The sequence below is a fragment of the Thamnophis sirtalis genome, unplaced genomic scaffold (genome assembly GCF_051295495.1).
Source record: "Thamnophis sirtalis isolate CommonGarterSnake01/CBP01778 unplaced genomic scaffold, rThaSir2_p1.2 scaffold_11, whole genome shotgun sequence".
Classification (NCBI taxonomy): Eukaryota; Metazoa; Chordata; class Lepidosauria; order Squamata; family Natricidae; genus Thamnophis; species Thamnophis sirtalis.
In genome coordinates, this window is record NW_028261391.1 from 63,293,552 (window position 1) to 63,365,640 (window position 72,089).

The 72,089-nt window shown below is 39.0% G+C and overlaps 1 protein-coding gene and 1 pseudogene across 1 annotated transcript; both read left to right on the top strand.

Annotated features, from left to right (window-relative positions):
- Nucleotides 1-134, top strand: part of LOC148043678 (V-type proton ATPase subunit H pseudogene) — a 19,215-nt pseudogene extending 19,081 nt beyond the window's left edge.
- Nucleotides 135-19,423: 19,289 nt separating this feature from the next.
- Nucleotides 19,424-54,608, top strand: GPR26 (G protein-coupled receptor 26). The gene is made up of 3 exons (XM_087725941.1): nt 19,424-20,446; nt 40,444-40,557; nt 52,225-54,608. The coding sequence occupies exons 1-3, from the start codon at nt 19,728-19,730 to the stop codon at nt 52,454-52,456; spliced, it is 1,065 nt and encodes a 354-aa protein (XP_087582067.1). The 5' UTR covers nt 19,424-19,727; the 3' UTR covers nt 52,457-54,608.
- Nucleotides 54,609-72,089: the final 17,481 nt, after the last annotated feature.

The following is a 72,089-nucleotide window of genomic DNA, read 5'->3' on the forward strand; positions in this document are numbered from 1 at the left end:
GCTATGAACCTAGCCATTTACTAAGATCAAAAGAAGAGACCCAGTGCCAGGAACCCTTGTCTGCCAAAAGATGAAATGTGCCTATTATGTACTTGGTTTCTCTTCCCGTTTTAGGAAAACGGAAAGCTGTGTAGAGGATGTTTAGGATAAACAGGACAATAGCAATAGCAGTTAGACTTATATACCGCTTGATAGGGCTTTCAGCCCTCTCTAAGCGGTTTACAGAGTCAGCATATCACCCCCACAGTCTGGGTCCTCATTTCACCCACCTCGGAAGGATGGAAGGCTGAGTCAACCCTGAGCCGGTGAGATTTGAACCGCTGAACTGCTGCTAACAGTCAGCTGAAGTGGCTGCAGTACTGCACTACAATACAGGGGAAAATCTAATTTAATATAATTTAAGCACTTCTACACCAAGGAATGTGTTCTTAGGAGCCCTGGTGTCATGGTGTGGTATTGCAGACTAATTCTGCTGACTGCTAGCAGTTCGATCCTGACTGGCTCAAGGTTAACTCAGCCTTCCATTCTTCCAAGGTCATTAAAAGGAGGACCCAGATTTTGGGGAGCAATATGCAATTAATGCTGACTGCACCCAGAGTGCTGTAAAGCACAAGGGGACAGTATAGAATGCAGCCGCACGAGCGGCTATTGGGTGTACCAAGATACACCCATGTTACACCTATCCTCCGCGAACTGCACTGGCTTCCTATTGGTCTCCGAACGCGCTTCAAGGTGTGGTTATCACCTTTAAAGCCCTACATGGCCTAGGACCCGGATATCTGCGAGACCATCTTCTGCCACATACCTTCCAGCGGCCGATAAGATCACACAGGGTGGGCCTTCTCCAGGTGCCTTTGAACAGACAATGTCATCTGGCAGCTCCCCGGGGGAGGGCCTTCTCTGTAGCCGCTCCGACCCTATGGAACGATCTATCCCCAGAGATCCAGATCCTTCCCACTCTCACGACCTTCTGAAAGGCTACCAAAACCTGGCTATTCCGGCAGGCCTGGGGCTGTTGAACTCATGAATGAGGTCCACCCCCGCCCAGATTGAGTGCATGATGTGATCGTTTAATCTGTTTTTTTTCCCTATTTTTTAATTCTTTATTCTTTTTTAGAGAATAAAATTCTGTAAGCCACCCGGAGTCCTTCGGGATTGGGTGGCCTATAAATTTATTAAATACTTAATACCTGTATAAGTGTAAATGCTTTTGATACTGCTTTTTGGGGTAAGGGACTAGAAGGAAATACAATATCGTTTACAAATATCAGTGATAGAAATTGAGACTATATTTACTATATTAATATGCCCCATCTCTATCAAAGTTTGGCAAGGATATCTAATGCATGTGTAAGCACACGTAACATTTCATATTACTGTTCAATGTGTATGCTATGCTGTTTCAGGTATAAAAATAATCCTTGTTGTTTCATGGATGAATTTGTTCAAGTGTAGAGAGAGAATTAATTTCTCCTTATAGTCTTAGTTCCTATAAATGCAGAAGTAATTTAAGATGGTTGTCTAAGCCAAATTTTGTGTTGCTGAGCAACCAGGTAGAGCTAAGAAGGTTTTTTGAGATTCCTTTTGCTGTTCTCCTTTTGCTTCAGTGTTACCTTAACTGTTGAATTTTCAGAGGCAAGGTTTTTTTTTTAAAAAAAAATGTTTTTGTTGAGCCTGTTTTTGTTTTTTTTTCCTTCAAAAAAAGGGCGAGGGAACTTTTTCAAATGACTGAATGTGATTGAACTATATTTCTGATTATTTAAAAAAAAAAACTGCAAATGCAGATAGCTCAGAAAAAGAAAAAAATAACAGTTCAAAACAGGTTTTGCCACATTTTGAACCAGGAAGGATTCTTGTGCTAGACAACTGTTAAAACGATTGTACCAGGGCCGGATTTAGATGAAAAGAGGCCCAAGGCTATTCCACTTATGAGGCCCTTTCATCAACCATTTTTAAGTTTGTAAATTACATGAGAGACAATAAAATACATCATTACTGTGATATATATCAATATCTATCAATATATATAGCTGGCCTCCCGATGGAGGGCGGCTCTGCTCTGCGCCAAAGGCAGCGAGGCCAGCCGCCTCCCCTGCTGCGCTCAGCTGCCCGGCTCGGCCCCCTCGCCCTCACCTGCCTGGCCGCTGGTGGGCTCCGCGTCGATGGGGCGGCTACTGGGAGCGGCCGCACCTCTCGCCCGACCACTGGTGCCGGGAACGTGGGCGGACTCCCCAACTGCCGTGGCGCTGGAACGATCTTAACCCATACATTTTTATGTTTGTTTCTTAGTCATATGCGTAGAATTTCTCCTTATTTTCGGTTCAGTGTTTTAGTGTTCACTGTTTTTAGAATAGTGTAATTTTAATTTTGCTAACAATTTGAATGTAGGCCCCTCTTGATCTTCAGGCCCTAGGCCGAAGCCTAGTTAGCCTATAGGAAAATCCGGCACTGGATTGTACTATTGTAAGACTATTGGTACGGGTAGTAGCTTCAGAAAATATTAAGACTTAATGATAACCACTAACATGGTTGAGAAGGCATTCTTCTTTTCCGCAAAGCAGCCAATCAAAGGGCAGGGACTAGCCTAGAAAAAGAAAATAAACCAATGGAAGCAAAATTAGTAGCAGTGGTTAAATGCAGCACTGCAGGCTGACTGCTAGATCAGCAGTTCAGTGGTTCAAATCTCAGGGTTGACTCAGCCTTCCATCCTTCCGAGGTGGGTAAAATGAGGACCTGGATTGTTGTTGGGGGCAATATGCTGACTCTGTAAAACCTCTTAGAGAGGCCTGAAAGGCCTATGAAGCGGTATATAAGTCTACTGTTATTGCTATTGCTATTGTTATTAAGCGAGAAAAGCAGGAAAGCAGAATAGGAATGCCAACCTGGATGCCATTTTTTTCCTGGTACCCTACTAGCCATGGGGAAACCTGACAGAGGAGATAAGCCATAAGAAGGTAGCTAATACTGTCATACAGCTTACGATTTCCAATACTGGATCACATCTAAGTCTTTTGTATGCAAGGCATTCACTGAGCTATGATTTATTATTTTTTATTATTTTTTTCGGCCAGTTTTCGTTACCGCTAAGAAAGAACATTTATTTATTTTGGAGGAAGAACTTGGCATGAAAATCATCCTTTCCCAGGTTTTTGTCTGCAGAAATTACTAGGTCTCTAAAAGATGGAAGTATCTCGCCTTGACACGGTCCCTGAGGGCATGGAGGTAAATCACATGGATTTAATTCTCACTGAGAAACTTCACATTACTTTAAGTTCCTTATGACAATTTTACTATTTGAAAGAGACTGGGATCCACCTAAAGTATTTGGAAGGTTGACACTTTCTGATATTTCTTTCTCATCCTTGTTTGGATAGAGCCGAGGTGGTGCAGTGGTTAAATGCAGCACTGCAGGCTACTTCAGCTGACTGCAGTTCTGCAGTTCAGCTGTTCAAATCTCACTGGCTCAGGGTTGACTCAGCCTTCCATCCTTCCGAGGTGGGTAAAATGAGGCCCCGGATTGTTGTTGGGGGCAATATACTGACTCTGTAAACCGCTTAGAGAGGGCTGAAAGCCCTATGAAGCGGTATATAAGTCTAACTGCTACTGCTATTGTTATAACATAGTTAATGAAGGGAGCCTTGAAGGAGCTTAAGACTAAAACTAATCCCTTCTAGTTTGCTGCTGGTTATATTATGATGTTCATAGGGCCTACTGTTCCAACCCCACTCCAACCTAGTAAAGCTGTTGTGCAATTGATTTCCTTCCATAGGTCGACATGGAAGCCCTGTGGTTGGTTTGGCTCAAAGAAGCAACTCTGCATTCCAGAAAACATCTGATGCATCCCAAAATACAAACAGGAAATCAAGCTATGTAAAAGCCGGTTCATTTGGAAAATCTTGTAGAAATCATTTGCATCAGAGATGGGTTCCTACCAGTTCGCACCTATTCAGTAGAACCGGTTCGTCAAATCTACTGAACTGGTTAGAAGAGGTTCCACCAGTGGACCCGGAAAGCAGGCCACACCTACAGAAGTGGCTCCAAAATTTTTTGAAACCCACCACTGGTCATTGGATCTGATTATTCTACACTATCATGCTCCTATTTATAAAACTCAGTGCCTCTGTGAAAGGTAAGGATGACTACTGTGTTTGTGGTGCAATCAGAACATTGCGTGTGTTGAAGTTGTTTTAATGCAAACCAAAGATGCTTTTAAAAAACAAGTTTACATCATATTCTTATGCATGCCAGTGCTGTGTGTGAGGTAATTTAAGGTGGTTCTGACAAGTGTCGTCGGCATCTTCATATCCGGTCACATGGGCGGCAAGCCACTCCCATCCGGTCACATGGGTGGCAAGCCACTCCCACAAAGGAGGCCACACCCACAGAGTAGGTTCGAACAATTTTTGAAACCCACCACTGATTTGCATATATACCCTTCTCTTTCTCGCTCTTCTTTTAATAAACTGGCGTTAAATATAAGCTGCAAAGTTAGGGAAATTAATTTAGTACTGTTGGATTGTAATACATTTTGTGGAATAGTGTGTATTCTTTCATATCCTGTCTCTACAGGATTGTACACTATAATGTTATTTACTCTAAAGTCAAACTTCATTTCAACTTCTCTCCCGCAGCTCTCTGGTAGCCAGAAGAAAAATGATTTACTATTCATCAGACAGGACGAGCATCACTTTTAGAATGATATTTATCTAGTTTTAACAACATCGTTTTCCAGGCGTCGACATGATACACAGATTTTTCTCCCCCTGTGTGTATGAAACATTGTGCATTGTAAAATGTCACTCAAGTCAAAACACTGATTTAAGTTACTTCAAAACCCAGTGGAAAAATGTGAACCCAGCCAGAATTCTGAGTTTCTGAAAAATGTTTATCTTGGATCTCTTTACCGCTAATGGAAGAAAGCTATTTCTAGAATTACATTTTCTTTAAGGTTTTGCAGAATAATTTTAGTTAAATAGCCTAACTCCAGGATCACTAAATTGAAAGAATATCCTAAACTGTCCATCTTCTTTGATCATGGCTTCATGATCAGAAACATTTGTAGGAGGAAGTAAACAGATGTTTACCTTTTGCTAGACTTTGCTTCACTTCCCCATTTTTGTGGCTGAACCAGGAAGTTTCATTCCAAAAAGCAAAGTTGTATTGCTAAACTAAAAGCATCACACCACATACATATGGGTTTTTTGGTCTATAACCAATGACTATTAAATGTTCTTATTTTAAAATCATGTCAGCTTCAGTTCTCAAGATCTATGATACCATATCACATAAGTATGTAATAAAAGCTTGGAAATGACAGTAGATATAGAGTACAAAAGTTCCTTTCATTGTTCAGCAGGGACAAGTTTTTGTCAGAACATCAGCTCAACTGTCATCGATTGGCATTCAAAACTAGAGACACATGGCTGAGAATCCAGCAAGGATTAGGAATAGAATAGAATAACAGAGTTGGAATGGGTGTTGGAGGTCTTCTAGTCCAACCCCTAGTTCAGGCAGGCAATCCTGTACCATTTCAGACAAATGGTTGTCCAATCTCTTCTTAAATACTTCCAGTGTTGGAGAATTCACAACTTCTTGAAGCAAGTTGTTTCAATGGTTAATTGTTCTAACTGTTAGGTTCCAGGTAGCTTCTATCCTTGATTAGTTTCCACCCATTGCTTCTCGTCAGGCCCTCAGGTGCTTTGGAGAATAGCTTGACTCCCTCTTCTTTGGGGCAACCCTTGACATATTGGAACACTGTTACCCTTACTCCTTCTTTATACTAGACATACACAATTCCAGCAACCGTTCTTCATATTAGCCTCCAGTCCCCTAATCATCTTTGTTGCTCTTCCCTGCACTCTTTCTAAAGTCTCAACAACTTTTTTAGGTGACCAGAACTGGATACAGTATTCCAAATGTGGCCTTACCAAGGCATTATAAAGTGGTATTAACACTTCATGTGATTCTATTCCTCTGTTAATGCAGCCTAGAATTGCTGGCTCATATTTAAGTGATTGTCCACTAGTACTCCAAGATCTCTCTCACAGATACTACAGTGTTGCTTAAATGTAGAACCTTACTTTTTTCACCATTGAATTTCGTGTTGTTAGATAGCGCCCAATGTTCAAGTCTGTCAAGATCATCCAGCCTATGTCCTGGAGTGTTGGCTATTCCTGTGAGCGTGGTGTCTTCTGCAAATTTGATGAGCTCCCTTTCTATCCCTTGATACAAATCATTGATGAAGATGTTGATCAGGCCTTCCAAAAAGCCGTTAAAACCTGGCTGTGTCGGCAGGCCTGGGGTTGATGAGTTCCCTTCCCCTCTCGAATCGTGTTGCTGTTGGTTGTTTTTAAATGCCCTGTATTTCTGTAGTTTTTGTGTTTTTTGCTTCCCCTCCTTGGGTTTGTGCGCCGCCGTGAGTCCCGCAGGGAATAGGGCGGCATATAAATAAAATGAAACTCAAACTCAAACTTGAAGAGTACTGGGCCTAAAACAGAGCCTTGTGTTAGGAGTTAGGTTTAGGTTTCCATGAACTTGGACAGCAAAATGACATTTCCAATGGATTTGTCATGAGTTAGTAGAAGGGAGGGAGAGAGGGAGGAAGGTTAGGTTTATTGGACTTAGGAAGGAAGGAACACTTTCAAAAATGAATAAAAGAAATAAATAGGGAACTTTCATGCTGTCCACCTAGAAATATTAATTTAAATTATTTTTAAATGGAACTTCAACAAAACGCTAGTTGTCATCTGTAAGAGAAAGAGAGAACGAGACAGACAGACCATGGTTCTCCAATGAGTATACTCCTGAAAACAGGAGACAATTATGCAGACAGTTAAACATGTGTGCCATGGCAACACATTGCCAGCACGTGACATTTTGTGATGTTTTCCCCTTCTCAGAGCTGGGGTGGGCATGGCCTTCACGTGACTCATCCAGCCTTTTTGCTGCCAATTTGACACCCCTGATGTGTGCTAACTATTTACTTTGCCTTCTTAGAATGCTTAGAAACATTTTTGTTTATATTTTCAGAAGTTGTAGTAACTCAAGCAGTGAGTCCTGTCATTTGAATTGGTCAGCTGGAGAGAGAATTGAACAAGCCTGTGGGAAGGCTATTGGAAATAAAAACAATTGAAGGTAAACTGTGTGATTGGAAGGTATCTGGGAATAAAACATGGTTGCGATGGATGTTAACCTGTTTTACAAGAAGGTGATGACAGGTTACCTCATTTGGGTTTGCTTCTGGGCAATGGTTCGCAATTTGGGGGTCCTCCTGGATCCGCAGCTGACCTTGGAACAACATCTGTTGGCTGTGACCAGGGGGGCCTTTGCCCAGGTTCGCCTGGTGCACCAATTGCGGCCCTATTTGGACCGGGAGGCACTTCAGACAGTCGCTCATGCCCTCGTCACCTCAAGACTGGATTACTGTAATGCGCTCTACTTGGGGCTGCCCCTGAAAAGTGTTCGGAGACTGCAACTAGTCCAGAATGCAGCCGCGCGAGCGATACTGGGTGTGTCAAGGTACACCCACATCATACCTATCCTCCGCGAGCTGCACTGGCTGCCCATTGGTCTCCAAACACGATTCAAGGTGCTAGTTATCACTTTTAAAGCCCTACATGGCCTAGGACCTGGGTACCTACGAGACCGTCTTCTGCCACATACCTCCCTTAGACCAATAAGATCGCACAGGATGGGCCTTCTCCGGGTGCCTTCAGCAGGACAATGCCGGCTGGCGGCACCTAGGAGTAGGGCCTTCTCTGTTGCCGCTCCGGCCCTATGGAATGAGCTGCCCCCAGAGATCTGGACCCTCCCCACTCTCATGGCCTTTCGCAAAGCCATTAAAACCTGGCTTTTCCGGCAGGCCTTCTGATTGGGTGTTTGTTGCGTTCTTTTTTTAACTTTGTGTGTCCTATTGTTTTTAAGTTCTTGTAATTTCTTTTTTATTTCTGTAAGCCGCCCGGAGTTCTTCGGGATTGGGCGGCATAGAAATCTAATAAATTCAATTCAATTCAATTCAATGGGGATTTAATATTGAAATATAAGATTAAAAGACTTGTATAACTAACATCATATGCTAAAGTCCTTATACCGAAACATAATAGAAGAAATAGAAGATCTAATCTGTCAAATAAAAGGCAAAGGGACGCTATAATATATTTATGGGGAAAATATAACCTACCTTATTTTGAATTTGCAAAGAACAACTTTCCAGAGAGAGCCGAAGAACAAAAATGTCCCCACAACTTTGCATCCATCAGTTTCAGTTAATATAGGTGGTCCTTGACTTACCACCAGAACTGAACCCAGAATTTATGTTGCTAAGTGAAAAAATTTGAGTTTTGGCTCATTTTATGACTTTTCCTGCCACATTTGTTCAGTCAACCGCTGACATTGTTAAATTAGTAACATGGTTGTTAAATGAATCTGGCTTCCCCATTGACTTTGCCTGTCAGAAAGTTGCAAAATATGATCCCATGACCCTGGGGCACTGCCACTGTCATAAATATGAACCAGTTGCCAAGCATCCAAATGTAAATCACATCAACTTGGGGATGCTGCAATGGTCATAAGTGGGAAAAAAGTCCTGTCATTTTTTTGTAATGCCATTGTAATTTTAAATGGTCACTGATGTGGCCCGGCAGGTGCTGTTGGAGCTGCCGCCAGACTCCGACAATGAGGGGTCTTATGAGTCGTCCCTGGAGGAGGTGGAGGACCCTGGACAGGGTGCCGACTCCGAGCAGGGCGAGGAGAGACTGGTTGGCCACCAGGTGGTGCTGGAGCCTTGGATCAGAGGGCGGGATCAGGAAAACACTTGTGAGTTGTTTCGGGATGCACACCGTCGAAGGGCTACTCGGCGGCAGGAACAACTGCGAATTTATAGGAGATGATTACGCTCAGTTGGTGCTTATTAAGATCCTCTCCTGATTATAAAAGAGACTGCTTGTGCCACGCCCTTTTGCAGAAGTCAACGTTGACGATTAAGAGAAACAAACTTGGCAGGCTGGATTGCTGCCAGAGTTTGTTTGCATTGCTGCCAAGTTTTGTAGGACTTGCTGCCAGGGTGCTTATCTCTTTGTTTATGTGGCTTGCAGCCAACGAGAGTCTGGACTGATTAAAAGAAACCTTCTCCTTTATGTTAGTTTCGGCTTTGGTTCCTGGACGGAGGAGAAGGGTCAGAACAGGTCACTAAACAAACTGTCATAAGTCGGGGGCTACCTGTACTGTTTTAAAATGAATTGTTTAAAATGAATTAAAATGGACTCAATAAACATTTCATTTGAATGTGAAAAAGATGTGCCATTTATTTCTATGGCTGTATTTCTCCCCCCCACCCACCACTCATTTCATCTTTCTCTGTTCATCACAAAGGAAGTAACCATGTAATGCAAGGCATAAATATAGCAGCACGAAGAAAAAGAAAGAGCAAAAACAGAGATTAGTCATTTTCTCCCATTATGGCTATTTTAAGAAAGTCTGTTTGTTTAGGGAAAAAAATTAACTATAGTCCTTGCCACAGTTTTCATTGGGTCAGCCCAATTTACCAGGCTTTATTTTCATGTAAGTTTCTTGATATGTGTATTTATAGATATTTATAAATTGCTATTCAAGCTTTTAGAAAAAACAGCTTTCCCAAATGCCTTTTTTTGGGATATCAAAATTCCACATTTCTACTGTAATTGTAACTCTTTGAAGTGCTCTAAAGCTGAACTAGTCATCCAGCTGGCATTTATCCTTGGTCTTTCTTTATAATACTTTGAAGTAGAACGCACAGATTTTTTCTGTTTTTATTTGGTTTTGTTGATCGCTTGTTATATAAATTATCCCTTAATAAAAAAGGGACTTGGAACTAAAGTTACATTCCAAAAGTTGCAGGCATGATTGCATTTTTTATTATTACTTATTTGTTATTCTTCTCATTTATATTTATTTATGCTTGTTAAACTTACACCAATTAACCCATGCATAAAACCTTGGGCTGTAGAAAGCTTATGTGATAATTCCTATTCAGATATGTGAATCAGAAATAAGTGAAACTGCTTCACTCAGGTACTGTCTGCAGCTATATTTTCAACAACAAATAAAACACCTTTGCTTAAGTGTATGTCTGTGTATATGTGACTGTGTAAGGATAGGGCTTGTTCCCAATAAATACAGGATCAATGATCCAAATTTGAATAGTTTAGTTTAGTTTAGTTTATTAATTTTGTATGCCGCCCACTCCCGAAGGACTCTGGGCGGCTTACAATAAAAAGGGAAGGGGGATAAATAAGACAATACAACAATTTAAAATACAACAACATTCATAGTTGAAGTGGGGCTGGATACTTCAACAGCCCCAGGCCTGCCAGAACAGCCAGGACTTGGTAGCTTTTTGGAAGGCCTGGAGGGTAGTAAGGGTCCAGATCTCAACGGCGAGATCGTTCCAGAGGGCCGGAGCTGCAACAGAGAAGGCTCTCCCCCGAGGGGTCGCCAGCCGGCATTGGCTGGCAGATGGAATCCGGAGAAGGCCTAGTCTGTGCGATCGAATCGGTCTTTGGGAGGTAATTGGCAGGAGGTGGTCTCTCAGGTACCCAGGTCCGATGCCATGCAGGGCTATAAAAGTAACAACTAGCACCTTGAAACGTGTCCGGAGACCAATGGGCAGCCAGTGCAGCTCACGGAGGATAGGTATAACGTGGGTGTACCTAGGTGCACCCACGATCGCTCGCGCGGCTGCATTCTGGACTAATTGAAGTCTTCGAACACTCTTCAAGGGCAGCCCCATGTAGAGCGCATTACAGTAATCCAGTAATAATTGATGTTTGTGGTCATCTCCTAAATGAAAAACTACTTTCCAGCATATAGAAGAACTCATCTAATACATGATCTACAGTAGACCTCGCTTTATGATCACAACTGAACCAAAATTGCTCAGTTTTGGTTCCAAGCGACATATTTGTTAGGTGACACGTTTGTTAAGATTGTTAAGTGACATACTAAGTGACATGTTTGTGAATTTTGCCCCGTTTTATGACCTTTCTAGCCACAGTTGTTAAATGAATCACTGCAGTTGTTAAGAGGTAACACAATTGTTAAGTGAATCCAGCTTCCCCATTGGCTTGGCTATTAAAAGGTCACAAAAGGTGGTCATATGAGCCCGGGGCAGTGAAACTGTCATAAATATGAGTCAGTTACCAAGCATCTGAATTTTGATTATGTGACTGTAGGGAGACTGCAAGGGTCGTAAGTGTGAAAAACGGTCAGAAGCCACTTTTTCAGTGCCGTTGTAACTTCGGACACTAAATGAACTGTCATAGCAATAGCAATAGCAGTTAGACTTATATACCGCTTCATAGGGCTTTCAGCCCTCTCTAAGCGGTTTACAGAGTCAGCATGTCACCCCCACAGTCTGGGTCCTCATTTCACCCACCTCGGAAGGATGGAAGGCTGAGTCAACCTTGAGCCGGTGAGATTAGAACTGCTGAACTGCAGATAACAGTCAGCTGAAGTGGCCTGCAGTACTGCACCCTAACCACTGCGCCACCTCGGCTCTTAAGTCAAGGGCTACCTGAACAGTGTTATATTTTGGGTCATTTGCTTAGCTTCCCTTGGACCACTTGTTTTGGTGTTTGGGGATCAGAATGCACTGGCCAGAAGAAACTCACATAACAGTGTAAAGCACCAATGCTATGGCGAACCTTTTCGGTACTCAGTGCTGAAAAGGGAGTGTGTGTGCTCATCTGGGCCACAACCTGGAAGAGGAGCTGCCCAAGGAACATGCACATGCTGGAAAATGAACTTCTGGTTTCCGCCAGCTAGTCTTCCGGTTACTGGCGAGCATGAGCGCATGATGATCAGCTGGCCAGGGTACATGCTCACATTGGAAAACAGAAGACCAGCTCTTCCATTTTCCAGCACTGCCACATGCATAAATGCCAACTGATCATCACACATGCGTGCATGCCAGCAACCTGGAAGAGGAATGGGTGACACTTCCGTGTGCCACTTTGGACACATGTGCCATAGGTTCTCCATCATGTGTCTAGAAAGTACATTGGTTGTTGGTGGTCCTGCAGGCTTAATTCATGGTATGGATTTACTATAAAGTTCTTTGTATCTTACGATTTCTCTTCCTCCAGAATTATCTACTCCACTACTGAGATTTGAAAGTTGAAATCAGATGCCATGGATTTCTACCTCTGGAAAGTTATAGGATAGAGGCTTTCTAGAAGCCACCCTCACATTTTATAGCATTTCGCCCTCCGAAATCAGAATCTCACTTGTTTTCCAATTCACTTAAGTGAACACTCGGAAGGCATGTCTTCTGGTCACACCTTCTGCACTTTCCCCCAAGCAGGTGTCTTGTCCTTCCTCTCCAAATTACTCTGTTTCAGGATTTCCTTATCAGAGGGCTGCTGTTCATCTTTCTTTTGATCCTTCTCGCTGGACAACATGAATTTTGCCAAAGTCTATCCCAAACATTCATCAGGAATGTTTCTGGCTCAACAGGAAGTCTGGCTCAACAGGAAGTGGTCAGGGAAGGGAACGGGGAAAGTGGTTTCAGGAAGCAATAGGACACAAAACAAGGCCTCTACTCATATAGGAGAATTATAAAATGATCTACCACTTATTGACCATATTATGATACCTTGACAATCAAAGAACATGCAGCAGGTCTTCCTTTAATTGTCTTCTTTTTTTGATAGGCCTTTATTTGCAAAGATGATCCGTCAAGCATTTTGATGTCAAAACGAGCAAGGGATAGAATCAGAATCATTGTATCCTATTAATTCCTATTAATCCTATTAATGGAGTCGAGGTGGCGCAGTGGTTAAATGCAGCACTGCAGGCTACTTCAGCTGACTGCAGTTCTGCAGTTGGGCTGTTCAAATCTCACCGGCTCAAGGTTGACTCAGCCTTCCATCCTTCCGAGGTGGGTGAAATGAGGACCCGGATTGTTGTTGGGGGCAATATGCTGACTCTGTAAACTGCTTAGAGAGGGCTGAAAGCCCTATGAAGCGGTATATAAGTCTAAATGCTACTGCAATTGCTAATTCAACAACTGATTCTTTATAGTCCTTATTGGACACCACTTTCCTTCTTCTCCTGAACTAAAAGTTCCCTGCAGACATTCAAGGGCACCCTAGTGAGAAAGCTATGGATGACACAGTCAGGTTCAGCAATCTATTCAACTCCAACTGTCCCAGCAAGTCAGCGATGGAAATGCCCCTGCTCTAGGAAATGGCTGGGTATTGCTCATTCAGGCCTCTTTTGGCTTTGATTGCAAGAGACACTGAACACCTGGCGTTTTTCTTTCTATTTTGGAATACGGAACGGCCAGGAGTTTGACAGAGATATCAATCAAGGCATTCTGCTATTTGATGTTTGGGTGCAGGGTGTGAGCGTGTGTGTGTCCATGTGCACGCATATGTGAGCTGAGGAAATGAAATATGGAAAGCATCAAATACACCCAGATATGAAATATAGTGTGGCTGGAACAAAGGATTCAAGGGAGAAATCTGCTTTAAGAGGAAGAAACGACAAAAAGATTCAGAGGCGCGAAGCACTGAGAGCTTTGTGATTCAGGCCGTATTTCAAAGCAGCTCTTCAGATTATTCAGGCAGACGTGTGTGTGTGTGTGTGTGTGTGTGTGTGTGTGTGTGTAAAAGAGGAAGGTAGGGAGTTGCTTGACAGATGTTTGGCATGTCAACTCTCCCTAGAAAGCCTTACCAAGCAATTTTCTGAAGGCTGCCATCTACATTTCCATTTCCATTTATTGAATTTATAGGCCGCCCAATCCCAGAGGACTCTGGGCGGCTTACAGAAATAAGAAATATTAAAAAGGGTTTAAAACAGATAGGGCACAACAAGTTAAAAGAAACACAACATGCACCCAGTCTAAGCGGGGCTGGACCTCTCTCAAGAGGTCAAGAGCCCCAGGCCTGCCAGAAAAGCCAGGTTTTGATAGCTTTACGGAAGGCCGTGAAAGTGGGTAGGGTCCGGATCTCTGGGGGTAGCTCATTCCTTAGGGCTGGAGCGGCAACAGAGAAGGCCCTACTCCGAGGCGTCGCCAGCTGGCATTGTCCAGCTGATGGTACCTGGAGAAGGCCCATCCTGTGTGATCTTACCGGTCTTAGGGAGGTATGCGGCAGAAGACGGTCTCGTAGATTTCCGGGTCCTAGGCCAGATTGTTGCCGAGGTCCAGTACAAGTAGGCTATGGCCCAGCACAATTCACCTCCAACACCCTTCCTGATTGAAGTATGAGGGAAAGAACGTTATCATAGCCAAGAGGAAGAGGCCATAAAAGCACATACTTCACATCTTGTGAGTTTTCTTTCCTCCTATGAAGGGCACATTCACTGAGGCATCCAGAATCCCAGGTTTGTGGGTACTGAAAAGAAAAAGACAGACTTGGTTACCTTGCTTTTAGAAGGAAGCCCAAATTGTGTAAACTACTCCCACCCTTCTTTACACTTTTTCTATTGTATCAGAGGTGGGTTCCTACCGGTTCGCACCAGTTCGGTAGAACCGGTTCGTCAAATCTACCGAACCGGTTAGAAGAGGTTCCACCAGTGGACCCGGAAAGCAGGCCACACCTACTGTATTGTATGATCAAAAGGACTTCCCTGATAGTACTGAGAAAGAATCCTCTGTTTTCAAAGAGCCCAGCATTATTGTTGCTAAAACTAAATTTAAAAAACCCCTCTAAATTTAAAAATTAAATTAATTTTTAAATGAAAGAGAGCATTCAAGCCTCTTACCCAGCCTCTTGTAAGGGTGCATGGAATAAAATGTTTACTCAGTTCTCTAAAACTGTGCTCAAACCTCAAACAAATGGCAAGTATATACATCTGTCCACTAAACCCTCTTCTAACTTCTAAGAGCCAAGGTGGCGCAGTGGTTAAAAGCAGCACTGCAGGCTACTGCTAGATCAGCAGGTCAGCGGTTCAAATCTCACCGGCTCAGGGTTGACTCAGCCTTCCATCCTTCCGAGGTGGGTAAAATGAGGACCCAGATTGTTGGGGGAAATATGCTGACTCTCTGTAAACCGCTTAGAGAGGGCTGAAAGGCCTATGAAGCGGTATATAAGTCTACTGCTATTGCTGCTATTGCTATTCTGCCACCAATTGGACTGCCGATTTTGCCTTACCCAGAACCTCTCCTCTTCCAGATGGCATGTTGTCTTCTTATCATTTGGTCAGTCGAATATTTTTTTTTTTACCAAATCTTACAGCCTGACCCTTTTGTGTCCTAGATAATAGCTTTGCTCTATCCTTAAATCAGTAAGTGTGTGGAGGTAAATTAGCTCTGGCTTATCTTTACTGCATTTCAGCCAGTGATGGGTTTCAAAAATTGTTCGAACCTACTCTGTGGGTGTGGCCTCCTCTGTGGGAGCGGCTTGCTGCCCATGTGACTGGATGGGAGTGGCTTGCAGCCCATGTGACCGGATATGAAGATGCCGATGGCACTTGTCAGAACCACATTAAATTACCTCACACACAGCACTGGCATGCATAAGAATATGATGTAAACTTGTTTTTTAAAAGGCATCTTTGGTTTGCGTTAAAACAACTTCAACACACACAATGTTCTGGTTGCACCACAAACGCAGTAGTCATCCTTACCTTTCACAGAGGCACTGAGTTTCATAAATAGGAGCATGATAGTGTAGAATAATCATATCCAAGGACCAGTGGTGGGTTTCAAAAAATTTTGGAACCTCTTCTGTAGGTGTGGCCTGCTTTCCGGGTCCACTGGTGGAACCTCTTCTAACCGGTTCGGTAGATTTGACGAACTGTTTCTACCGAATAGGTGCGAACTGGTAGGAACCCACCTCTGATTTCAGCAATGATCTGTAGATGGCAGAAAGTTGCTTTTCTAAAGGCTTTTTAGTACAGTTTCTCTCCTCCTCCTCCTCCTCCTCCTCTTCCTCCTCCTCCTCCTCCTCCTCCTCCTCCTTAACAACAACAACAACAATAACAACATGAAATGGAACAACTGCTTTCAGAAAAAAAAAAGAAAATACTGTACCTCATGGGAAGTATCGTATTTCCTTTTGCAATAAAATGGTACATGTGAAGACCGTATTCACTATTTGACAGTGAAGGAGATAATTTCTTATTTAAATACAAGTCCCTTAAGAGAAAACCCAATACCTCTACCGTGTTGATAGAGCTAGGTTTTATGTCTATGTCTATTCAATGACTATATTTAGAAAGTCAATGCTCATAAATGGCACAACTGGAAATGAACACCTTTTAGTACCTCATTAATTATATGGAATAAAGCTCGAACAATGCTCAGAAACTGTCCACAGGAAACAGCTCTGCTTTCCACCCCCACAGATCCATCCACAGAACATTTCCTTGTCAAAGGTTTGTGTGGGCAGCTGCCGTTGTTGGATTAATTTGATTTTCAAGTCTTTCATAAAAGCCGTCAGTCAAGGACAAAAAAAACAAACAAACAAAGGGCAAAACAACTTCAGCCATTCCTTGCGTCAAAAAAAAAAAAGCTCCTCAAACCTAAATGATAAGCAGTGATTAGTAGGACAAAAGCCAAGGTGTAGAAAACGTACAGCACTGATTCGGTGCTCCGAAAACCTTAGAGCCCAGCAAACAGATCACTTTAATATTGAAGGCTCTTGGCTGAGGTGAGCCGTTATTGTTTCTGCTTTCGAGATAAGAACCAACGTTTCAAGGAAAGCATTACAATAATTACTACTGTTGTTGTTGTTGTGACTGGAGAAGACTCTGTAGCCTGCATTTTAACTAACAACTCTAAGATGGCTTGATCTCCAAATAAGCACATACTTCACATCTTGTGAGTTTTCTTTCCTCCTATGAAGGGCACATTCACTGAGGCATCCAGTATCCCAGGTTTGATCTCCAAATAATGTAGGTTGGGGAAAAAAATGTTGGAAGAAAGCAATTTTCATGACACGCAATGGAAACCCATAGGGCTCAAATTCATTTAGAGCCGAGGTGGCGCAGTGGTTAGGGCGCAGTACCGCAGGCCACTTCAGCTGACTGTTATCTGCAGTTCAGCGGTTCTAATCTCACCGGCTCAAGGTTGACTCAGCCTTCCATCCTTCCGAGGTGGGTGAAATGAGGACCCAGACTGTGGGGGAGCGATATGCTGACTTTGTAAACCGCTTAGATATACCACATGTAAACCATATACCACTATGAAGTGGTATATAAGTCTAACTGCTATTGCTATTTTCCTCATTAAAAAGCATTTGTAGGGTGCCTCATATCTTTTTGTCAGTGCTGCCTCAACTTGAACTTTTAAGCAAGAATGATCTTTGATTCCATTTGTTGACAAAGGTATAGTTTTCTAAAGGTCAAGTGGATTACAACAAAGCTAAGACAGAACTGAAGTTGGATGCCAAAATCCCTGGATCTAATTCCCTCTCCCCAAGGCACATCCCATTGCTGCCCCCCCCACCTGAGTGCAGGCTGTCTTGTGGTTACATTCTTCTCCCAGGAAAGTGACCTTGAGGCATTGTCCCTGAGAGTCACATTTATGTCTATAACTTTCACTTTTCCCCAAGCATTCCTTCTCCATTTTACCCTTCCCCCCAGGGTTCATGGCAAACTGGTGCTAAACAATAGGAGAGTTTCCTAACTCTCTTGTCAATCATAAGAAAGTTCTTTGCCTTCCACTCTCAGATCAGTCATTTCCCCTTTACCTGGTTTTTATGACCACAGCCTTATCTACTATTTGCTTGTGATCAGTTTCCTTCTCTCTCTCTCTCTCTCTCTCTCTCTCTCTCTCTCTCTCTCTCTCTCTCTCTCTCTCTCTCTCTCTCTCTGTCTCTGTCTCTGTCTCTCTCTCTCTCTCTCTGTCTCTCTCTCTCTGTTTCTCTCTCTGTCTCTCTCTCTGTCTCTCTCTCTCTCACACACACACACAGGGAAGGAGGGAGGGAGAGGGGTGAGAGGGAGGGAGAGAGAGAAGCTTGAGAAATATTTTTCCTATATTCCCCAATGTAAGATTTATTAACAGTCTTTCTTGTTATAACCATAGCAGTCCGCAAGCTCTCTTTTTTGGCAAATACGTCTATCACCTAGATCCAAGTCTAATTCATCCATATCAACATTTGCTATATTTCTGTCTCTTGCATAATCAGTTTTTGTTAAAAAAAAAATCTTCTTGATATCCCCGGCCATGGCATTTATCAGTAATTCTAAACGGGGAAATAGATTCAGATGGATTTGGTTACTTTCTTGAAATATATTTTTTTTTCCTCTCCTGAAAATGGTGCATTAGCATGATAGGGGACTACATAACTTCCAAACATCTCTTTCATGGGAGGAGCTTAAAACTTTCAAAGTCAATTCCCGAAGATTGGGGGAGCGGAGCAGCCTAGAAATTAGGATGGGGAATAAACCTATGCCTTTGGGATTCTAAATGATGGAGTGCCTTTACTTAGCATATTTAGTCCTTGAAAATGTGAGTTTTCAAAATTAAAAATCATGGCACCAGTTCCTCATCATTGTAAAAAATTATAGGACTAATCAATCACCACTTAGAGTCTGAATCAACAGCCTTCCAAGTCTCTTCTTTCTTTCTTTCTTTCTTTCTTTCTTTCTTTCTTTCTTTCTTTCTTTCTTTCTTTCTCTCTCTCTCCCTCTCTTTCTCTCTCTCACTCACTCACTCTCACTCTTACTCTTTCTTCCACTTTATGTCCCTTTTCCTCCTCATTTCTTTCATGTATCATCTCTCCTTTGTTCTCCTATCATGCCTATTCAAAGGATACCAATTTCTTTGGGAACACCCATAGGTATAAATACATCTTCCTCTGCATGAGTAAAGCAACTGAAAGTCTTTTTCTCAAACAAAAACTCTGGGACACAGTCTGAATGGTGTCCCCCCCCCCCCCCCCGGCCTCCTTCTGTGATTTTCTTTTACATTAAAGAACTTTACTCCAGATTATATATTTTCGTGAAAATAACTAGAACAGTGAAGAAAAATACATACTGATCTTTAGCATTGCTGGCATCAAGTTACCCGGCATAAATAAAAGAAGAGTAAATTAATTTAAGGTCATACGAGAGACAGCAGAAGTGGGTGAAAAGGGGAGGTGGAAGTTTGGGATTGGTCGTTTCAAAATCTCTAAGGGAGGAAAACTGATATAGGAAATGTGCCCTGGGGGGTGGGGGGAATATAAAAAAGAAAATGATGGAGAATCAATCATGCCAGCAAATCACCAGCAGTGTGCATACTTTAATCCATTAATGGGAGAGATATCTGTGATCATAAAAGCAGGTTAGAGTCAGCCTGAAAGCTTATAGGTGGGTGGGGGAGAGAGCGAGAACAAGGAGAGAGAGAGAGAGTGAGAGAGAGAGAGAGAGAGAGAGAGAGAGAGAGAGAGAGAGACACGGAAGCAGGGAGTAAATGAAAATAAATAGACTGGCTGAGCTGCTGAGAAGCATTAGGACCAATAATGAGAGATCTCAGAAGACCTGCCGTTCAGAGTATTCTGCTTTCTTTAGAAGAGTTGTGCCTTGATTCTGGATGATCCACATGGTTCGTTGTTGTTTTTTTAAAATCACCCCCTTTGTAGTTTAATGGGCATTCCCATTGCTTTTTGTGCCTCTCTCTAAAAAGCATTGACGTGGAAAGAAGAAGCAGCAGGGGGGTGGAGGGACTGCAGCTCTTCTAAAAATACGGAGGGCATGCAGGAGTGCGAGCAAGCTGGGGAGGAGGAGGAGGGTGTGAGAGTGCCTCACACCATGTTTTCTGGATGCCAGCTGGGTGCAGTTTTGGAAATGTTCCTCCTGTGAATGGAGGCACCATGAACATTTGGGAAGTGATCCTGGCTTTCTTGATTGTGGTGCTCATCCTGGTGTCGTTGCTGTCCAATGTGTTGGTGCTGATCTGCTTTCTGTATAGCGCAGATATCCGCAAGCAAGTCCCCGGATTGTTTATCCTCAACCTGACCTTCTGCAACTTGTTGATGACTGCTTTGAACATGCCTCTCACTCTGGCTGGGATCATTTACAAGAAACCACCTGGAGGGGAACAGCTTTGCCACATAGTGGGGTTCTTAGAGACTTTCTTGACTACCAACTCCATGCTGAGCATGGCAGCTCTCAGCATTGACCGGTGGATAGCAGTGGTATTTCCTCTAAACTACCATTCCAAGATGCGTTACAAAGATGCTGCCCTCATCCTCAGCTACACGTGGTTACACTCAGTATCTTTCCCCATTGTGGCAACTTCTCTTTCTTGGGTAGGGTTCCACCACCTTTATGCCTCTTGCACCCTGTACAACAAGAAACTGGAGGAGAGGACCCAGTTTATGATTTTCACAGGGATCTTTCATTCCTTTAGCTTTCTCCTCTCTCTCATAGTCTTGTGCTTCACATATCTGAAAGTGCTGAAGGTGGCACGCTTTCACTGTAAAAGGATTGACGTGATTACTATGCAGACCCTTGTGCTTCTTGTGGACATCCATCCCAGGTAAGGAGATGCCTTCATCTTTTACTAACAAGATTACTAACAAGAACCCTACTAAGGATTCTTGTTAGACAAAACTATCGTCTATCTCTGTCTAATTATTTTAAAATGTAGCTGTTCCTTGCTTTTCCTCTGCATGATTCTATTCCCCCAAATCTATGAAATTTATTGCTAATAATATTTTGAAAATGTGTTAGGGGCATGTGGCAGGCAAAGAAAAGCCATCTAGGAATGTGTTTTGAAGACTGTACTGGAATCTAAAAGTTTACACATGGATGCATTTCCTTTAGGGTAGCGCATTTTGACAGTTTTGCTAGTGAGTGAATAGATCCATGTCTGTTCATTAATGTTGATCGGTGTTATTCATACATGCTGTAAGAATAAAATCAGATTGAAATTTCTGTTGTCCCTTAAGATATATCAGTGGGAAAATAGCATACTGAATGCTATTCTGGATTTTTTGTGCATTTTGGAATTTCACTGTAAAGTCAGTAACTTTCCTTGAAGGAAGGATGCCCAGAGAAATATTTATTCCAAAAATAAACACAAGCAACGAACTAGTACAAATACATCAAAAATAGCATTAAGATTCAAATTCATACTGACAAGGAAAGAAAGTTGAGTTAAGTGTACTCAAGAGTCCTTAAATCAACCCACATTTTCTATGCATAGTAAGATGAATCTCAAGCTAGAGGTGAAAGAAGGACCACCATGATAAGAAAGCATAAAGAGTGGGAAGATAGAAACAGGAGGATCGAGAATTAGGAAATATAATTAGAAGATCTATAAAATAGAAAGGAGAAGTGAGAGAATTCAATGGGAAAACTGATCTAGCTATCTTAGCTAGATTAGGTTTTGCTCAAGGGAAATAAAGAAACATTTCAAGGGACAAAGTCACAGAACAATCTGTTTCATTTACTGAGACTTCAAAGTATTTGTGTAGTATGTGTAGATGTGTGTGTGTGGTGGGGAGAGATCATCAGAAAACAATAAACATTGTGATGGATAATATAAACATTGACTGTAAAGATGTCACTGGGAGAAATAAATAAAGGTGATTGTCCCAATTGGCACTTATCATACATGAATAAATGAAGTAGAAGCAATGTACTCTAGTAACTTGTCATCTCCAACTCGAAAAAAAAATTAAGTTACGATTATTGAAACTATATTGATATTAATAATATGGAACCAAAAAGAAAAGATAGATAGTTATGCAAACAAAAAGAATAATGAGTAATACACATTTTTACAATGGGTTTCTACTAATGGAAAGCAGATTTTGAATTCTGAGACCATGCTGTGGGTGTTCTCACAAAATGGCTCCTTGGGTACTTTTCTACTCACAAAATGGTTGTCATCAGGGGCATATCTCACTCTTAGTTTTAATAGTACTAATTTTAAACTTTAAACTTTAACCAAACTTTATATGATTATATTGTATTTGTTGTACAGACGTTATCATATTGTATGGTTATACACTATCCTGAGTCACCTTTGGTGAAACGGGCAGCCATATAGATCGAATAAATAAAATAATACAAATAAATAACCAATCAGAAAACACTAATGTATTAGAAGATCAATCATCCTAATACTCTTTCTTATAATGTCCCTAAAGGCCTTTTGTGACACCTTGGAATACTTAGAGCGTAGAGTCACAGTTGCTATTCTTTTTTATTGTCTAAGATCAAATTGATGCGATTCATCAGTAAAGAAAACTGGGCTGAAGTTCTTTACTTTATTATTAGTCCAGAATCCCATTTTTTAAAAAAATTAAAGTTACTAAAAAAAATGTAAAAATGAAGTATGGAACTAGATATTTGGAGGGTTGCCAACGTAAGTCACCTTATAAGGGAGATGTGTGATATATTAAATAAATAAATAAATAAATAAATAAATAAAGTCCCTCCTCCCTCCCCCCATTAAAAAACCCAGTCCATAGGCTAGCATAAGATAGGAAGTAAGGATATAAGATTACTATGGGAGCTGGTGAGCAATGAGATTCAGACTGATGTCCCCAACCCATTGCTTGACATCTTAAAACCACTTAAGATCAAGGCACACAAGCTACTAGAAAGTTGTGATTAGATGTCCCACTTTTATATTTAAAAATAATAGGAACTATAATTTAGAAAGCCCTGTATTACTTTTGCAGACAGTTTACAGCATTCATGGAAGTGAACCCATTCCAAGAGCTTAATATTATAAATCACAATAATTCAGTATCAACTGCGGTGCAATTTAGAAAAATAGCCTAGTTGGAACACATTTACATTTCTTTCTTTCAATATTGCTTCCAATCTAACCTGGATTCCTGAGACAACTTTAAGAAGTCTCATAGATCACAACAAGTTCAAAGTTGAACCATTTTAAGGTAAATTATTTTGAACGTGTTTTCAGAATAAAATGGAATTTCCAGTAAAATGGAACAAAGGTTCTGTGAATTGGGAACAAGGAATCCATTTTGTAGAAGAATTGTAATGCAATGGGAAACACATAATAGACATTTGAAACGCAAGTAATGCTAAAAAATTCCATTCGGTTAGAAACAAGATTGTGTAAAAGGAACATGTGTTAATATGAGGTCAAAGTATTATGGGACGTACTCTTTAATAAATGCAGAATCTCATCATCAGAAACCATTAATTTGAAAGTGGGGGTATCTCTTTCATTTCCAAAGTGATAATGTAGTTTTGGACAAATTATAAAGCAGAATATTATAAATCCAGTACAAAACAAGATTTGCAACCAATTACGTAAACACCAAAGGTTCCTTTTATTATTATTATAGAATGAAAAAAAAAGTTGGGTCAGAATATGAGAATACCACATTGGCTTCATTCAGAAATAATATACACAAACCTTTGATTCATACATATTTTTCCATTTCTTCCTGACTTAGTGCTGAAAGTTGCATCCAAATGCTAAATGCTTTGCTTGCCAGAAGGTCACAAAAGAGGATTACATGACCCCAGAGCACTGCAATGGTCATAAATATGAGTCAGTTGTCAACCATCTGAATTTTGATCACATTACCATGGGGATACTGCAATAGTCATAAGTGCAAAAAAAAAAGGTCATAAGTGACTTATTTCAGTGCCGTTGTAACTTCAGTCACAAAATGAACTGTTGTAAATTAAGAACTCCCTCTAGCAGTTGATCACAACAGAGTTGAAGAAAATCAGTTCAAAAGCAATAGCTTGGATTTGGTTTGTTTTAATTGATCATGGGCAATGTTAGTGTGATGTTATATTTCAGTGGGCTTAAACTATAAACTTCTTCTAATATTGCTAGAGGATGAGAAGATAAGAAGGAACCCTTGAGTATGAAGATCATCACCCTGATTTAATCCCTTAGTAGGATTTATTTTCACAGAAATCGTAAGCACATGCACTGACCTCAGTATTAAACACCAGCTGGAGTTCTCTTATCCATTAATTGATGTAGAAGTAACAACTAAGAATGGTTTTATATCTTCATTTACTTTCCAGGAATGTTTCTTTTTCAGTTGAAGTCTGATATTGAGGTTCACATTAGATTCATCTTAATGTATTAAATCAGATTGGAAACCAGATTTCTTTTGCTTTCAAATAATTTTTGTATTAAGAATGATGCATGTCAGTGTTAAAAGTCAATGCAAACGAAAAAAAAATACAAACAAGGGAATTTAAAAAAGAAAGAACAGGGAGAGGTGAAAAAAGGAAAACAAAGAAAAAAGTGGAAAGATAAAGAAATAGTAATTTTTTCCTTCATCCCTGGTAAAATAGCTTAGTTTTGTAATAGTTTACAAAACATATCTAAATAAAAATTAATATCTGTTCTCCCCATAGCATATTTATTAGGAAAGGAAAACAAAATTAAAATAGGATGTCAATCAATGTTTGTAGCACTGCAACCAGACACAATTATTTTCTTCTCAATCTCTCTTGTCCCCATAACTCAACTCTTAGACAAGGAAAACAGAGTGCAAATACTCCATCAATCCTTGTCAGAAAAAGGGAAACCAGATTTCCCCATTAAATTAATTTTTCCCCTTAAAGATTTGGCTGTTAATTAAGATGAGAGAGAGTTTAGTATGCAATATGTAATATTTGATACTATTTGAAAACATTTCTGGGTTGTTTGTGATTAATCAGCATTTAAATATAAGTAAATCATTTAGAGCAGTGTTTCTCAACCTTGGCGACTTTAAGTCCTGTGGACTTCAACTCCCAGAATCCCCCAGACAGCTGGCTGGGGGATTCTGGGAGTTGAAGTCCACAGGATTTAAAGTCGCCAAGGTTGAGAAACACTGATTTAGAGGAAAAAGAACCACATTCTAGAAAATATATATACTTAAATGTCAGTGTCAGTCAATTGATCTCAAAGTTGTATATAACTAAGATGACTTCCAGGAATCACAGTTAATTCTAATGACACTTATCAATTGCATTCCTTTGTATTTCTTTTCCCCTTCATACTTTACAATTCATGAGTCAAAGCTTCCTGCTGAATGTGATGCTTATTACAGAAATATGGATTATTTGGGCATTTGAAGGAAGGGTACTAAGTAACCAAATCAACACTTCTGGATTTGCTACACAGCACATTATAAAGTAATCTATTAGTGACTAAAAGATGTTAGAATGGCAGTTGTACTATTTTAAGCAGAAAGGGAGAATCTCTGGTGTTTCACACTTGAATGATCAAAGAAGATGTTCCGCTAGTTGTAAAAAAAAAAGTGCATGCATCTTTTGAGGATGTTTTAAAACTTCTAATTGGTTCATTTTAGTTGAAGGGCTTATATAGAAATTGAAATATAAAGCAGGGCTGTCAAACTTCCGGCCCGTGGGCCAGATGCATCACAGGCTGGCCACACCCACGCCCGGTTTAGCGAAGGGAAAAAAGTCCCAATACTTCATGTGACACTGCCATGATGACGTGAGTTTGACACCCTGATCTAAAGTCTACAACTCCCACTATTGTCTTCACATAGAGCTAACTTAAATTTTAATTTGCCTCAACAACTGACAATAGCAATAGCAGTTAGCAATAGCAGTTAGACTTATATACCGCTTCATAGGGCTTTCAGCCCTCTCTAAGCGGTTTACAGAGTCAGCATATTGCCCCCAACAGTCTGGATGCTCATTTCACCCACCTCGGAAGGATGGAAGGCTGAGTCAACCTTGAGCCGGTGAGATTAGAACCGCCAAACTGCAGATAACAGTCAGCTGAAGTAGCCTGCAATACTGCACTTTACCCACTGTGCCACCTCGGCTCTTACTCGGCTCTGACAGCACTTAGCTGACATTAGTCAATTTCATAACCTAAGCAGGGCCAGCCCCTGATGACTATTTGGATGAAGGTTGTGAAATAGAAAATAAATGACAATGTTGGAAAATGGTACCATTGCAATTATTGTTGAGAACAAAGCTTAACTTTGATGACATCTTGGCTGTCTAGATAGAATTTTAAAGAAAACACAATATTGAATAATGTTCACATGAGGTTGCCGTATCAGGTGAAGTTTTAGGTTTCTTGAGGATACTTCATTGGCTATGGTTACAAGAAGAATAATTATTACAAGAGCCGAGGTGGCGCAGTGGTTAGGGTGCAGTACCGCAGGCCACTTCAGCTGACTGTTATCTGCAGTTCAGCGGTTCTAATCTCACCGGCTCAAGGTTGACTCAGCCTTCCATCCTTCCAAGGTGGGTGAAATGAGGACCCAGACTGTGGGGGCGATATGCTGACTTTGTAAACCGCTTAGAGAGGGCTGAAAGCCCTATGAAGCGGTATATAAGTCTAACTGCTATTGCTATTGCTATTATCTGTGCATTTCATTTGTAAATCTTAAGCGTGTAACTTATATTAATCATTTTAATAATTAGAAATGAATTACCTGAAACATTACACTCAGAATTCTTTACTCTAATCCTATTCATTTGCCCTTTCGGCTAACTCTTCATTTTCTTTATCTCATTTGTTTTCTAGTGTAACTATACAGTACTAAACATGATTTTAATTATAGATTGTCTACCTCCACATGAACGCAATCTTGTAACCTTAGATGCCTCTGACTTAAGGCATTGTTGTTTGGATTATCTTCCCCCATCACAGCTTTTCTTGAACTTCATGTTAAGGATGGCAGGCAAACAGGTGATTTGTTTTATGTGTATATAATTGCATTCCTATATTGTATGGCTATAAAGATGCACTCCAAATTCAAAGCAAAAGCTCAATTTTACATGGAATTATAGGAGTTAATTTTGAAAGATTGCTCTACCATTAGTATTTTGTTTTCCAGTGCTAACTAATAAACTACAAGTTGGCCTGAGTAGCGTGCTCCTGGCTTTCCCACACTCATAGCTGGCTGGGAAATCTTAATCAAAGCTAAACAGCAAGATTATTTCTGCTAGCTGTATGCTGGCATAGATTTCATTTTCCATTCCATTTCTACATTTTTTAAGCACATTTAAATTCCCAATTGTAAGAAATGTGATAACGAAGACTGTTAGTGGGAAAACTGATAAAGCAGAAAGCAGTTTATAAAAATAGATGTGTCAAACAGTTTGAATCATTACTTAGATAAACAAGAGGAGATATTCAAAATTACTCCAAATAGGACTAATTGCATATTACCAGAATTCATACATAAAGAGACTTATGTACATATATAATGTAACTAGTAGAACAAATATATAAATGATGCAGCATTACATCTCATATTCTGTTTCTCTTTGATCTAATAATAGGAATGCTGCTGTATTTATATAACAAAATGCATTAATCTTGGAGTTTTATAAACATTCTGGGCAACATATCCTGGGAATAAATTCTAGTGGATGTAGAAAACTGCTGTGTAAATCCATTAACTGAGCTATACAACCAGTGAAAGCCCAAGTATTAATACTGTGATATTTAATAAGCTTGAGCTAAAATGCCAACTATCTCATCTTGGTAACCAGTATTTGTTTCTTCAGAGCAAAGTATTTGAATAATACTGTAACCAAATAAAGGAAGAAAGTCTTTTAAAATGGAGGTAGTTGAGCCTTGACAAAGCAAAGTTCGAAATTCTACATCCGAGAAGAAGTCTATGACAAATGTCTTCCCTATGGTTGCTAAGGAAATTGCAGAAAAGTGTCCTTGAAATCACCAGAATTTTTTAATCAATTAGTAGCTATGTTTTTCTTCACCTTTAATACCATTATCTGTACATAAATACTCTCATTCTTCGATCACACAAATAGCCTTTTTTGTTAGTACAGTATTTTAGAATTTTGTGTTCTCTATATTTCATACTGTCTTTTATCCCTTGAAAAATATCACTACATTTCTTTAAATCCTTCCTTTTTATCCTTCCATCTGCCAGTTTAACTCATCAAAATGAATGGTTTTCCTTTTTGTAAACAGTTTTTTGCTGATATTTGAAACAGTTTAGGAACGGGATATGTTCCACAATAGAATAATCTAACCCTATCTAATCTCAGAGCTGAGTGGGATGTTCCCTCATACTTTCTGTCTTTTATCTGCTTTTTAAAATGACATTTCTAGGCTTCCCCACTCCTTGTGGGCCATGAACAGTAAAAACAATGTCATTAGAATTAAAATAGAATATCCATTTTGGGAGGGCTCCTAAATATCTGTCATTAGATTTGTAGTGGTATAATAAGAAGCACGTTTCTACAGCAATGTTGTGATTGAAAGAGCTGTTTGAGCCGAGGTGGCGCAGTGGTTAGAGTGCAGTACTTCAGGCCACTTCAGCTGACTGTTATCTGCAGTTCGGTGGTTCAAATCTCACCGGCTCAGGGTTGACTCAGCCTTCCATTCTTCCGAGGTGGGTAAAATGAGGATCCAGACTGTGGGGGTGATAGGCTTACTCTATAAACCGCTTAGAGAGGTCTAACTGCTATTGCTATTGCTATTGTTTTGCATCCCAATCATTTAATTATTTTTATGACATTTACTTCATTTATTCTTCCCTTATTTTTTAGGAACTAAAAGCAATACACACACACACACACACACACACACACACACACACACACTCAATGCTCCCACCTCCTATTCTGCTGAACCCATTTTAAATGATAAACCCTTTTGACTTGACTACAGGTAGCCCTTGACGTATGATCACAATTGAGCCTGAATTGCAGTTACTAAGCAAGACAATTGCTAAGTGAGTTTTGCTACATTTTACAAACTTTGTTGCCCCAGCTGCTAAGTGAATTAAGGTGGTTGTGAAGTTAGTGACACTGTCGTTAAGTGAGTCTGGCTTCCCCACTGACTTTGCTTGTCAGAAAGTTGCAAAAGGGAATTACATTGACTCCAAAACACTATAGTCATTATAAATATGAGCCTCTTGCCAAGCATCCAAATTTTGATCACATGACCATGGGGTTGCCGCAGCAGTCTAAGTGTGAAAAATGGTCGTACATCACTTTTTTTCCAGTGTCATTGAAACGTCAAACAATCATTAAATGAGTGGTTGTAAGTCAAGGACTACCTGTATTAAGAGATTCCCTTTCCTGGTATGAACCTGGTACCTGACTACCTGTATTGACAGATTGCCTTTCCTGGTACCTTAGATGCTTCCACTGTCAGAAACTCACTTTTTAGCTTTTTACTCTGTGGGAGAGGATGCTCTTCCAAGAGCCAAGGTGGCACAGTGGTTAGAGTGCAGCACTGCAGGCTACTTCAGCTGACTGCAGTTCTGCAGTTTGGCGGTTCAAATCTCACCGGCTCAAGGTTGACTCAGCCTTCCATCCTTCTGAGGTGGGTGAAATGAGGACCCGGATTGTTGGGAGCAATATGCTGACTCTGTAAACCGCTTAGAGAGGGCTGAAAGCCCTATGAAGCGGCATATAAGTCTTACTGCTATTGCTATTGCTATTAAGATGAATCTTTTTCTGTCTTAAATATTTAGGACGATTGCCAAAATGTATCTGTCACCAATCTCTTTATGTTCGTTATTTTATTGTATTTTATTTTATTGGCCTTGATTGTAATTTTTTATTTTTATTTTTCATTTCATTCATTTTCATTTATTCGATTTTTAGGCCGCCCAATCTCGGAGGACTCCGGGCGGCTTACACAGAACAAGAAAAGAAAAACAAACAAAAATAAAAATAAAAAATTAAAAAAATTCTCCAACACGCATACGTTCTGATCGGGGCTGGACCCTACATAATAAGGTCAACAGCCCCAGGCCTGCCAGAACAGCCAGGTTTTAACAGCTTTTCTGAAGGCCATGAGGGGGTAGTTGATTCCACAGGGTCGGAGCAGCCACAGAGAAGGCTCTCTTCCGAGGCTCCGCCAGCCGACACTGTCCGGCTGATGGCGTCCTAAGGAGGCCCACCCTGTGGGATCTTATTGGCTGTTGGGAGGTATGTGGCAGTAGGCGGTCTCACAAATACGCTGGTCCTGAGCCATGTAGGGCTTTAAAGGTAATGACCAACACCTTGAATTGCGTTCGGAGACCATTTGGTAGCCAGTGCAGCTCGCGGAGGATAGGTGTAATATGGGTGTATCTCGGTACACCCAATATCGCTCACGCGGCTGCATTCTGGACTAGCTGTAGTCTCCGAACGCTTTTCAAATACTTATATTTGACATTCTTAAAATGTTGTAACTTTCCTTGATTGTTTATTCAAACATAAAGATGGGATATACATTTCGTTATAAAATAAATCCACAGACGTTCAAAATGGCAGTATGTGATTCCAAAACTACTCCAAAAGGTGCCATCAAATTATAACATTTTAGTGAGACAAAAAGAGATTAAGATGCAGGAAAAAAAACCTATCAATTGTGATTGAACTCCAGATGTTATATTCAAACTGAACCCATTTAATGATCATATTTGCTTTTCTCCTCTTTTTGTCATTCTTCCGTCTACCCTTTGGTCGATTCATTATTTAAAGGCTAGTTCAATCCTTGTTGAAAAGAATTAAATAGCCTAGCTATAACTACTATTCCTCTGAAATTTGTATCACAATCTGACAAAAAATGTTAAGAAGTACTGTAGCCTGACATAATTTACCATTCTGGTAAGATTGGTAACTGCCTGGAAAATTCAGCATTGGTTACATCCTACCTTTTGATTTTGGTGCTCATATTTTTACAGTATTGTACTGATTGTATATTGCAAATTTAAGACTGGAAGAATTTCCCCAAAAATAATTCCCAAAGGTTGTTTATATCAGGTAGTTTACTAATTTGGTCTCCCTGATGACTGAATGCCAAGGTATCATGAGTTTAGAAGTGAATGGTATTTCATATGCGCACTAGCTAAATACATAGCATCCACATGTAGCCATCTTTGAGATAAAATGTCTTATTTATTCTTCTCTTGTGTGAAGTTTTAGTGTGCTGAACACCAGAGGTGGGTTCCTACCAGTTCGCACCTATTCGGTAGAACCAGTTCATCAAATCTACCGAACCGGTTAGAAGAGATTCCACCAGTGGACCCGGAAAGCAGGCCACACCTACAGAAGAGGTTCCAAAAAATTTTGAAACCCACCACTGGCTCAAACCCCACCTTTCACAATCCCTATTTTAATCTACTTTAAGCCTTTCCATCAACTCTTCCCATTGATGCAGCAAAATTTACAGTACTCCATTCAAAGGACTTAAAAATGCATAAAAGCTCAGTTTGAAAATAGCTATTGAATTAAGACTGTATGTATTGATTTAATGAATAGATTAATGAATAGATTAATTATTCAAATTGGTCTTGAAATAAATGAACAATACCTTATAATCCAAATGGATTATATTGAGACTCTTCGATATCTTTGTTGTTTTCATTCAGTATTTGAACAGCTTACGGGTGTACACATTTTTTCGACTGAGCAATTTTCTCACAAGTGCAGGGTCTGGTATTTTGGATAAACAGAGTGTTACAACAGGAATTTATCAGCTAGCTTGTTGCCCATGCCTGATGTTATACGCTGAGAGAAAGTGACTAACTGTCAACTTTCATGTCTAAGGTGGGACTAAAACTCAGAGTCTCCTGGTTTCTACTAAACTGGCTTTCTAAAGCATTAGAGATTATAACTTCAACACATTTTATAAAGACATTATAAAGCATCATTAATTATATTGTTTTTCTAAAATTCATTTTTAATTAAACCTGCTAAACCGGGATTTGGAATAGAAATAGGGCACAAAATATAGATCCAGAGCAGTGGTGGGTTTCAAAAATTGTTCAAACCTACTCTGTGGGTGTGGCCTCCTTTGTGGGAGTGGCTTGCCACCCATGTGACTGGATGGGAGTGGCTTGCCGCCCATGTGACTGGATATGAAGATGCCGACAACACTTGTCAGAACCACCTTAAATTACCTCACACACAGCACTGGCATGCATAAGAATAGGATGTCAACTTGTTTTTTAAAAGGCATCTTTGGTTTGCGTTAAAACAACTTCAACACACGCAATGTTCTGATTGCACCACAAACGCAGTAGTCATCCTTACCTTTCACAGAGGCACTGAGTTTTATAAATATGAGCATGATAGTGTAGAATAATCATATCCAAGGACCAGTGGTGGGTTTCATAAAATTTTGGAACCTCGTCTGTAGGTGTGGCCTGCTTTCCGGGTCCACTGGTGGAACCTCTTCTAACCGGTTCGGTAGGTTTGACGAACCGGTTCTACCGAATAGGTGCGAACTGGTAGGAACCCACCTCTGATCCAGAGAGTTTATGAGAGAAGGAAATGGGCTCTGTTGTACCATGTAACTTATACACTTTCTTAGAACATATTGATTTTGCTACATGGTGAGTTAAAGACACCCATCCTATCTCATGTGACTAAAATGTTTCCCAAATAGTTTATTCCACAATGACTTGGCTTCGGGTCAGTTGAACATACAAAATTTACAAACAGAAATTATACTCCACCACAATTTAATTATAACTAGCATATTCCTAAGTGTGTAGTATGGTCATTTATGGAATACCTGTTCCATATACCCTGATATTGAAATGCAGATGATGGCAACTTGGAAATGACCCTTAACTGCAATAACCTTCAAGAATAGCACTCAGGACAAGGGCTTTTCCTTGAGTGCATTCCCAGATAAGTATGCGGTATACATGCCTTGTTATCTTCTCAGTGCAAGAGGTGAAGGCAGTTTTTAAAATTATACTGGAATTTCCTATTTTTGTTTGCTTTCTAGAAAATAATTAGGTTGTGCCCTTTTTATCTCTCCTATCTTGATCTTTGTCAAGTGATTCTTTCATTTTTAGCTCTTACTATTGAGCACTTTTTGAGCACTATGAGAGAACTAGTTTGCATTAGTACTATGTAATGTAAAATTAATAAGCTGGCTCTGAATTTACTTCCTCCTGGTTCTGAAAGGAACAGCTCACAGACTGCTATAATGTCGCCCAAGAAGGGCAACACGAGGGATGGTACACGTTTAATCCGATGTAAAGAGCAACCTAAACTAAAAAAAAAACCCCGATTCTCATGATTACTTTTCTAGCCTGTATGTAAAAAATAAACTGTTTTATCACGATCTCATGGTTATTTTGGGAATCTGATGGCTTTTCACATGGCTGCAAAAAGCCCCAAATTAGCTCAATTTGTCATCGTGGTCCAATTGCGTCTCATGCAAATTTAATCACCTCCTACCCTGGCCCATCACCAGGCCCAATAATCTGAACCCTGGGATTGTCACACAGTTTACAAGCCATTTCTGCTTTCTCTGTGTGTTTCTTTTAATGCCTTTGAGTCAGTCTTGACTCCTGATGACTCTCTACAGAAGACCGCAGTTTTTCTTAGCAAGATTTCAAAAGGGGGTTGCCATTGACTGCTTCATAGGGTTGAGAGAAACTGACTAACACAAGATTATACAGCCAATTAAGGTGGCATTAGAATTCATGGACTCTCAGGTTCTACACCTGATGCCTTAATCACTACACCAAACTGGCTCTTATTATTCTCCGCTTGTTGGTTCTTCATTATTCTAATGAGCCGAAGTGGCGCAGTGGTTAGGGTGCAGTATTGCAGGCCACTTCAGCTGAATGTTATCTGCAGTTCAGCGGTTCTAATCTCACCGGCTCAAGGTTGATTCAGCCTTCCATCCTTCCGAGGTGGGTGAAATGAGGACCCAGACTGTGGGGGCGATATGCTGACTCTGTAAACCGCTTAGAGAGGGCTGAAAGCCCTAAGAAGCGGTATATAAGTCTAACTGCTATTGCTATTGCTATTCTCCAAACATGGATATGAAGGAAAGAAACCATATATAGGTGTTCTGACCCCTCTCTTTGCTCGTTCAGAAACTACAGCCACACAAAGCTTGCAAAGGAATGTCTTTATCAGTCCCGGCTCAAGCTGGCTGCAAGCCCAAAATAAACATAGATAAACAGCTCTTACAAAAAGTCTTCACTCAAACTAAATACCAAACAGAGTTACGTGAATCCAGACACTTAGCTAAAGGCTTCTCTCAATGGTTACCCACGAACGGAGAACGTTGACTTCTGCAACTAAGGCGTGGCACCATCCGTCTTTTATCTGCAATAGCAATAGCAATAGCAGTAGACTTATATACCGCTTCATAGGCCTTTCAGGCCTCTCTAAGCGGTTTACAGAGAATCAGCATATTGCCCCCAACAATCTGGGTCCTCATTTTACCCACCTCGGAAGGATGGAAGGCTGAGTCAACCCTGAGCCGGTGAGATTTGAACCGCTGACCTGCTGATCTAGCAGTAGCCTGCAGTGCTGCATTTAACCACTGCGCCACCTTGGCTCCTGCAGTAGAAGACCCTAACGAGCAACAGCTGCTCATTATCCTGCATCCCGAAACAACTCACAGGTTTCTACTGAGTCACAACATATAGGTAGTTCTTGACATAGAACCGCAATTGAGCCCAACATTTCTGTGGTTAAGTGAGATATTTGTTAAGTGAATTTTGCCCCATTTTACGATATTTCTTGCCACAATTGTTAAGTGAAAGACTGCAGTTCATAAGTTGGTTAACCTGGTTAGGTGAATCTGGCTCGCCCATTGACTTTACTTGTCAGAAGGTTGAAAAAGGGGATCACATGACCTTGGGATTCTGCAACGGTCCTAGAGTATATGTCAGTTGCCAAGCATCTGAATTTTGATCACATGATCATGGGGATCCTTAAAAGGTTGCAGCTGTGAAAAACAGCCATAAGTCACTTTTTTCAGTGCCGTTGTAACTTTGAACCGTCACTAAGTGAAATATTGTAAGTCAAGGACTATCTGTAGTTGTTGCTTTGATTAACAATTGTTATCATATATATTTGACAAAATAAATTTTTAACTATCAGCAGAACAGCTTATTTGAACGTATTAACATTATATGCATATTAGGGCTGTATGAGTGAATTCAAAATACATTGTGCTCAAGGCAGAATCAGTTATAATTATATCAAGCCAGAGCAATTTATAATTCACCAGCTGGATCTCATCTTACAAGTCATTTACGATATTGCAAGATAACGTGATAAACTTCATAAATCTTTGCCGCTTATCTGGACTCCCAGACCAGGATAGTATTTCAGGTTTTGTCAGATGACACAACAGGAACAACTCACTGGAATCTTATACTAAATTGTAGACAATTTGTGGCTGAAGGATTGATGTTCATTTGCATTTTATGTGAAGTTTTCTGCTTTCAATAGTAGTAATGAAATAGGTAAGATCCAAACTTGATTACAGAATCGTGGTTCATCCCCTGCCTTTATGGTTGAGTGAAGTTACAGATAAACTATTGCCAGGAAATTTTTATAATTTGAACTAGATTAAAGGTTTATTTTAATATATCCATGTTTTGATTTCTGCATATCATCCGTGTAGAATCCTGCAGTATTGCTCGTTTTCTGAAGAAATGCTTTCAACAAGCCAAGTTTTGATTAATGTTTCTGAAGCAGTTTAACCCATTGGAATTTGAAGTCCTGGAGTAGATTATAGCAATTTTTATTTCCCTGCACATGCTGTGGCCTTATCCACACTGTTTGTTGCCTTGTTGCCAGAATACACCAGCAACAATTACTGGAAGGTAGAAATGGAAAACATCACCCTGAATTCTACTTATCATAAAAATGATCATCAGTTGCATTTTCTTGCCAAGCTTTTAAAAAACCATTTCTCCTTTATGTTGTTCTGAACAGTTCATTCTGTTTTAACTATGGTGTTTTAGTACCTTTTAGGTACTATGTGCTTGAATGAGTCAATAGGTACTCTGATTTTTAATGATTTTCTACAATTTCCTTTCAACTACGATGTTGAAATAGTACAATGGCTAAGATCTTGCTGAACTGATTCCATGTTTCAAAAAATCAGCAGAATTTCTTTTGAAATTGCTAGATGTTCTTGACCTAGCTAGATGTTCTTCTCGCCCTCTCCTTAAAAATAAGTCCAAGGGTGGAGCATTTCATCATTTCTTAAGTATTTTTTTTTTGAAGGACAAACTTGCTCACTTAGAAAAAAATTAAAAATGTAATTCAAATAACAAAATATTCCTACTAAATTCTGAGTTGTTAAATTTCTTTATTGGGGAGGGAAGGCTGGGGGGGGTGTTGGTGGGAGGGTGGGAAGGAGGGATATATCACAAGATGTGTCAGGTTTTAATGTAATTTGACTCCACATGTATACTGTCTTCTCTTATATTTTTATTATTATTATTTCTTTAAAACTAGGATATGTTAAGTATATTGATATGAAGCGGAAATACACCTATGAGAGGAGGAGTGGGAAACAGAAGGGAGAAGGATGATGGGAAGAGAGGGATAGGAGAGAGAGTAAGGGGGGAAGATGAGGAGGAGAAGGAGGAGTGGAATGTAGAGAGAGGAGAAGGAGAAAGGAAGGGGAAGTAGAGTAGGAAAGGATGATGGAGGGAAGAAAGGAGGTAGGAGAGAGGTAGAAGAAAGAGGTGTAGGGAGAGCAGAAGAGCTAATAATGGGTTTTTATTTTTGGGGGCATTGATGACAAGAGGAACTGATGTAATTATTATTTAATACTATATGATACTGGCTATGTAAAGTATACATGTGATTGTATGTTATGAAAATGGAAATAAAAAATATATTTTAAAAACATTTCTTTATTTGAGGCAAAGATTATAATCATTATGTTACTTCACCAATACCCAAAGGGGGTGGGGCATTGGAACTATTAATAAGGTAACTGGAAATATTTTTTATTTAATCGCTTAATTAAAGTATTTATTTAATGTTGTGCCTGTTTGCACATCCAGCTGATTTCCATTCTGTTGATGCTTTTAGATTTTTAGATTTAGATTTTATTAATATTTGTAGGCCGCCCTTTTCCCTGAGGGGACTCAGGGCGGCTCACATAAAATCGGGGAGGGGGAATACAGACGTTAAAATAGAGACATATAATAAAATAGTAAACAACATACATTCATCATTCGGGAGGGGTAACTATCCTTGTCCCCAGGCCTGACGGGCTAGCCAGTTCTTAAGGGCTGTGCGGAAGGCCTGGACGGTGGAGAGGGTACGAATCTCCACGGGGAGCTCGTTCCAAAGGGTCGGGCTACTACTGAGAAGGCCCTCCTCCTTGTAGTTGCCAGCCGACACTGGCTGGCCGATGGGATACGGAGGAGGCCTAATCTGTGAGATCTTATTGGTCGCAGGGATGTAATTGGCAGAAGGCGGTCTCTCAAGTATCCAGATCCACTACCATGTAGGGCTTTATGGGTGACTAATAGCACCTTGAAGCGCATCCGGAGCTCGACAGGTAGCCAGCGCAGCTCGCGGAGGATAGGTGTTATGCGGGTGAACCGAGGTGCACCCACAATCACTCGTGCGGCCGCGTTCTGTACTAGCTGAAGTCGCCGGATGCTCTTCAAGGGCAGCCCCATGTAGAGCACATTGCAGTATTCCAGCCTAGAGGTCACAAGGGCCCGGGTGACTGTTTAACCTGAACATATAAATATATAAACTTAACTAAGAGGGAGAGGCAGATAGACAGTCAGACTTAAAAAAATATATATCCAGGAAGACCTGTTAATCTGAAGTAAAATATAGGCAATTGCTTTCCTGGAGAAAAGATAAGAGGGCACACTTCAAAGGAATTGTCCAATGGGAGGACATAATAGTCTTTGGTCAATTTGAATCCTCTTGGATCTGTTGTAAAAGTTTCTTAGCTCTTAGACTTATATATCGCTTCATAGTACTTTGCAGCCCTCTCTAAGTGGTTTACCGAATCAACATATTGCCCTCAACAATCTGGGTCCTCATTTTACTTTCTTTTTTCTTTTTTTAAATTTTTTTAAAAGTTTTTATTTTACACACATTAACACATCAACAAGAACAAACATATAACTTAAGACAACATAGGAATAAGAAGTTCCATCATATATCATACAGCAGTTCTGTATCGGTTTCTTTGCAGTTAGTGTTTTCCCTTTCTATACCATTCTATCTTACATTCATGATCTCTTTATTTGTTATCCATTTTTATATATAATTCTATATTTATTGATAGTTAGCTATTTGTAACCAAATATTGTTTATCTATAATGTGCTATATATTCTTACTATCATTTATTCTCTTACATACAATTCTAGGTAAACATTCACATGGTTATTCTTTTTCTTTGCCAATCTTATACTATTGTTATTCCATTTAAGAGATTATAGAGTACAGTTTGGATTGTATTGTTTACCATCCCAAACATCTATTATGACACCAGCTTCATTTTTCTTTCTTTTCTTTTCTCTCTCCCTCCTTCTCTATTTCCTTCCTACTTCCTCTCCTTCCCCTTCCTTCTTCCCCTTCCTCTCTCCTACTTTTACTCTCTCTCTTCCCCTTCCTATCCTCTCTCCTTCTCTTTTTCTCCCTTCCTCCCTCCTCTCCTTCTCTTTCTCTCCCTTCCACCTCCCTTTCCTTACCTCTTTCTTCTTCCCTTACCTCTCCTCCACTCTTCCTCTTCCTTTCCTTCTCTTTCTCTCCCTTCCATCCTCCTCTCCTTTCTCTTCCTTCTTCCCTTCTTTCACTACTTTCTTCCTCCTCTCCTTCCTTCTTCCCTCCCTTCTGGGTCCTCATTTTACTGACCTTGAAAGGATGTAAGGATGAGTCAATCTTGAACCTGGTGAGATTTGAGCTGCCAAACTGCTGGCAGCCCATGATCAGCAGAAGTAGCCTGTAGCACTGCACTTTAACCACTGCGCCACCGTGGCTCATTCTTCATTTGAATGCGGTTTTCGTGAACTGGTTTACAGGCAATAACAGCTTAGATGGTCATTGCATATATGCACGTAGACACATAGCATTGAATTATTATTGATTGATTTAAGACTTGGAATACTGCATCCAGTTCTGGTCACCACGAGATAAAAAGATGCTGAGACTCTTTTTAGAGAAGACCAACAAAGATGATAAGATGAACAATGAACAATTGCTGGAACTAGGTATGTCTAGTCCAGTGGTGGGTTTCAAAAATTGTTCGAACCTACTCTGTGGGTGTGGCCTCTTTTGTGGGAGCGGCTTGCCACCCATGTGACCGGATGGGAGTGGCTTGCTGCCCATGTGACCGGATATGAAGATGCCGACGACACTTGTCAGAACCACCTTAAATTACCTCACACACAGCACTGGCATGCATAAGAATAGGATGTAAACTTGTTTTTTTAAAAGGCATCTTTGGTTTGCGTTAAAACAACTTCAACACACGCAATGTTCTGTTGCACCATAAACGCAGTAGTCATCCTTACCTTTCACAGAGGCACTGAGTTTTATAAATAGGAGCATGATGATAGTGTAGAATAATCATATCCAAGGACCAGTGGTGGGTTTCAAAATTTTTTGGAACCTCTTCTGTAGGTGTGGCCTGCTTTCCAGGTCCACTGGTGGAACCTCTTCTAACCGGTTCGGTAGATTTGATGAACTGGTTCTACTGAATAGGTGCGAACTGGTAGGAACCCACCTCTGTTCTAGTCTAGCAAAGAGAAGGACTGGGGTGATATGATTAACAGTCTTCCAGTATGTGAGGGGCAAAAAAAGGGAGGCTCAAACTATTCTCCAAAGCACTTGAGGGCAGGAAAAGAGGTAATGGGTGGAATGTCATTAAAGAGAGATGCAATCTAGTACTAAGGATAACTTTCTTGAGAGCAAGAACAATTCATCAATTGAACAGTTTACCCACAGGAATTGTGAGTGCTCCATCAGTGGAGATTTCAAGAAGAGATTGGGCAGCCATTTGTCCAGAATTATATAGGGTATGCTGCTTGAGCAAAGGATTGGACTAGAAGACTTCCAAGATCCCTTCTTGTTATAGTCTCTTCTGAATACTTTGTTAGTTACGTCATTCCTTATTGTCATCTTGCTATACCTTGGGTTTTTCTCATTTCACTCCAGACTTAAGAACACAAATGTATGTTGGCTTGTAACCTTCAGATCAGAGGTGGATTCCTCCCAGTTCGGCCAAACTGGTAGTGGTGTGCCGGCCTAGGGTGCAGAACTGGCTAGCCACGCCCTTCAACTGGTTCCCCAGTCACCGTCGCTGCCATCTTTTTTTTGAGTTCTGTGCATGTGCAGAACAATTTCCATTGCCCTGTATATGCGTGCGCAGCGCACGCACGAGCGAACCAGCTGTAACTCCAGCTGAAACCCACCCCTGATTCAGATATTTTGCAGATTGTTATTGCTAATTCTTTTCTGCAAATCAGCAAGGTCCTGAAAGTTAAAAGTATGCAATCATATATAGATTTTATAGCATATGTATAAACACACATAAATATACACCTATAATGTTTCCAACATGAATATAAGCAACGTGCGATAAACAATTTATGTCTACTTGTTAAGGTCTACAAAAAAATAATTTATAATTTTAAAATGATTTGTTGCAAAGGAAATGTTTAATTTACATGACCTTTTGTCAAGAAATATTATGATCCAGAAAAATAATTCTATAGAATTCCCTTTTGGGAAAAAATGCATATTGAAATGACTAAAGAAAAATGTGGAAACGCAACCTCAGTTTATAACTGATTTTCCTGTTTGTGTCCATTGTTGCACAGTGTAAGAGAGCGATGTCTAGAAGAGCAAAAGAGGCGGAGACAACGAGCAACCAAGAAAATCAGCACATTTATTGGCACTTTTATACTTTGCTTTGCACCATATGTAATCACGAGGTAAGTTTTATGCCACTTGAGTCCTTTCCAGACAAAGATATATCCAATATTCACTTGGCAACATTCTGCTCTGGATCTTTATTTTTCACTGCACTGACAACTGTGGTCATCTATTGCTTGCATTTTGTTTCTTGCATTATAAATAATCCAATAAACGCTGTGAAGCCTGGAATCAGATTCGCACTGAAGAAGATCAGAATGGTTTAAGAAGGTTGACCATAGAACGCAACAGCTCTTTTATGCATAAATACGAGTCCACATTTATTTCCGTACGGATATTTCAAGTCATAGCAAACAACTTAAGGAAGGTATCATGTCATATATTTCCATAATGTTTATAGACCTGTATTTTATGATGTTCTTATCTAATAAGCCCTTCATGGTATTGGATCTGGGTACTTGAGAGACCGCCTGCTGCCAATTACCTCCAATAGACCGATTAGATCCCACAGATTAGGCCTCCTCCGAATTCCATCCGCCGGCCAATGCCGACTGGCGACTACCCGGAGGAGAGCCTTCTCTGTGGCTGCTCCGACCCTCTGGAACAAGCTCCCCATGGAGATTCGAACCCTCACCACCCTCCAGGCCTTCTGCAAAGCCCTCAAAACCTGGCTGTTCCGACAGGCCTGGGGCTAAAGAGCTGTTGCCCCCGTCTCGAATGGTATGACTGTTGTGAGTTTTAAATTATATATTTTGTTATGCTTGCTGTTTTTTTTTAAATTTTTGTCTGTATCCCCCTCCCTCGGTTCGAGTTGTGAGCCGCCCTGAGTCCCTTTCGGGGGAAAAGGGCAGCATATAAATATAATAAACTGAACTGAACTGAACTAATAAAACTCAGCATTTTGGCCATATAACCTTGAATATTTTCCTGACATTCTCTCATCTTTCTTAGCTCCCTTCAGCTATTACTAGCAACATCTTTGCTCTGTGCCATATTACAAATATATCACCGTAAAAGAACATTTCAAGTACCCTCCACATGGTGATGGCAAGTAATAGCCCAGCTTTATCACTGTGGAGCCTCAAACATGATTTATCACTGCTAAATATATTAAAGAAGTTTAGAAAAATGCTCCCAGTAATAGTAACATAACAGAGAGGGAGTATATAGTCCAAATGGGTAGTCTTTGATTTGTGACCACAGTTGGAACTGAAACTCTGCCACTAAGCTTGATGGTCACTAAATGGAAAGTCACATGACTGTGACAGACCTGTGACCCAACTTCCCATTTGGTCACTAAGAAGTCACCATGGTTAAGTAAATCATGTGTCTGTGACTTGTTATTTTACTTCTGCATTCTCCATTAAGTCTGCTTATCACAAGTTGGTTGGAAAACACATAAATGGCAAACATGTGATTTCAGGATGCTTCAGTGTTTGTAAATGTGACGATTAGTTACAAATTTGTTTTTTTTATAGTATTGTAACTTTGAACAATCACTAGACCTGGCAATTTGAAAGCGAAGATCGCTGGTGATGGAATTATTAATGTATAATAGTGTAAAGTTTAACTAACACAAGATCACAAAAATCTCAGTTCTACCACGATTGTCAAAACAGTTCAATGTTCCTGCAAAATGAAGACTGAGGGGAAAACTGCATTCAAAGACATCATTTATAATTGTTCGAATAGAACTAAATTATTGAAATGTTGATTGCGGTACTTCAGAAACAGCACAAGAGGGGAAAATCAGAAAGATTATGTTAGCTTTTATGAACATTTGGAATGTGTAGATTTACATTTAACAGAACAGTTGATGGAAAAAATGAGAAGATCTTGGCACACATATGAAACTTAAAGCAGTATGCATACTGATGTTAGTTTTCTGGTGCTAATAATTCATTACATATGTCCAAACTGTGGGAGCTTATCAAATGCAGTTCTTATCTTCTACTTCTATATTTTGACTCACAAATCGAAATGTTTATCTGATACATGTAATATCCAACTTCAACAGTTCTTAGAATAAATTATTTATCCAGCTTTGCTATCTCCATATTGGTAGATTTCAAATGTTTTTAGAGCCGAGGTGGCGCAGTGGTTAAATGCAGCACTGCAGGCTACTTCAGCTGACTGCAGTTCTGCAGTTCGGCTGTTCAAATCTCACCGGCTCAGGGTTGGCTCAGCCTTCCATCCTTCTGAGGTGGGTAAAATGAGGACCTGGATTGTTGTTGGGGGCAATATGCTGACTCTGTAAACCACTTAGAGAGGGCTGAAAGCCCTATGAAGCGGTATATAAGTCTAACTGCTATTGCTATTGCTATTGTCCAAAATGTTCAGATATAATAGTCTGTGGTTATACCTATTGAAAATTCTGAAGTGTTGTATTATAGACATATTTGGAGACACTGGATTCAGATAGGCTGATTAAAACATGTTAAATCAAACTCCAAATTTGAAGAGAAAATAGCTTTGGTGCCTTGCAGATAATCATTACATCAGTGGTCCCCAATCGTTTGAGCACCAGGAACCATTTCCATGGAAAAGATTTTTCTGCAGACTGAAGGGGACATGGTTTTGCATGCTGCCTGCATCCCACGGATGAGGCTTTGCTGGTTTGCACAGCGTGGTTGCTGACACGTTGTGGCCCAGTTGCTGGCATGCCGCGATGCAGTGCCGGTCCATGGACCAGGAGTTGAAGATCCCTGATTACATCATCCAGATTTACCTGAGACATTATATTAAAATAATTCCTCCTTACTTCCCCAGTCAACTCTAGACACTAACATGTTGAAAATAGTTAGCTGGGTCTCCTTTTTCCATCAGTATAAGATTTAATTTGCCCTACTATTAGATCAGTGCTTGGAGAAAACAATGCGTTGAGACAGAGAAATACATTGGGGAGAGGAAAGATAATGGATTAGTGTTTCAAAGTATTGGAATGAGAGATAGCTTCTTTTAGATTCTTCTCTGGAGAGTAGCTATATAGATTTTTCATTTTTATGGTGACTGGCTCAAAAGACATATTAGTGCAGAATGACTATTTTTCATTGTATCACTTGATTTTTTTTTGTTTGCTAATTTGTCAGTTGACATATTGATTGTAAAACATTCTTCCATTACAGCTTGGATTCATGCCCATTGTGGTTAGTTTGGGGCATCGGATAAACATAAATAGATGACCCATGAGTTGATAAATTAGATTAGGATGGATAGATATACCATTATGTAGCTGGGTTATATGACCAAAGTAAGATGGTTAAGAACAGATTTGAAAGACAAAAATATCTTCTAAATATAAAGTGTGTTTATAAAGCATAGATAGATGGCAGAGAGAGAAAGAGAGATAGATGATAGATAGATAGATAGATAGATAGATAGATAGAGAGAGAGAGAGAGAGAGAGAGAGAGAGAGAGAGAGAGAGAGGGAGAGAGAGAGAATAGATTCTGATGGATCAGTTTAAAATGGCAAATGTAATTGAATGCTGTCATACACACACACACACAAACACACAAACACACAAACACACACACACACAGACACACACACATATCCAGTGAATACATACATACATCCACCCATGAATTTGTGTTTTGCAATCAAGCAAAATGCTTGATCTTTGCCATTTCTACGTAGCCACTGGAATACGTTTAAGGCAGCTTTCTGTTCTTATAATTAAGGAACACTTAAGGCTCAAAATGAGAATTTGGAACCAAAAAGAAGCTGTGCTCTGCTTGGGCCCCAAATGTGTTCTGAAACTCTTCTAAATTAGACCTAGCTGATAGCATCTTGCAGGGGATAACTATTGCCTATTTTAATTAGTACCTAACATTTGCTGTTTCATACTTAGTTGTTTTCTTGTAATAGGCTAATACTTGAATCATCCTATTATCTGATACTAGCACTGATCAGTTAATGTTAAATGTGCTTAACTTTATCAAATATAGTTAAATTTAAATAATATTTAGACTACCAGTACTGGGTGATGGTTCACCGCAACTATTTTTCTGAGGGAGAATTGGTTTTATTCTTCTAAATATATGTCTCGGTTTTGTCTAATTGATGAATTGTTGATGTGCCATTATGTCACTGTCAACTCTTCATAACAACTTAGATTTTTCTCCTGGATTTACTGTATGTTTACTGTACATTTTAAAAAAAAGATTTTTATTCTTTTAATCCTAATTATGTATTGGGAAGTTGCATGCCATCCAGAATTCCCTGACCGAAGTGATCTGCAATTTCTGAAAATATATAAACAAACAAATTTACTTATACATTATTCATACTTCTGAGTGTCTGTTTATACCATATTGCAATATTTTGCTAGTCTTATTTTTGTCTTCTGTTTTATGTTATGTTGTATCCAATGGATGGAAAATATAACAGATATATACTGACTATTTAAATCAGTGGTAGTCAACCTGGTCCCTACCGCCCACTAGTGGGCGTTCCAGCTTTCATAGTGGGCGGTACGGGTTTGCTGTAACTCTGCTTTATAAATTTTATAAAGTAAAGTTACTTCCCTACTTTATAAATCACCATTACTGTGGAACCGGTGGGCAGTTAGAAAATTTTACTACTAATAGACATACAAAAGTGGGCAGTAGGTATAAAAATGTTGACTATCCCTGGATTAAGTGCTTTTTTAGAAAGCAAGATTGATGACAATTGATCTGCCAGGAAGTTCAAAAACTTCTTTCTATAAACAGACCAAGATACCAAATCCAGTTGTAAAAACATAATATAATGCGGAAGTATTAGAAATAGCAATAGCACCTAGACTTATATACTGCTTCACAGTAGTTTTACAGCCCCCTATAAGCAGTTTACAGAGTCAGCATATTGCCCCTACAATCTGGGTCGTTATTTTACCGACCTCGGAAGGATGGAAGGCTGAGTCAACCTTGAGCCTGGTGAGATTTGAACTGCCAAACTTCAGCTAGCAGTCAGCTAAAGTAGCCTGCAGTGCTGCACTCTAACCACTGTTGAGAGTGCTTGAGAGACCGCCTCCTGCCAATCACCTCCCTACGACCAATTAGATCCCACAGATTAGGCCTCCTCCGAGTACCATCTGCTAGCCAATGTCGACTGTCGACCCCTTGGGGGAGGGCCTTCTCTGTGGCTGCTCTGGCCCTCTGGAACGATCTCCCCATGGAGATCCGGACCCTCACCACTCTCCCAGCTTTCCGCAAAGCCACTAAGACCTGGCTGTTCCGGCAGGCCTGGGGCTGACGAGTTCCCGGCCCCACTTAAGCTGTTGTGACTGTTGTTTTGTTTTTAATTTTGTTTGTCTTGTGTTCTGTTTGTATTTCCCTTCCCTTTGGTTTGTTAGCCGCCCTGAGTCCCTCGGGAATAGGGCGGCATACAAGTTGAATAAACCTGAACCTGAACCACTGTGACAACTATCGAATGTAGAATTCGAAAGGAAGCAACAGAATGTATTAGAAGTAGAAGGAGTTGTAGTAGTAGTAAGAATAGAATGTAAGAATACATTTGAATTATCTTGTTTTCGGATACACAGCAGAACTGATGAATTAGAATGGATGTTCCTAACGAATGTAGCACTATTGTACAGAAAGTCACTAGTATCATTAGACATGTGTCAAAGGTTACATAGCAGCACAGCTTCTACAGACTCCTAACTCCCAATGTTTCCTTTCTTGGAGATGGTTCCTAATTATTGCTCCCCTTTAAATAAGATAAACATGGCCAAAGGAGGAACAGCTCTCCCACTCTGCCTCCTTCAGATGCTCAAACAGACAAACAAAAGACCACTGAGAATATTTCCCTCAATACTTCCCCACCTCACTTACCCCTCAGTTATTCTTGTTAGGTATAACTACTGATTGTTCTGTTATAGAGACTAATTTGATTTTGAACTTAATAACAGCAGCAAGGCTGTTGGTGGCGCAATACTGGAAGAAGGAAGATTTGCCTACTATTCAAGAATGGACATTAAAAGTCACAAATCTAGCAGAGATGGCTAAAATTTCAGGATATCTCAAGGACCATTCAATGAGAGATATAAACTGGAGTGGAGAAGATGGATTGACTATACTCAAAATAAATATGGGACTAAGAAATTCCAGATAGTTTATGACTGAAGAAACAAGGAATGATATAATCTGTTTAGAGTTAGCTTAGCAAAGAGGAGTTAAAGCTCAAATGAAAGATGATACTAACTTTCTTTAAGTTTATTTTAGAACATCTTTGTTAAAGATTTATACCCGGTATTTGTTCTGAGAAGTCGGGGGGGGGGGAGTTGGGGGGGTTGGGGGGAGGGCGGGGGGAGAGGTAAACATTTGCAAAAGTTTTTTTTTCTAAAAAAATTCAATTAAAAAAAATAAACAATACTTGCCCACCTCATTATGTAGTACTTAACAATATAAATCAAAAAAGAAAAAGAAAATCCAAGATTTATTGGGGCATCTTTTTTGTAGCATAGAAATCAATGGCTAATTTCTCCAAAATTGCTTTGTAGTTTAAACACTTGGCAAAAAAAAAAAAAGCAGATTATAGTTTCAAAAAATCATTAGAAAAACAATTGGAAAAAATAATTGGATCAACTACTGCATTTTTAAAAATAGCTTTTTAATGTCATGGTAGTAAACATTGATTCGTTCTTTTAAAGACTCAACAAGATTGAAAAAAGCTTGAATCTGTCATTGATTTAAACTATATATTCTAAAAATTCATGTGATATAGACTTTGTACCAGTTCTATGAATATATTAATATTTATATGATAAATGAGAGTATGATTCATACAGCTATGATTTGGACTAGTGATTAAGGCACCAGGCTAGAAACTGGATAACTGGTCTAATCCAGTGGTGGGGTTCAAAAATTTTTCAAACCTACCCTGTGGGTGTGGCCTCCTTTGTGGGAGTGGCTTGCCGGCCATGTGTTTTTTTCCTCTCTCTCTCTATTTCTCTCTCTCTCTCTCTCCTTCCTTTTGTTTCTCTGTCCCTTTTTCCTTTTTTTATTTCATCTCTCACTTTTTCTTTCTTTTTTTCTTTTTTATTTATTTCTTTCTTCCTTTCTTTCTCTTCCTCTTTCTCTCTCTGTGAGTCTGTGTGTTTGTGTTTGTGTGTGTGTGTGTGTGTGTGTGTGTGTGTCAGTGGTGGGTTTCAAAAAATTTTGGAACCTCTTCTGTAGGTGTGGCCTGCTTTCTGGGCCAGTCACTCTCTCTCAGCCCAATTCAGCTTACAGGGATGTCATTATGAGGAATATCTTAGGCAGAAAGAGTGTGAAGTATGTTTTCTGCCTTTAGTTATTTATAAAAATAATAAAGAAGGAAGAAAATAGATACACTGGTTGGTTCCTACTGGTTTGGACTGGTTCGGCCAAACTGGTAGTGTTTTAGCGGCCTGGGTTGGAACCCGCAGCAACCCAGGCCTGCCACGCTCCTGAACCAGTTTTCCAGGCGCCGCCATCTTGGTTTTCACTTCTGCACATGTACAGAACAATTTTTATTGCACTGCTCTTGCGTGTGCAGCATACATCAAGTGTGCGTGTAGCACGTCCACAAGCTAACTGGCAGTAGTGCCTGCTGGAACCCGCCCCATGATAGATAGATTAATAGATAGATAGATAGATAGATAGATAGATAGATAGATAGATGGATGGATGGATGGATGGATGGATGGATGGATGGATGGATGGATGGATGGATGGATGGATGGATGGATGGATGGATGGATAGATGGATGGACGGACGGACGGACGGATAGATAGATTTGCTAAAATATTTTCTCCTGTTAGAAATCAAGATTGTGAGGGAATTAAGCTTCTTCTCTGGCTCTGATGAGTTCCAGATGCAAAGATACTTTTGAAAATACTGAAACCAGTAAAATTTGTAATCCCATGCCTGGATCAAGAAATGGTCTACACCAGTGGTGGGTTTCAAAAATTGTTTGAACCTACTCGGTGGGTGTGGCTTCCTCTGTGGGAGTGGCTTGCTGCCCATGTGACCGGATGGGAGTGGCTTGCCGCCCATGTGACCGGATATGAAGATGCCGACGACACTTGTCAGAACCACCTTAAATTACCTCACACACAGCACTGGCATGCATAAGAATAGGATGTAAACTTCTTTTTTAAAAGGCATCTTTGGTTTGCGTTAAAACAACTTCAACACACGCAATGTTCTGATTGCACCACAAACGCAGTAGCCATCCTTACCTTTCACAGAGGCACTGAGTTTTATAAACATGAGCATGATAGTGTAGAATCATCATATCCAAGGACCAGTGGTGGGTTTCAAAATTTTTTGGAACCTCTTCAGTAGGTGTGGCCTGCTTTCCGGGTCCACTGGTGGAACCTCTTCTAACCGGTTCGGTAGATTTGACGAACCGGTTCTACCGAATAGGTGCCAACTGGTAGGAACCCACCTCTGGTCTACACCAGTGTGTCTCAACCTTGGAAACTTTAAAAGTTCGTAGAATGCTGGGATTCAACTCCCAGCATTCTGGAAAGTTGAAGTCACACATCTTAAAATTGCTAAGGTTGAGACACTCTGATCTAGACTCACATAATGATAATAGCTACTGCCTACAATTTATCTCTTAGAATAATGGCTTAAAGTTATCTTTTGCTGTCTTCTTGATGTAGTTTATATAGTCTTTTATTACTCCCACCCAAAAAAGGAGGAGGGAGAAAGTTACATCCAGCCTTTTAAAGTTCAAGTCATAATTGCATCTAAAACACTTGCTTGATTTCCTAACAGAAAAAATTGCCAAGCTGTATAAAGGTCATAATTCATTATTTTCAATATGCATTGAAAGGTTTATTTCAGTGTGCATGGATTGAATCCCAGTGGCTAATATCTATTTTTTCAAAGCTATGTATAGATTCTTAAAGATTAATCAATTGACATTAGTGTATGAGTTATATTTTTCCTACAGAGAACTACTTTAGCATTTCCTCTAAATTCTCTTGTTTCTTCTCTTTGACAACAATACTGTAAAACCTTCTGAGTGCTGAGAAATTCAAAATGGTACATTTAAATATTTTTAATGGAGATCTTACACATAAGAATGGGACTTGCTACGTGTGATAGAAAATCCTGAAACTGACAGTTTGACAGAAATTAATTATAAGAAAGTGGAACTAATTGTTCACTTGAAGGTAGTATGTGCTACAGCTTTCCAATGCTAGCATTATATTGTGTTACTCATAAATATTCTTGGTGTATTAGTTCATTATAGTTTACCTCTGTAGCAGTGGTGAGTTTCAAAAATTGTTCGAACCTACTCTGTGGGTGTGGCCTTCTTCGTGGGAGTGGCTTGCCACCCATGTGACCGGATGGGAGTGGCTTGCCGCCCATGTGACCGGATGGGAGTGGCTTGCCGCCCATGTGACCGGATATGAAGATGCCGACAACACTTGTAAGAACCACCTTAAATTACCTCACACACAGCACTGGCATGCATAAGAATAGGATGTAAACTTGTTTTTTTAAAAGGCGTCTTTGGTTTGTGTTAAAACAACTTCAACACACGCAATGTTCTGATTGCACCACAAACGCAGTAGTCATCCTTACCTTTCACAGAGGCACTGAGTTTTATAAATATGAGCATGAGAGTGTATAATAATCATATCCAAGGGCCAGTGGTGGGTTTCAAAATTTTTTGGAGCCTCTTCTGTAGGTGTGGCCTGCTTTCCGGGTCCACTGGTGGAACCTCTTCTAACCGGAACTGGTAGGAACTCACCTCTGCTCTGTAGATGCAATTTTCAGCATGTTCTTGACTGGACAGGTAAAGTTATTTATGAAGGGAAATTTCCAAAAGACTTAATGTGAGCTAAGAGCAGAGGTGGCGCAGTGGTTAAATGCAGCACTGCAGGCTACTTCAGCTGACTGCAGTTCTGCAGTTCGGCTGTTCAAATCTCACCGGCTCAGGGTTGACTCAGCCTTCCATCCTTCCGAGGTGGGTAAAATGAGGAGCCAGATTGTTGTTGGGGGCAATATGCTGACTCTGTAAACCGCTTAGAGAGGGCTGAAAGTCTAACTGCTATTGCTATTGCTATACAAGGGTGCTTTTTCAAGAGGCAACTGGACTTTCTGTTTTTTTTTGAAGATGTTTCACTTCTCATCCAAGAAGCTTCTTCAGCTCTGACTGGATGGTGGGGAATGGAAGTATTTATACTCCTTTCAGACAACTGGTCATTTGCATCATTTTACAGAGTCATTGAGGCCACCTGGAGGTTTATGTGTCATCAGGGTCACCCGGGTATTGCAAATGGGAGTGGAACCTTCTTGGAATTGTTGAAAGGACCGTGTTGTAGACTGGAGATGGATGATGTGGTATCCCTCCCCTCTGTTGAGAGAGAACTGTTCAATTTTGACATAGATGGCCTCTTTGACCCCTCTTTCAAACCAGCGGTCCTTTCTGTCCAAAATGTGGACTTTGCTGACCTCAGAAAAGTGGCCTTTGTCTTTTAAATGCAGACTGATAAAGGCTATACAGATAAACCTCCAGGTGGCCTCAATGACTCTCTAAAAGAATACAAATGACCCACTGTCTACAAGGACTATAAATCCATCCATTTCCCACCATCCAGTCAGAGCTGAAGAAGCTTCTTGGATGAAAAGCGAAACATTTCCAAAGAAAACCCAGAAAGTCAAGTTGTCTCTTGAAAAAGCACCTTTGGGGCAACCATGGGCTATATGACTGAGAGTCTCCATATACATACACAGGAGGGGAGGAGAGACCAACCATCACTTATTAAATGAAAAAAGAGGCACTTGTGCCTTTTCTCTCTCTTGCTGATCATCCAATTAGCACTAGGAAGGTTACAGTAGGGAGATATAGCCTGATTCTTTGCCTAGCAATGTTAACCAAAAATAAATAAATCATAATACCCATTAAAAATTATCAGTTGGAAAAAAAAACCCAATCAAGCCAGTTCTCTGCAGATCAGAGGTGGATTCCTACCAGTTCACACCAGTTCGGTAGAACCGGTTCGTCAAATCTACCGAACCAGTTAGAAGAGGTTCCACCAGTGGACCCAGAAAGCAGGCCACACGTACAGAAGAGGTTCCAAACATTTTTTAAACCCACCACTGACACACACACACACACACAGAGAGAGAGAGAGAGAGAGACAGACAGACAGACAGACAGACAGACAGACAGACAGACTCACACAGAGAGAGAAAGAGAAAGAAAGGAAGAAAGAAATAAAGAAAAAAAGAAAGAAAAAGTGAGCGAGAGATGAAAGAAAAAAAGGAAAAAGGGACAGAGAGACAAAAGGAAGGAAAGAGAGAGAGGGGGGGGAGAGAGAGAGAGAGAACACATGGCCGGCAAGCCACTCCCACCAGGTCACATGGCCGGCAAGCCACTCCCACAAAGGAGGCCACACCCACAGAGTAGGTTCGAAATTTTTTTGAAACCCACCACTGCTGCAGATCATTTGTCTCCACAAATGGCATAAATCCAATGGATTTAATATAGTTTCAACATGAGGTACCCAATCTCATTTTGATATAAAACATGTGGCGTATTTCTTACAGATGTATTTATATTGACTGGAGAACATGTATAAGCAGAGTTTTATTTATTTCCAGCAATAGCTTGTTACTTTCTTATGCATATAAATTTCCCAGAGATTATAAATTTGGTAGAGGTGGAGTTATGATATTTTAATATAGATCATTCACATGCTTGATATGTTTATCTGATGCTAATTTTTTTTCTTTCTCTCTTTTTTTTTCTTGGCAGATTACTAGAATTGTCATCAATAGTTCCCATCAATGCTCATTGGGGAGTTATTTCTAAGTGCTTGGCCTATAGTAAAGCTGTTTCAGATCCCTTTGTGTATTCTTTGTTACGACACCAGTACAAGAAAACGTGGAAAGACATAATAAATAAGATGCTGAAAAGAGGCTCAATAAATTCATCAGCTCTCACAAGTGAATCACAAAGTCGACATTTTTTGCAAGGGAACGAATGAAGAGGCAAGAACTATTTTTGAAAATGTAGCATAAAGCTGATGGACAAAAGCTGAGGAATGATAGGCAGGAATCATCAGCTGACAATATTTTGGAAAGCCTGCCTGTTAAGTGTTCAGCAATTTAGGTAATTAATTTCAAATCAAAGTTGGATGCCTTTTAATTCTGATGTACAATATAGCCTACTGCAAGATCTCCTTCAGTTCCATGAAATACGTCCATTCATATCCACAAAGACATAAGCTTGTCTTTATTTAAACGTGGATTTGGTATGAATTATAGTAAAGGATGGCGATTACATACCTACCAACATAAAAACACTGGACAACCTTGTAACACTTTTATTATGTGACGGCAAATTGACACCTGCTAAAATGTGATTACATAAACTACACGATCTATTCTAAATATACATGACTATTCTTCCTAAGATATGGCTATGTGAGGTCATACTTAATTGCACATAAACCTGTTGGGTGGGAATCAGAGTATCTCTTCTATAGATCCTTAGTGTGAGGTTCTGCTTTTGTTATGTGCAAACACAAGAAAGGTATTATTATTATTGAGCCAGGACCCTGCTCATATTTTTTAAAGCAATGCTAATGCCCCTTACACGCTAAAGCATTTTCACACATCAAAAGGGGGATACCATGCGAATTTCAAGTATTAACTACACTGCTTCCTTATTTTCAGTTAAAGCTATAGAAGCTTTTATGGTCCACCATCTCAGTGGTTGTGAAGAACCACCGTTGTATGAGATAATATATTCTGCAATCTGCATGTGTCCATTGGGGGACAGGTGTAATCTTTTCCTTCTGGTCTTTCTCAATTGTGTGCTACACTGACATCCCACAAGAGAGGAAGCTGTGTGCACATTTCACCTAAATTGTTTCCATATTGCTATGGTTTTTCTGACTGTGAAAAAAAATATATATACCTGAAGTGTTTTGCATTAATGTGAGTCTGCACATTACACTGGCTAAATACAGGCTGCTGGCAGTCTTAGAATGTAATCTTCTTCACAATGGGAGTCATTGTGAACATTGTGTTCTATCTGGTCCTGAAGCCCTGATTGACAGCTTCAAGAGGTGTGTATAAAGAAATGTTGTACAGGACTCCTTTGTCAGTGCTCAGAACTGGATCAAAACGTTTGCACAGGTTCTACACAGACACTTCTATGAGCTCACTGTATTTGTTTATGAAAGTATTTATGTTGAAAACAATGTATGAAAAAAAAACATGTTTAAGTTCGAATCTACCATCAAGTGAATTGGAACAATGTTAGACATTTCTTTCCAGTAACTGGAATGCTTAAACCAGAAGAAACATTGGGAATTTATTCACACATTTCGAGAATAATAATAAGAAAACATTCAAGCTGAGTAATGTAAAATGGAAGGATGTATTATTCAGGCTTCTGTTTATTCTTTTCTTTCCTTTTTTGTGAGTTATGTTGAGATGTGGAATTCTACTGATGCTGAATCCCCTTCACTTACTGGTATTTCATCTGTACCCAGTGTGCTATTTGTGCGCATCGATCCACATCAAAAAAGCTGGACAAGTTCATTCTCTTTTTTCTGCACAAATTTACGAAATAAAATTGCCACACCTAAATAAGACCCTTTCTCACTGTTCTGTACAACTGTATTTAAAATTAGCTGCCATTGTACAAATATTCCAGAATACGTAATTCTTATTTTAAGATATAGGAGTTCAGGCTTAGCTTTCTATCCTGCCTGTTGATATATTTTTTTTGGTGCATTGATAATTGGGGTTGGAAGGGAGGAAATGGTTGGATTTTAGAATTATAATTGCAAGAAAATTGTCTCTTAGGTAAAAATAAAAACAATCTATTTGGGGGAATAGAAAGTATGGATACATGTATACAGGGCAATGAGAAATCCAACAGATATAGGTAATGGCAACAGTTTTCTCCCTTCTTTTTTCTTTGTGCTTATATGTAGATAGATGTTAAAATAGATTTAGCAATAGCAATAGCAGTTAGACTTATATACCGCTTCATAGGGCTTTCAGCCCTCTCTAAGCGGTTTACAGAGTCAGCATATCGCCCGCACAGTCTGGGTCCTCATTTCACCCACCTCGGAAGGATGGAAGGCTGAGTCAACCTTGAGCCGGTGAGATTTGAACCGCTGAACTGCTGAACTGCAGATAGCAGTCAGCTGAAGTGGCCTGCACTCTAACCACTGCACCATCTCGGCTCATTCAGATTTATGCTAAATGGGTCTTTTTTTAAAATGAGGAAAGGGTGTGAAACAAAAATCTAGCAGCTTTGATTAAAAAATATGCCTTCTGAGAATTTTAGCTATATTTAGAATCATAACAGATATGATATTTATTATCTGAAGTTGCATCTCTCTCGCTCTATCTCACACACACACATCAAATGAATAATATATTTTTATATATTAATATGACACCCACACCCATCCAGAATTGGGGCATCTAAATAACTTTCATTAAAAATTACCATGTTTTTGTCCTCAATGTATCATTCAGAGGATGAACTTTCCTGATTTTACATCTTCTGAAAACTTCATTGCTCAAAAACTCTTTTGCATACATGATTCCCCCTATTTAAATCTACTTCAAGCATTGAAAAGGTTTAGCCCTTTTCAGAAAAAGAATTGTAATGAATGAACAGCCAAGCATAAGGTTCCTGCTCTTATGGAAGGTTATAATCATATTTATACTTTCCTCATAGATCTTTCTGATATCAAATAATATCTTCATTTACAAAAAGAGCTACTTTTTCCTTAGAAATAAATGGTATTTCATTCTCCTGCAATGATTTAGGGGTAACTATGTATGGATCTAATCCTAAACTCTCCCACAATCATATAAAACAGTATTGGAATCTCTTTTCATTCCTTCCTTCCTTCCTTCCTTCCTTCCTCCCTCCCTCCCTCCCTCCCTCCCTCTCTCCCACCCATTTAGTTGACACATTACTTATAATAGAATGACTTGATATATGATACACATACAGTTGCCAATTATATTTTAACTAATAATTTTTTATCTTACTTTTTAATAATATTAATTTGAGGTCAGCAGAAGCTACCTTTTCCATGAGAATACTTCCACGTCATTATTATTTTCTTTCGAAACTGTTAAACAAGAGAAAGACACAATAATTTCCAGTTAATTTATATTGCTGTTTCTAGATAACTATCATCACTGCATTTAAAAAACCATTTGGTTTCAATCATTTTGTTTTCGTATTTATCGGGGGTGGGTTCCTGCCAGTTCTAGCCTCTTCTACAGAAGAGGTTCCACAAATCTACAGTGCCGTTTAGAACTGGTTCCAGCTCCCCCCCACCGCCCGATTCTCCAGAGGGCTTTTGTGAAGTCACTGGATTCCTTCAGACTTCTTGTCATTTTCACAAAGTGTGGTGTTTTTGTTGTACAATTAAGATCAAAGCAGACAATATTTAGGTTGGAGTCAACTTTCTCTCTGTGCATCTGTAATAAACTGCATTTCTCTTTTGCAATGAGGCATGATGAATGCAAGTCCCTCTAATTGGACAATAACTTTCTGACCTCTGGCATTGTTGATAGGATCTCATGGAAGTCAGAATCTAACAACTTCTTGACCATTCTCTTCAAATTCAAACCTATGAATCAGCTTCATTCCCTGGAATTCTAGATGCTGAAAAGCCTTCAGGATTCTTCATTGACCACTGAAAAGTAGTGATTTCTGATCTCTATCATCGTTGATAGTCAGAATCTAACATCTTCAGGGTTGTTTATTTTGATCTTGAGTCTTCTATCAACTATTGTAGCATAACTAGACATTTCCATTTGAATCCAGTATTTTCCAATAAATATACTAAAATACTATAGCAATAGCAATAGCAGTTAGAGACTTATATACCGCTTCATAGGGCTTTCAGCCCTCTCTAAGCAGTTTACAGAGTCAGCATATCGCCCCCAACAACAATCCGGGTCCTCATTTTACCCACCTCGGAAGGATGGAAGGCTGAGTCAACCATGAGCCGGTGAGATTTGAACAGCCGAACTGCAGAACTGCAGTCAGCTGAAGTAGCCTGCAGTGCTGCATTTAACCACTGCGCCACCTCGGCTCTACTAATGGTTTGGTTCAATCTAAAACTGGAAATTGATGGCCATCATGCTGTAAATGACCACCTTGAAGCTGAACTACATTAGGTCCAAAACATTTGAGGGCAAAACAGGTTTTCCAATTTAGTATGTTATCATTTGTTTCATTTTTAACAAACATGAACAGATTTTAAGTATGGTATGCGTTTTTGTGTAGAATGCACGTTGCTTAATTCGTCATTAAGTAATAACTAATGTAACTTATTTTATTCCATCGTTCATTAGGTAATCAAATATTACTTCAAGCAATAAATACTTTATACAATTATAATTCTTTCAGAGTGCCTTTTCCCCAGAATTAATACTAAAAAATTAGTGTTGTTATCATAATTCTATCATAACCTGTTATCATAATTCTTCTTCCCAAAGCAGATTGAAACAAGCCTTGCCATGCTGGGACTTAGACTTAGGTATTTTATTAGGGAAAAATGCAATATTTTATTGATAAAAGCTGCGATTCAAGTTATATGTGTTTTATATGTTTGGCAAAAATGCAAGATAATTAATTTTTTCCCCCAAATGGTGATCTAAAAGATTGGTGAGGATTTTAACTGATATTATTTATTATTCTATTCCTCTATGACTTTTTTAAGGGAAGCAGTTGTATTAGATGCATTACATCTTTAACTATTTCATCACACACTGAAATGCAATCAAAAAACAATTTGGAGGAACCTGTTCCACCCAAAGAATATCTATCTTTTGATTATTCAGAAACAGAGGGACCTGGACTCTCATTTTGATTGTAAGATATATAACTCACTACTGAATTTGTAATTTGATATTTAGAAAACCATTCATACAAACCAGTGAATGGATGCCTGCTATTATGTGTGTGACCTTCCAGCATGGGAATTAACCTGCAGGGCTATAAAAATTGGTCATAAAGATAAATTATGTCCATGATAATTACAGGATTCATTGTTATTTAACTTAATACCAGTTAGATCCATTACTTATAATTAATGATTTAATTATGTGTAATGCTCTGCCAGAAATATAGAATTTCTATGATATATAATTTGATAAATATGTAATATTTATTTTTCCCCCAAATGATCATCTATTTGTGAACGTATGAATTCATATAATTTGCATTTTAGCAACTATATTTTATACAATTATAAAATTAGTCCCTATAACAATAATCATAATGTGATTGTTTAATCTTAATCATTAATCCCAATCTTAATCATTAATCCCAATAATTACTTGTAGTTGTAGGCCTGGGGGTGATGAGTTCCCTCCCCTCTCGACATGTATGGTTGTGCGACTGTTGCTTATTTTTATTATTTGTATTTCGTTTTTATGTTCCCCTTTTCCCCTTTTTGAATTGTTCGCCGCCCTGAGTCCTCCCGGAGAAGGGCGGCATACAAATAATAAAATTCTATTCTATTCTATTCTATTATATTATATTCTTGTTCATTTGTTCTAAATAGATTGGGTTTATTTTTCTAGGTTTTTCAAACAAGGCTATGGTGAAAATCAGGCATAACAGTTTCCCAATAACTTGATTACTTTTTTATTTCATTATAATTTCAATTCTAATACATGTGGAAAAGTTTTATCTTGTTCAGTCTTTGTGTAATTGTAAAACTTGTAAACTGTACTGAATGATTTGATATTTAATATTGCTATTAGCAAAAATGTTGTGGTTGGACTTTTAAAAAAGAAGCTAACGAATTCAATAGTCACATGTGAGTACATAATTAGCTGCCAAGAGTTTATGTCAAAATTTGCCCAGTGTACATTGTCTAGCAGTTTAAGTCTTAAAATATTTATAATGTTATAGAATTAGGATTGATTTGTTTCTTTTTGTCTAGGAAGATAGAAATCTTAAATAGCACTCAATTTACCATTTTTGAGAATTTGAATTTTCAATTCTCCATTTGATTTCAGAACATGAGATTTTATTTATTTAGAAAAAAAATACATGACAGTCCATTTTAAATAAATATCTCTTAGTGGCAAATAATCAATTGAAGAAAAATGGAAACATAACAATTCCATAAAATTAACAGACATATATAACAGCCTTCTGGAAGATCAAGTGAGTCAGAGCTGACCAAAGCTCAGGGAGAATCTGAGGTTTTCCATTTTTATGCCTTTTTTGTTAATATAATATAATATAATCCCAAACAGTGCAGAAGCAATTAAAAACAATTGATTTTTGAATCAGTGGAGATTATTGCTATCTTTTTTGTTGCAATCAAGGAATTTCCACTGATTCAAAAATCAGTCATTTTGTTAGTACCATTGCACTATTTATGATCACATCAATAGCAATAGCAGTTAGACTTATATACCGCTTCATAGGGCTTTCAGCCCTCTCTAAGCGGTTTACAGAGTCAGCATATCGCCCCCACAGTCTGGGTCCTCATTTCACCCAGCTCGGAAGGATGGAAGGCTGAGTCAACCTTGAGCCGGTGAGATTAGAACCACTGAACTGCAGATAACAGTCAGCTGAAATGGCCTACAGTACTGCACCCTAACCACTGCGCCACCTCGGCTCTATCAATGGGCAAAACAAAATCAGGAAAAAAATAGAAAACATCAATTTCATAATGTAAACATTTAATTAATAAAAATACACAATTATCCTTGATTAAAAGCCTCCAAAGTCTTAACATTTACCCTAATTAGTTCTGATATATATGTGGTTCATGAAAGTAGGGCATTTCAAGGATGAGTTTATTTCCATATTTTAAAATCTGCACGATTGGGATAAGTTTAACTGTTGTTTGTTCAATGGTTTGTTAACAGGACTGTTAGATGGATGCAGATCTATGACCCTATTGATTTGGCCAATTTTATTTGAATTTGCATTGGTCTGAGTAGTGTTTTCATCATGCTATGTTTATTAATGGATATTTTTAGGGAAGAAATGGTGGCGATTGTTTACCAAACAGATTTTGTGCCAGAGTGGCAAACTATTTTTTTTTAAACATTAAAGGAATTTTCATATAGCAAAGTAAAATTGTAGAGGATATGTACATATACATTTATATGTATTATAGAAGATATGTATATATAAATTAAGGGACTTGAGATTTGTTTTACAGAATGAAAGTAATATAACAAAAGGAAAAGTATTGACCCAATGAACTACAATTGGAAAAGTTTCTTATCAATAAATTTATTTCAGGTTGTCATTTAGTATTTTAGTATTTTATTGGAATTTATAGGCCATCTAAGCAGTATGTAAGTATCCTTTACGGAAAAGCAAATATGAAATTGCTCTTATAAACCAGATATAACACCTTGCATGCCAATCACTAATTGTGTATAATTAAACATTTTTTTTCTCATTTTGGACAGAAATGTTACTACACTTAGTTTCAGTATGTTCAAAAGTCAACATTTATGAATCCATGTGCTACAAAAGAAATTGTAAAAAAACCCCACTGTCAATGTTCTTGTCAGAGTACTAAAACAAGTGTGTCTGTCTTCGTACAGTTGAAATCTGATTCTGCTTTCAGTTTTATTCTGTTCCTCCTGAAACATATGAACATTAAAGGAATAAAGACTGCTTTGATCTCACTGCAATATTGTTAATGTGAGAAAAAAAGAAAGAAAGCTGGAGAGCTAAAAAAAAAAAAGATATCTGTTAAATTTAGTAACCTCCGATTTCATTTCCTGCCATTAACAGGCAAATGGTTTTGTTTTACTGTGTGTGTTTTGGTCCATAACTCTTGATGAGCGAGATGGTATTGCAGAAAATAGAATATTGGACAAATTCTAGGGTAATTTGTATGGCAATAAGATTCACCATAATTAGATATAGAGTGTCTTTTTTCATAGTCTTCCTCTCTTCTCTTTCCTTCAAGTAGCAGCTTTACTGGAAAACCCATCCGTATTTTGCAGCTTCACATTTCCCTATATTGATATTCTAGAAAATTGAGACGAGGATATGGCAGATGCAAAAACAACACATGGAGAAAATTCTTCAAAATATTCCCTTTTCCTAAATTAATTAATGGACCTCAGAAATATACTGACTCGTCTCTGTTTCTAAACTTTCAAGAACTGATTGTTCCTGCATTTCTTCTTGCTTTTCCATATCGATTTAACCTTCACCAAGAGAAGGTATGGAAAGGTCATTTTATGTAAGAAGCATGGTCAGATACAATGCAGGAATTTAGCTGTGACCATCAGCTTATTTTCATTTGTCAAAAGAACACATCATTTTTCCCCCTTCTAAACATGTTTCAGGATATATTATCAATGATTTTGAATTCTGCACACATTATTGAAAATGCTTCTCAGAATGGGAAGTGAAGAGGTGAGTGAATCCAATTATTTTAGAACAGCAGAATAAAAAATGTGACAAACCAGGCCAACAAATAACAATAACAACAGCAAAAAACTTTTGGTGCAATTACACAAGATTTCCCCAGATGTGAAGTACACATTTTATGGTATTATTGCTATAGCCATCCTGAATTACTGTTCCCAAAACAGGTTTCAGAGCACTTTGCAGATTTGCAAAGTGTAATAGGGACAATTCTCCTCTACAGATATGTGTGGATCCTTCATTCTTGATTTATGCTGTGTAGATATCTTGTTAACCTTGTATGGATATTATTATCCCTAGAACATTTCCATTAAATCTTGCCTCTCGACTTTCTTTACTAGCAAGGTTGTATTGAAGATGGATTCTTGCACACCTTACTGGTCTGCAAGGAGAAATCCTGAGCACATAAAACTGAATACGCAATGCTTAGATATATATCTGTATTTGAGAATTAGCATCCACTCTTCGTTTTCCAAGTAATGCTTGAGTAGCAGTACTGAATCCCTACTAAATCTTTAGAAAGAGGCATTTTGTGATCACAATTTGATATTATACGTTCATTTCATGCTACATTGAAGTCCTTTCAAGTCATAATAACAACAATAATGCCAAATTAAAAGATAGGGGCCTTTTCAGTATATACTTCTTCAAATATACACAAATATTATTTATTTGATTTATAACTTGCCTTCTTATTCAAAGAAAATATTATAAGATGGCTAATAACAATTAAAATACAACACACATCATTGTAACCCAGCATCATGCAGTAGGCAGCTCCTTCTGATATATAATATTGATGTAGCCAAGAAAATGTAGCAGATGAGTGCAGTTAGTCCTCAACTTACAACAGTTCATTTAGTGACTGTTAAAAGTTACAATGGCACTGGAAAAAGTGACTTATGATCATTTTTCACACTTATGACCAATGCAGCATCTCCATGGTCACGTGATTTACATACATATACTTGGTAATTGGTTCATAGTTAAGACAGTTGTTGAGTCCCAGGTGACCATCTTTTATGACCTCCTGACAAGCAAAGTCAATGGGGAAGCCAAATTCACTTAACGACCATGTTACTAATTTAACAACTGCGGTGATTCGTTTAACAAAAGTGGAAAGAAAAGTTGTAAAATGGGTTGACGACTACTCGGGGGAGGTCTTTCTCTGTAGCTGCTCTGGTCCTGTGGAATGATCTCCCCGCAGAGATCTGGACCCTTCCCACTCTCTCGGCCTTCCGTAAGGCCACTGAAATCTGGCTTTTGCGGCAGGCCTGGGGCTGTTGACCCCAAAATATGGTCCAGCCCTACTTGGAATGGAGTGCATGGTGTGTTTTTTAATCTATCTCTTCTTTCTTTCTATTCTTTTGATTTGTATTGTTAGCCGCCCGGAGTCCTCTGGGATTAGGCGGCATACAAATGCTATTAAACTTTGAAACTTTGAAACAAAACTCACTTAACAAATGTCTCACTCAGCAACATAAATTCTGGGCTCAATTGTAGTCATAAATCAAGGACTACCTGTAGTCTGTAAGTTATTTAAGCAGGATATCCTTCCGTTAGGGATATTATAGCTGCCTCTGTGTTGCAGCTACCAAATGACAGACTGATTTAGAAGATCTCTGAGGTAAATTCCAAATTTAATTGTGTAATTTTAATATTTCACTATATGTAAAGTGTACCAGCTTATATTTTACATGTGCACGTGGGAACATATTAGGAGTATCTCTGGCAGTTTTTTCAGTAGAGCCAATCGTGTAAATGAACTGGTTTCAGATTTACCTATTTCTTAAACCACATCGAGTACCAACATCATAGCAGACATTAAGGGAACCTTAACTAGTTATATTCCATCAGAGGTGGGTTCCTACCAGTTCGCACCTATTCGGTAGAACCGGTTCATCAAATCTACCGAACCGGTTAGAAGAGGTTCCACCAGTGGACCCGGAAAGCAGGCCACACCTACAGAAATTTTTTTGTAACCCACCACTGGTCCTTGGATATGATTATTCTACACTATCATGCTCATATTTATAAAACTCAGTGCCTCTGTGAAAGGTAAGGATGACTACTGCGTTTGTGGTGCAATCAGAACATTGCGTGTGTTGAAGTTGTTTTAACGCAAACCAAAGATGCCTTTTAAAAAACAAGTTTACATCCTATTCTTATGCATGCCAGTGCTGTGTGTGAGGTAATTTAAGGTGGTTCTGACAAGTGTCATCGGCATCTTCATATCAGGTCACATGGGCGGCAAGCCACTCCCATTCAGTCACATTGGCGGCAAGCCACTCCCACAAAGAAGGCCACACCCACAGAGTAGGTTCGAACAATTTTTGAAACCCACCACTGTATTCCATGCAACCTTTTACCTTGCAGAACATCTAATTAATAAGCAAAGGCAAACAGGGGGCTCCCTCACAGAGAAAAACTGAAAAGATGTGATTACAAATTGCCTGGAAAATAAAAGAAAGTAATGAATAGGTGCCTTGAATTGCAAGACACATTTCCTCCTTTCCTGTATTTTTTTATAAAGCTCATTTCAGAATGCAAAACTCGTATTTTTGAGTTGCTTGTCATTCCCAAAGGAATTCAAAGTGAAATACTTATTCCAATATTATTTAGTGTTTGAATGACAACAAATCATTCTTAATTTTTATTTCACTGACTGCTTCCATGCCTAGGAATCTATGCCTTGGCTGTCAATTTACATATCTTTCTAAAACTCTACTGTTTACGTTTTATTCTGGAAAGGTATCTGGAAATCGGAGGTTCACAACATTTTTCTGATGCAGCATCTTTAAGTGGGATGCTGGAGAACCATTCCCAAATGAAATAATAAAGGAGAAAAGTCAATTTTCTAATATAACATACTAATCTAATATACTAATAATTCTACCCATTTGTCACATTTAAATTTGGCATTAATGACAACTTCTGTACATACTCTTCAATCATACCAAATCTCTACAAGGCCAAATACAATACTGAAGTCTTAAATACTATATTCTTAAAGTAAAAAGCAAATCTTCAGGCTAAATCTCATAATTACTAGGACATTGGAAGATGCCTTTTCCTTATATTTTTAGTCAAAATACTGTATAAAAAATAGACTATCAAGAATATAGGCTTGAATATATCATTCAAACTATGTATCAAGAAAAATCTAGGCATCCTGGTTGAACAATAATGCTTTTGTAATGAATTCATTGCATCATTTTCAAACTGTGATAGACATTGAAACAATAAAACTTTATGAACTGAGTTTTAACAATAGCAATAGCAGTTAGACTTATATACCGCTTCATAGGGCTTTCAGCCCTCTAAGCAGTTTACAGAGTCAGCATATCGCCCCCACAGTCTGGGTCCTCATTTCACCCACCTCGGAAGGATGGAAGGCTGAGTCAACCTTGAGCCGGTGAGATTTGAACCGCTGAACTGCAGCTAACAGTCAGCTGATGTGGCCTGCAGTACTGCACCCTAACCACTGCTCCACCTCGGATCTCAGTTTTGAGAATTACAAAGTCTGGTGTGGAAAATTATAATACATAAATGTCCCCCCCCCTATGGATATTCATTTTAGTGCTAGTACTTTTGTAAAGGATCAGAAACTTGAAAAAAATGGCATACACTCAGTATCAGGTTACAAAATTTATTAGGGCTATTGCTTTTAATAACATAACTGTACAGGTAGTCACAATTTACAATCATAATTTAGATCCAAACTTCTGTTGCTAAGTGTGATAGTCATTAAGCGAGTTTTGTCCCCATTTTACGATCTCTCTTGCCACAGTTGCTAAGTGAATCACTGCATTGGTTAAATTAGTAACACGGTTATAAAGTGAATCTGGCTTCCCCATTGAGTTTGCTTCAGAAGATCACAAAAGGTGATCCTGGGACATAGTAATTGGCATAAATATGAGCCAATTGCCAAGTATCCAAATTTTGAGCAGGTGATCGTGGGGACGCTGCAACAGTCGGAAGTGTGAAAAACGGTCGTAAGTCACTTTCAATCTTGTTGTAACTTTGAATGGTTACTAAATGAATGGTTATAAGTTGAGGAGTACTCAGATTTCAACTTTGTTCAATCTGGAGGATAAAGATATTTGAATTTACTAATATAATAGTATTAATTTACTTTATAAATATGTATTTATTAAGAGGTTGTCTCTTAGTTGTAATGACTTGGATTAGAACATGATTTATTGTATGTGGTGTAATATTTTTATTGTTTAAAGTAGGCTTTCAGTACAGGAAATAACATTTTTCTCTGTCTGTGTATTTTAATTTTGTTAAACCTTCCTAATGAAAATATGGTTCCAATTCTGTAAATTAGTCATGTCGTAAACATTGATATGAAAACAAGTTATTTTAGCTTTGTTTATTATGTTATGCTTTAATTGAACCTATCTGTCTGTTGATAAAATAAGATAAGATTTAATTGTTAAAAAAAATAATGGCTGATTCTTATTCATGAAAGACGAAATGAGGTACTATTGTCATGATTATTGGGATGTAATTCATCGATGAACAATGGACTCTATTAATCACCTTATGGGAAAGCAATTAACCACAGATTGCAAAACAGTTTAATGGAAAGTGACTCTGGATGTGTAAAACATTTCACCCAAAGATGCTTTTTCAAGAGGCAGCTGGACTTCCTTGTCTTTCTTTGAAGAAGTTTTGCTTCTCATTCATTCATTCATTCATTCATTCATTCATTCATTCATTCATTCATTCATTCATTCATTCATCACCCACATCACATGACTCTAGTTTTACAATCTGGTAAAAGAATATTACATAACTATTTCTACTCTATATATGGCAAATAGAAACATGAAAAGAACAATTTTCCTTAGAATTGGTACATCTGTGTGTGTGTGTGTCTGTGTCTGTGCATGTGTGCCAGGGGTGGGTTTCAACCGGTTCGCAGCAGTCCCCGCGAACCGGTTGGTCGGCAAACCCGGAAGTAAGTAACTTCCGGGAACGGCGAAGGGCCCACCCGCCCGCCCGTGCTCCTTACCGGTCTTTGAAGGCTTCTGCGCTTCCACGCAGGTGCATAGCACATACAGCGCCTGTGCGATTCTCCACGAGCAGCTGGATGGCACATACAGCGCCTGCGCGAGTCTCCGCGAGCAGCTGGAGCATCGCGCAGGTGCTAAGACGCATGCATGAACTGTGCACGTGCACAAGGACGACGCCGGCCCCGTTCCAACCGAACCGGTTGGAACAGGATTAGCAACCCACCCCTGATGTGTGCCATATATGCAGTATTGAATTTCACAGATTATGCTATTTGATCCACAGTATTTTTCAAATCATAAGCTGATATTTTTTCCAGACTTAAAAGCCTGATGCTTCCATTATTGAAAGAAGAGAAGTAATAATTTGCCCTGTCTAGATTCAAGCTATTGCCTTCTGTCTCTGCACAGTTATGCATTCCTAACAAAACAATACACTACAAATTATAATAGCCATAGATTTTCAGAAAGCAGATATGTCAAATGTCAAAATTTATCAAGAGCTAGATGTACTGATTTTTCCATGGTTTTATCTGTGTTAAGATTTGCAGCAGCTAAAGATCTAATGCAAGACTTGTTATCTCTGAAGTCCAGTTAGCCAATTTAGAAGGTGATTATTTCTCGGGAAAATTCCCTATTAGCATTCTATTCTCTATCAGTTCTTTCAAAAAAAAAAAAATTAATCTTAGAGACATACGAAATGTCCTTCTCATATCTTACAGCCGCTTTACTTTCAAATCAATTAAACTTTTTAAAGCATATAATATGCTTAAAAAATACAATATGCAATTTGAGTCTTGTTGCAATTTCTTAGGAAGTTTCAAAGATAATAACTTGAGCAGTTAAGAATATAAAAGAAATCTCACATTTTTAATCTGAGCAGAGCTGAAAAACTGATGATAACACTGCATTTCATTGAAATTCAGATTTGTTTGGTTAAAAAAATAAAACAGATTCGTTTGTGAGAAACGTGCCAAAATGTTGCATACACTAAGGAATTGTTAGGTAAAAAAGAAAATAACATGTTATAACAGGAAATACATATACATACATAACATAAATACATATAAATACATAAAACAAACTTTATTGTCAAACACTAACAACTGAAAGAGCCGAGGTGGCGCAGTGGTTAGAGTGCAGTACTGCAGCCACTTCAGCAGACTGTTAGCTGCAGTTCAGCGGTTCTAATCTCACCTGCTCAAGGTTGACTCAGCCTTCCATCCTTCCGAGGTGGGTGAAATGAGGACCCAGACTGTGGGGGCAATATGATGACTCTGAAAACCACTTAGAGAGGGCTGAAAGCCCTATGAAGCGGTATATAAGTCTAACTGCTATTGCTATTGCTAAATGACTAACTTTCTCATCAGTCTGGATTTTGGCTCAGGATTTTCCATCATTTGTATTGATTGGCACTCCTGTCCTTTGCTACATCCTTTGCATCACCTGTGTAAAATAAACAAACTTCCTAACAAAAGGCTAATTTGCATCTTGGAATCTGCTCCTTTGGCAGCTGCCAGAGAAGAATACCTATGCACATCTTTTAATGCTCTTTTTGTTTTATTTTTTTTCCCAATCCGCTAAGGTTAAAGCAAACAGAACGGGAACTCCCTGAAGATTCCAATTACTGTGTGCATAACTCTAAACAGATGGATGTTTTTGTTTTTGTTTTACAATACTCTGAACCACAACTGCTGCTGCATAGGGAAGAAAGCTCACTTATTTCAAAATACTTACATCCACATCAAAAAGGCAATATCATGAGCATTGGAAACTCTCTTTGTCTAACTGCCATGTTATTTTTATGAGAGAAACTCAAGTAGTTGGCATCATCCTTTCAGGAGCCATTCCCATGAAAAATCGCTCCATTTTTACATAATTTAAAGGAACCAGCTGAATGAATTAGGAAAATGGTCACATAATATTTCATTTTCATTTCATTTTAATTTATTTGTATGCCGCCCTTTTCCCTGAAAGGGACTCAGGGCGGCTCACAACTCAAAGGGAGGGGAAAAACAAACAAAGTTGCAAAAACATAAAAACCATACACAGTTAAAAGCACAACAATCATACCATTCGAAGTGGGGCAGCGAGTCTTTAGCCCCAGGCCTGTCGGAACAGCCAGGTTTTAAGGGCTATGCGGAAGGCCTGGAGGGTGGTGAGAGTTCGAATCTCCACGGGGAGTTCGTTCCAGAGGGTCGGAGCAGCCACAGAGAAGGCCCTCCTCCGGGTAGTCGCCAGTCGACACTGGCGGGCTGATGGAATTCGGAGGAGGCCTAGTCTGTGGGATCTAATTGGTCTAGTGGAGGTAATTGGCAGCAGGCGGTCTCTCAAGTATAATAGTTCTGTCCAAAGACGGTTTTTCTGTTTTAGAATGGTTAAACATATGAGGTTTTTTTTCAGCTCCCGGGTTAGGATACATTATTTTAAACTTCAAGCGATGTTGCAGGATCCAATCTGAAAGAGCCACCAGGACCAAAGGTTTATTCTTCCAAGCTTTCGGGCTCATGCTGGACCCCATCCTCAGAGAACCTATAGAGCTGAGATGGCGCAGTGGTTAGGGTGCAGTACTGCAGGCCACTTCAGTTGACTGTTATCTGCAGTTCAGCGGTTCAAATCTCACCGGCTCAAGGTTGACTCAGCCTTTCATCCTTCCGAGGTGGGTGAAATGAGGACCCGGATTGTGGGGGCGATATGCTGACTCTGTAAACCGCTTAGAGAGGGCTGAAAGCCCTATGAAGCGGTATATAAGTCTAACTGCTATTGCTATTGCTATTGCTAACTTCTCTTTCTCCAGAATATGTCTGAATGTGTCAAGAATGAGGATGACCTCCAGCATGAGCCCAAAAGCTTGGAAGAATAAACCTTTGACTCAGATTAGATCCAGCAACATTATCCTGGGACCAGTGTGGGATTCAAATTTTTTACTACCGATTGTGTGGGTGTGGCTTTGTGGGCGTGATGTGGCTTTGTGGGCGTGGTTTTGTGGGCATGTCAGGCAAAATCCCCATTCCCTCCTCGCTCCTGGGGGAAGGTTACTGCAAAATCCCCATTCCCTCCCCACCCCTGCTTTCAAGTTCTGTTCTCCTGCTTTCCAGTTCTCCTGTTCAGGGCAACAAGAGATCAGCTGTGAGACTGGGAGGCAGGAGGGGCATGGCCAGCCTATTTGCCGGTTCTCCGAACTACTCAAAATTTCCGCTACCAGTTCTCCAGAACCTGTCAGAACTGGCTGAATACCACTTCTGCCTGGGACACATATATTTGCATTCAATTAAGTGAGGTCTACAGCATGTTAGAATCCATCACTTATCTTCCACATAGCTTACCCATCGCATACTCTTGCCACTTTGTTACCTCACAGTGGAAAAATGGATTATATGATTGATATATATGCGATGGGTAAGCTATATATAATAAAACAAACATTTTTGTAACATAAAAATGCTGAAATGGGTCCAAAAACTTCACTAACGTTATACCACAGACACACAATCACACTGAATGGGGAATGAAACCTCCTCTAGCTGTTGTCTCAGAATACGGTGAATGGCAATGGCTAACTGTATATGACATTCTAATGTCGTTGTTGCAGTTAGACTTATATACCGCTTTATAGGGCTTTCAGCCCTCTCTAAGCGGTTTACAAAGTCAGAATATTGCCCCCAACAATCCAGTTCCTCATTTTACCCATCTCAGAAGGGTGGAAGGCTGAGTCAACCTTGAGCCGGTGAGATTTGAACAGCCGAACTGCAGAACTGCAGTCAGCTGAAGTAGCCTGCAGTGCTGCACTCTAACCACTGCGCCATCTCAGCTCTCTCTAATGTCAAAAGTGAGAATATTTCAAATATGGCCATCTGGAGAAAATATATTTTGCTTTTACTATTGGTAGTGTAATTTACTACCAATCTCATCTTGAAGAGTGCACTAAAAGGTAACACAGGTATATATCATTAAAAAAAGTATATCAGCTGGTTACAACATGTTTTGGTGCATCTCTTCCATTAATTCATATTATAATTAATTCATATCATAATTCATATTAATTCAAATATCTTAACTCAAATGTTTACCATATTGACATCTTTATACCTCCACTTTTAGTTGACTACAGTTATTTAAACATCCTTCATCCTTAACTATGCCAAAGGTTTAGTCCATAACCACATGCTGACATCTCATTTACTTGTTTGTAAAATCCTCTATTAACATCAAATCCTCATATCCTGTTTTAGCTGAACATCATGATATAACATGATATATACCTGTGTTACTTTTTTTTTTGGTTTTTCTTTTGTTTTTTGTTTTGTTCTTTTTGTCTTTTTTGTTTTTCTTTTTTGTTTTTTTCTTTTCTTTTTTTTTCTTTCTTTTTCTTCGATTTTTTCTTTTCCCACTGGTGTGGGCATGTATTGTTTAAGAAACAAAAATTATTATTATCGTTATTATTATTATTATTATTATTATTATTATTATTATTATTATTATTATTATTATTTAATAATAATTATAGTCAAATGAAAATGAATATATGAGGATGGTGACATGTATGAATATTTGAGTTAAAATGCTGGAGTTAACATGAACTATGTTTCTTGACTGTGGAAGAGATGCGCAAAAGTCTATTTGTAACCAACTGATACACTTTCTATAGCATGTAAAGAAGGATGTTGTATTTGTTTTAAATTAAAAATTAAAAAACTTTTTTAAAAAAAGAGTGCACTAAAAGGCACTTTCTGCTGGCATTTTTTAAATGAGCTCTTTAATTCAACACCTACCCGAAGTTTCATAGGAGTCAATGAACTGTGCTGGCTGATCCAATAAATGTTTACACAAGGATGTTGTTTTCTGAATTTAATTAATCTTATTGTTTGATAGATGTAAGCATGTCTATCACGCTGCTGTATTGTAGCTGTGAAAATTTCTACTGCATAATATGTAGATGCTGTCACCCATTTGAAAGTCTATGTCTAGACTCTCATTCCAGATGAACAGAACAAAAATCCTAGGTCCGAAGTGGAACTTAGCTAAGAAATCTGAAACCATATCAAGAATTGTCACATGTGAATTGTCAACTGTGATTGGAAGATCTTTAAATCTTTTGGAATTCATTTTGATCACATTTTGATCACATTTCATCTAATTGCCCTTTTAATTCCTTATCTATTGATTGATAGAGGGATCATAACTCCCTTCATCCCATGCTATTGTTTTTAATCTTTCCTAGAAAAAAACATTGCTGTCACTGAATTTGCCATCCCTTATATTCATTTAAATTCTGACAAAAAGATTTTCTGGTGAATATTCATACTGTCTTCAGTAAGGCCTATTTAAATAACTGCAGATGAATTCTGCACATTTTATTTTATTTATTTATTAACATTCCATTTCCATGCAGTATATTTACTTTTGATGGATCCTACTACTTTCTAATTAAAGGTACTCTGACATATTATTCTTCAATCTCTCTGCCCTTAAATGAAATACCCCCCAATTTTCTTTCTGTATAATACTTAATTTCTACTCGAGTGCTAAAGATTCATCTCTTAATTTTCATAGCAGATCAGAGTCTTGGCTGGAAGAAATGCAGTTCTAATGAAAGCAATGAAAACCTTCATCGATTTGAACTAAACCTCAGTTCAAATTCTACAAGAATTGTAGAATAATGCTTTTGAAATTTATATCTTTTTGCCTTTAAACGTTTGTTCTTTATCCAGAATGGATGGATGGGAGGTATTAAAAAAAAACATCTGGCATCAGTCCAGTCAGGTTAGATTAAAGAATCTGCAGCCAAATTATTCATTGTATTCATTTTTTTGATTGCACTTCTTAGAATTAATTTCCCTGTGTGGGTAGCTTTGAATAGGACTAGTATAATATTCCTGCAATAATTTCATCCAAGTTCATACCCTTAAAATTATATTAGATAATTTGGTTGATTGCCCTGCCTACACACCTTTGTGATTCAGCAAGGAGAAATCTATCAACGTTTCTTAGGGCTGAATTCTGGGAATTGAAGTCTAAAATATTTTAAAGTTGCTGAGGCTTAGAAATACTGTTCTATGCATTTCATTTGCAATGGCAAACGAAATCCAGGAGCCATCTAAACCAGATCTATGTTCAAAGTAGATCTGCAAGCAAAAACCTATTACAATTTTTGCCAAACATGACATAGGTGGTCAAATTATA

What these genes read in the sequence shown, in the direction of transcription:
- GPR26 (XM_087725941.1), top strand. Translation starts at nt 19,728, where the DNA reads ATGCCAGCTGGGTGCAGTTTTGGAAATGTTCCTCCTGTGAATGGAGGC. An exon ending in CTTGTGGACATCCATCCCAG is followed by an intron (nt 20,447 to 40,443) that starts GTAAGGAGATGC and finishes ATTGTTGCACAG; the next exon opens with TGTAAGAGAGCGATGTCTAG. An exon ending in GCACCATATGTAATCACGAG is followed by an intron (nt 40,558 to 52,224) that starts GTAAGTTTTATG and finishes TTTTCTTGGCAG; the next exon opens with ATTACTAGAATTGTCATCAA.